This window comes from Salmo trutta, chromosome 13 (assembly GCF_901001165.1).
Source record: "Salmo trutta chromosome 13, fSalTru1.1, whole genome shotgun sequence".
Classification (NCBI taxonomy): Eukaryota; Metazoa; Chordata; class Actinopteri; order Salmoniformes; family Salmonidae; genus Salmo; species Salmo trutta.
The window spans coordinates 7,063,944-7,136,032 of NC_042969.1; the positions used below are offsets into that span (position 1 = coordinate 7,063,944).

A 72,089-nucleotide genomic window follows, 5' to 3' on the forward strand; every position below is an offset into this window, starting at 1 on the left:
ACAGAAAAAGTCTCTGTCAATACCAAAATGTTGACAAAAAATGCACATAGAGCCTTATAGTCCCAAGCTCTCGTTATATCAATACATTTCCAGTCAATGCGAAAAGATGTGTCAACAATTGTCACTTATGTCAATACATTCTAGTCAATGGGAAAATATTAAAAGATGTGACTCACAGACAGACATCTCTCTCTCTCTTCTCTAATCCCCACCCGTCTCTCTTCTCTCTCTACTTCTGTATGCCTCCCTGTGCCGCTTTCCACTCTTTACCCCCTCCTCTTTTCTCTCCCTTCTTTCACCCCTCAACCTTCTCTCTCTTCATCTTTATCCCTCCCATGCTCTTTTTCGTCTCTCTCTCACTTTCAACATTTTTCTACATTTACATTTTAGTGATTTAGCAGACGCCCTTATCCAGTGCATACATTTTGATATTTGTTTGTACTGGGAATCAAACCCACAACCCTGGCGCTGCAAGTGCCATGCTTTACCAACTGAGACTCCCTCCTATCTCTCTCTCTCTCTCCCTCCTTTCTCCCACCTCTCTGTCTGTTGACTCTCTCTCCCCTCCATCCTATCTCTCCCTCCTCCCTCCTTTATCCTTTCTCTCTCCCCCTGCCTCACTTTCCCCCTCATCTCTCTCCCTCCTTCCCCCTCCACTCGATCTTCCTCCTTCTTTCCTTCCTCTCACCCACCTCTATAAACAGAATATTGACACATAAATATGCACCAAGGGCAGTGACGCGTAAGTCAATACATACCATTTAAGGCAAAAAGTTGGTGACAGCTGCAATGGGTAAATTGGTGGAAGACAGACAGACAGACAGACAGACAGACAGACAGACAGACAGACAGACAGACAGACAGACAGACAGACAGACAGACAGACAGACAGACAGACAGACAGACAGACAGACAGACAGACAGACAGACAGGACAGGCAAGCAGGCAAGATGAAAATATGAGACTCACAGACAAACAGACATGTCTCTCTCACTTCTCTAACCCTCTCTTTCTCTACTTCTCTATGCCTCTTTCTCTCTATCTCCTCTTTATTCCCCCTCTTTCACCCCCCCTCTCTCCCTCCCCTCTTTGTCTCTCTCCCTCCCATGCTCTCTTTCTTCTATCTTTCTCTCCCCTCCCTCCTCTCTCCCCACTCCCTCCTTCACCCTCTCTCTCCCCTCCCTCCCCCTACTCTCCTCTCTCCACTCTCCTCTCTCCCTCCTTTCTCCCACCTCTGTCTGTCTGTTGACTCTCTCCCCTCCCTCCTCTCTCTCCCCCTCCCTCCTTTCCCCTTTCTCTCTCCCCCTCCCTCACTCTCACCTTTCTCTCTCTCTCCCTCCCCCCCACTCTCTCTCCCTCCTTCTTTACCTCCTCTCACCCACCTCTATAGTGTCCCCGGTCACAAATATGTCACATTTGGGAAGATTCAACCTTTTTAACCTTTCAAAAACGCCCCTAAGACCCCCAATTGTCATGGGGACACTCCTTAACAATTCCCCGAGTTTCAAGTCTTTACATTAAGAATTGACCGTTCAACAGAGGATAGAATACAGAGTTTTTGTGTAACTGCAGGAAGATAGTGAAGTACCATGTTGAGGATGAATTAACCCAGTAAGTTGAACCTCAACATCGGTTATCCCTATAAGGTTAAGTTAATTGAAAGGAAAAAACTAGAGTCTACAGATTACAATGAATAGCTACAGTATAGTGAACAAAAATCTAAATGCAACATGCAATAATTTCAATGATTTGACTGAGTTACAGTTCATATAAGGCCCTAAACTATTGATTTCACATGACTGCGGAGGGGCGAAGCCATGGGTGGGCCTGGGAGAGGCCCACCCAATTGGGAGCCAGGACCAGCCAATCAAAATGTGTTTTTCTCCACAAAAGAGCTTTATTACAGAAAGAAATACTCCTCTGTTTCATCAGCTGTCCGGGTGACTGGTCTCAGACGATCCCGCAGGTGAGAAGCCGGATGTGAAAGTCCTGGGCTGGCGTGGTTACACGTGGTCTGCGGCATTGTGTTGTTTGACAAAACTACACATTTTAGAGTGGTCTTTTATTGTCCCCAGCAAAAGGTGTACCTGTGTAATGATCATGCTGCTTAATCAGCTACTTGATATGACACACCTGTGGATGGATTATCTTGGCAAATGAGAAATGCTCACTAACAGGGATGTAAAGAAAGTTGTGAACAACATTTGAGAGAAATAAGCTTTTTGTCCATATGGAACATTTCTGGGATCTTTTATTTCAGCTCGTGAAACAACACTTTACATGTTGCGTTTATATTTTTGTTTAGTATAAATGACTTCTAGACACAAAGGGTCAGCGGACCTCCTCCACATCCTCACCACTCTATTGCGGGGAAGAAAATAAAGTCTGTGGGCGTGGTTTAGCATTTGGCTGGAGCAAGGAGTCTGGGTAGCCAGGCAAGTCTGTGTGCCCATATGCACATAATGAAAAAGCACAGGATATTTTTATCTCGATAAAACAGCTCTGCTTGACTTGGTAAGTTACAGTGCATTGAGCAAATAAGCCATTTCTACCCTCGTTGCATCAAATATGTTTGCTGCTGAGACAAGTTCATTTGAAACATTTTCATGGCGACACTGTGAGGGTAAAGCACTTCGAACAAAAGTGGCCAAAAACATCCATGTTGGATGAAAAGCGGAACAGTCTAGTAATGTGCTTGCTGAGACTACACTTTTGTTCATCTTCATACTTTGTGATTATTCTGTTTCTTCATGATTTGTTGTCACATATGTAGCCTACTCAGTGTGTCGTGTTGTTTAAAAGGTCACTATTAACCTCTATGGGATTGGTGTCCCCTCCCATGGGACGGTTGAGCTAACGTGCGCTAATGTGATTAGCATGAGGTTGTACGTAACAAGAACATTTCCCAGGACATAGACATATCTGGTATTGGCAGAAAGCTTAAATCCGTGTTAATCTAACCGCACTGTCCAATTTACAGTAGCTATTACAGTGAAAGAATACAATGCTATTGTTTGAGGAGAGTGCACAGTTATGAACTTGGAAATGGATTAATAAACCAATTAGGCACATTTGGGCAGACTTGATACAACATGTGTTATATTCTCCTACATTAATTTCACATTTCCACAAACTTCAAAGTGTTTCCTTTCAAATGGTATCAAGAATATACATATTCTTGCTTCATGTCCTGAGCCACGGGCAGTTAGTAGCCTAGTCCTGTAACTGCAGGCTACATATTTGTTCAAATGTAAAAGCCTTTTATTTCCTCATCTTAAAAAGGCAAGATTCTCAAGGTAGGCAACAGTAGAATGATTTTTGTGGTTTTAAGCACCAAAACTCCAGTTTGCATTTTCATGTTGGCAGTTCTTGTTCAATTCCCTACCAGATAACACTGCCATATTGAGAAAGAAACTTGTTAAAAGATAAATCAAAATTCACATTTGTAATTGTACTAAATGACTGTGGTATGTTTTGTGAACATAAGAAAATGAAAACTTAATGTGCAATTTAACAACGCTCTTTCTTAACCTACCAAGTACAACTTTATAATTCTTATTGGGTAAAACAATATTATTCCTCCCATTTTCATCATTGTTATATGCATTGTTCTGGCCACATACTTAACAGTTTGGCCTGTCAATCAATCAATGTGAGTGGGATTGTCAGGGGAGGAGTAGGATATTTGTGAGAGTTACAGAGTTGGTAGGGTTTCAGACCTGTCAATCGATGTGGAGTTTTTAGTGAAGGGAGTAGATTAGTAATCTAGTCATTAAAACACTTTTTCGATGTAATTTATTGTGGCAAAACCTATGAAAATGTGTTGTTCTGTTCATAAATATGAATTCCCCTGTTAAGAAACAGCGTAGAAATTCAGGATTTTTTTTTTTTTTTTTAAATCAAACATTTCATGGGGGAGGTAAGCATGACATAAGCATCAACCCTGTGACACTCATCTTTTCCCATTGAATGCAATGTATTGACATTAACTTCATTTGGTTGACACATCTTTACCCATTAGTCTGCGATATATTGACATAAGCACCAATCTTGTCTCACTGTTCTTTTCCCATTGAATGTAATGCATTTATATAAGTGTCAAACCTGTGACAGTCATCTTTTCCCATTGAATGCAATGTATTGACATAAGCATTAGTTGGTTGACTGTGATCTTTTCCCATTGAATGCAATGTATTGACATAACCGTCAACCCCGTGACACTCCTATTTTCCCATTGAAAAGATAAGCGTCAATTGGTGTAAGCTCATCTTTTCCCATTGGGAGCATGGTCAGTTGACATAAACATCAATTGTTTGACGCCCCAAAAAATCAAAAAAGTGACAGAATGATGTTTTAAGGCAGATATTGTGCTGTTTATTGGTTACAACTACAATCTGTGTGGACTTGCAAAATAAACACATTCTAGCACTGAATCTTTAAAAAACATCTTCTTCTTTGAATAATTATTTGACTGCCGTGGCTGAATCACAAATCACTTCCTTTCCCTTCCCCTTCCCCTTCCCCCCGGACCTCCATTTGCGCATTCATGAGTGCCTCCGCCATATGCAAAAGTGTCCCAAAGCTGAGGGTGTGAAAATGATTGAGGGTGTAGGCGCTAATTAGACCCTCCATAGCCACTTCGGCCAAGCCAGGAAGGACGCAGGCTTCAGAGCGAAGTGCTATCCGACACGCACAGTGAAATGTTTGGAGTATGTTTGGAGTATTATACGTCACGTGTTTTTCTTTTTGTCTGAGATCGAGACTTGATACACGTAACAGATTAAATACCTCCCAAATGAAATGTTTCACTGTTACTGACGTTTACATCTTGTAAAACGACATGGGGGATTTGTTCTTATTTTTTTTTTAAGTGGAACATGAATTGCATCATTCAAGTCACGAATGTGTGCCGAAGTTGATGGATTTATTTATCCCCTAGCCACTCTCTGGATGTCACAATTTGAGTTTCGTCAGCAACACTTGACAACGAAGGGCCCTTCAAGTGAGCTGGTAGGGGCGAGGGGGTGGTTTGGGATTCCCTGAGCATCTTTCTCTCTGCTCTTGATCATTCTGTAATTTTGAGTTAAAAGAATCCCTTGATTACACAGGCATACTTCATTGTTGTCTGTTGACGAAAAACTAAACAGTAACCTCACTCTAAGTACAGTAGACAAACAGTGTTGATTTTTACCCATAAGCCTGCAGATATCCCTAATTATACATTACCATTGACAGAACCCTTTGAACCCTTTAGCCTCAACTCCAGGTTACTACACGCTTCCCTATGATGTCACAGGAAAACCCCTTTTCTGGGTTTACTTTGCATCACCAAGGTTCACAAAAATGTTAAAGGACCCCACTTACGCATCGCCTTAGTCCTCTAGATTTCTGCCGTACAGGTAGTTTCTCCTGGCCACTATACTTCTGTATCTGCTTGCATTTTTGGGCCGAGACCGAGCACTGTAAAGCACTTTGTTACAGCTCCTGATGTAAAACGGGATATATTAAATGTATACATTGATTGATTTAGATCAGTATCACAGTTTGTAATCTGCCCCACCAGCAAACATATTCCCAGGTAAGAAGAACCGTGGCCCGTAATCACAAGTCTCAGAGTAGGAGTGCTGATCTAGGATCACCTTCGCCTTTTAGATGATAATGAATGAGATAATATAATAGACAGTGGGGACCTGATCCTAGATCAGCACTCCTGCTCTGAGATGCTTTGTGAATACGGGTCCAGGGAGGGAAGGGAAATCCTGGACCCCACATCCCCATCTCCAGCTGAGGGAGCACAGTGAGGTATCCTCACACCACTGTGAGATCCGACAGTTTTATTGAGAGCATCTTAGACTGACAATGAAGTCATATGGTCAATGAATGGGCCTGCATAGATGGAAGAGATCACAGATTTATTATGCTTTACTTGCACCCACGCCTTGATGTCATAAAATTTTACGATATGTTTTCCAGGGTGAATATTTTTTAAGCACATCTTTACCAGACCACAGAGATATAACTCACTTCTGGTCGTAACTTATTGAGGCAGCATGTCAAAGCATTAATCTGAACCTGCACCTTGTGAAATATAACAGCACTTCCATCGTGGCCTGTCTTGACTATTTGGTTCTGGTTTGAGAGTTTTCAGGTGCTTGCAAACATTCAGTTAGGCCTAGAGTATGAGTGAGTCAGATGTATTCTTCCTCCACAGTATACAATTTCATCTATAGGTTCATAACAACAATAGTTACTAAACATCAGCTATTGCAGTCTACCGTTAAGTATCTGTTCACGACACTTGGCGCTCAAACAACAGGGGGAAATTAGTTTGTTCTTTAGTGTGTCCACCTCGACTAGCTCCCTATCTCACCACGTTATGATGGACGTACACAAAAATACCGTCAGAGAGAAAGCATTTGGAGCAGGGGTCTTAAGTTTCTTGTCCTAATCATGACAAATGGTATAGTCTCTACTGTGGCAAAATGTAATGGTCTCACATTTAATGTTGTAGTAATTTACATTTTTTATCTTGGTTTTTCTGTGTTATTAAAACAAATGGTGAAGGTTCGGATAATACTTAAAGGCTTGACCATTGCCTAAGATTAATGCTTATGGAGTCTACTGATAAGAGAGAGAGAGCAAACTGTCTGGTGTAGGTCTCTAGTTTTACAGCCTCACTTCTGAATTAGGAGGGGACTCTGAGTGGAAGTAAACCTTTTAACATTATGCTATTACTGCTACTGAGTTGGTATACATATGCTGCATCACAGTGCCATAAAGTATATAGAACTATTACAAAACAGTCCCAAGTTCTCATTTTTGGTATACAATTTAATCTCTGAATATTTATATATTCCATGATGTTTATGCAGGCCTTATATGCCTGTACTGAACCTCATACTCATGGTGCCTCTAGGGCAATTCAGACTACTGAACGAGGACCTTATTACTGATGAATGTGTTTGTTTCTGACTTCCGTGTTTTGTTCCTGTTGCATTTCATACTTGATGTGTATCTGTAAAAGAGACCTTGGTCTCAGTAAGACTCCCTGATAAATTAAAGAAAAAAAAGAAAAATAGAATGAGCCTAATGCTTGGTGGTAATGTCTCTTACTGAACCAATCATGAAATTCAATTAAACCTGCCCTAGCACAAACACTTTTTAACTGCTACAAAAATGCAGTACTGCAGTAGGCTACATATTCAACCTTATTAGTCAGTCACAGCCATTTATACAACACCAGTGTAATGGCCGGTGCGATTTGGTGCATCAGTGCTCCCTCCAGTGGTGTTAAATTAGCATTGAGCCAGATGCTGAGACTCAACTCACTCCAACCTGCATTTAATTAATTGCAGTATTTAGTAGTTATTTTTCCCCTCGCTAATGGTCAAATAAAATCACAGTAAAACTTCTACAGTATTACTTCTAATTGTACTATTACTACTACCATCAGTCTGTTAATCAGTCTTGCCAGCCTTGGCATTGGACATTTTTATAAATATTTATGAATTTAACTTATATTATACACCAGCCAGCCTGACATTATGAGTAAAAGCTGCCATTTCTATCTGTCATAAAGTTTAAATAAAACAATTCAGTAGACACCTTGTTTGGAGTACCCCCCCCCCCCTTCAAAGACTACGCAACATAAAAACCTGTAATTAAGCAACATTTTCAGTTCTATCCCTCTTTTTCAAATACCTCAATTAGCGGTGGGAGCTTTGATCCCTCAGCCCTTGGTTCTGCAGACAGTAAACCTCCTTTGTTAATGAGCCGAGAGATTACTATATGGCAGCCTCTTTGCATGGCAGAATGGCAGGGTGAGACAAGTACAAAAGCTGCAGGATCTCTTAATGGAATAGATGGATCTAGGCCTTTACCGCAGGCCAAGCCCAGAGTTGGCCACCTTGCCACCCACAGACTCCCCACAACCGTAGTCCCACCCCACCTCCCCCACAACAAATGAGTGAATTGCGGCATCCTGGATTTTGAAAGTGCTTCATGGGGGTTGTTTGGAGGAGCAGGTAACCTTTTCAGATGGCGGTGACTGTAGGTGTTCCCTCCTTGGCCGGATGGTGTGTAACCTGTTAGGGCAGGAGAGGAGAGCTCTGAGGTGGGAATGGCTGGGATGGATGCCCCAGGGGTAGGTGGATTAAGATAGGCTCTTTGACAGGATGGGCCTGTATGTCTATCTGTCTGTGGGCTGGGTTGATTTCAAGGGATACAGGAGAGGAGCAGGGCAGGTTAGAAAGAGGAGTGACGGTGCTGTGTTGGTGGCCGAATTAAGGGATTTGACTTAAAAGCATCAGCAATCAGCATGGGTGTTCTTGCTGCATTGCTTTTTGTCTTTCTCTCTTAGTTGTTTGTTTGTTTCCGTGGGGTAGGGTTAGTTTTGTTTGTGTCTGTGTGTGTCTGTGTGATCTTTCAATAAAATGATTGATCTACACTGTAAATATAAAAAATTTAATAATAATAACAACAAAAAATGTATAATTGTTTTGAGGTTCCGTTGGTGGCATTGTTGTTATTAGCTCTTTATTTTGTTATTATTAAATATATTACTGGTATTTGGGTTCTTCCTGCAAAAATAAACACAACCTGCTCTTTTTACTTTTTCTGACTTAATAAGTCCTAATCACTTAAAAGAGGGGAGTCCTGTTTGTTTTTTATGACACTAACCTTGGGACCACACAAAATGAAAGCCCTTTCACGTCCCGGCTTAGGCTATCAATAGGGTATGCCACTAGAGATCTGCCAGATTGCCTTGGGCCGTCTCTTTGGATAATGTTAGTTGTGGTGTCTGGACTTGTGTCTGTCACTCACAGAACAGTCTTTATAAACGCAAGAAATTTGTCAACATGGGAAATAGTGGTAGGCTAATGCAATGCAAAAGTAAACTATAGGCTTCTAGATATAGTATTGCCCTCTAGTGGGTGCTACAGTCCCTACAGGTATAGCCTGCTTCAATCCAGACGACTTCTACAGAAATATGACAAAAAGGTCCAAATCGGATGGAAGTAATGTAATGTAAAAGCTATAAAAGTGCTTTCCTCATGTTACAATGGACCTATGTTAGATATTTCAATAAAATATGGAGTAAAATATTCAAACCCTCCCAATTATCAATGACAGAGGCTGACATTCATATGAAGGCCAGATTTTATCGGTGTTTGCTCGAGGAACATCCTCTCAACCAAATGTGTTTGCACTTAACTCCCCAGACATGTGGGCTGGGGACTGAAATATCAAACAGAACAACTCTTTAACAGGTTGTGCATGACGCACGCACACACACTCAAAAACTCCTGTGCATACGCAGACACACACACACACACACACACACACACACACACACACACACACACACACACACACACACACACACACACACACACACACACACACACATCCATGTAGCAGCCACACACACATATTCACCCAATACAGTTCCTAGATAGTGGTGCACCGTATCTCCAATATAAATAGATTATTAAAATCATTCAAGAGACACTGCTTTGGGTAAAAAAAGATCTGTCCTACTGTACCACGGGACAGAGGCAGAATTACCCCATGTGCCAGGGGGATCTAATGCAATTAGTGTTGACTTACACCGTGTGTGTCCTCGTCTGTGCAATGGCAAAGGCTGCATCCACCGGCATTCTACCATTCAAGGCAGTGTTTGTTTTCTGAATTTGCCCTCCTCCCAAACCACCCTTACCCCCCCTCCCCCTCGTTAATATCACTAATTAAAGTAAACCAATAGGATCGAGAAACGGGGGGGGGGGGGGGGGTTGAAAAAGAGATTGTGTTTGTAGACCAGATTTAACTCTACCGCAAATCAAAAATCAAAAGACATCGGGGGCTGGCAAAACATACATTATTTATGACGTGAGAGAGGGCCACATAGTGAGTTTGTTTAAAAGATTAGTGATTGGCCTCCATATTAGCTTTAGCGTCCATCTGAGGAGTTTCCTTCCATTTCAGGGGGCTCATTGGCTATGCTTTCCACATAGCAGTGCTAATAACCTCAAATATGATGAAATGAACAATGGTCACTCCTTTTTATTTTATGGGGTGGATCAGTTTTAATATTGAAAATGGATTGTGGCTTATGTCAACGTAATTGTCAGCATCAATTCCAATCCCCAATATATATATATATATATATTTTTTTTTGTAAATATACATTTGTTTTATACATTTTTTTTTTCTTTATTATTTTCCACTAACCCTACCACCTCTCCTGTAATTGGAGTAAACTAATAAACAACAACACTTAGACTCCTACTTCCAGTTTATACACACTATAAACATTTTACAGACACAATCTATTTTACAATAGTTATCTTTTGTTTGTTTTTAGTCCCATCCTTCAGCTACCCTCCCATCAATCTCTGAAGACCTAGAAGGCCAGCATCCCGGAGTCGCCTCTTCACTGTTGACGTTGAGACTGGTGTTTTGCGGGTACTATACTGCTCAAAAAAATAAAGGGAACACTAAAATAACACATCCTAGATCTGAATGAATGAAATAATCTTATTAAATACTTTTTTCTTTACATAGTTGAATGTATTGACAACAAAATCACACAAAAATAATCAATGGAAATCCAATTTATCAACCCATGGAGGTCTGGATTTGGAGTCACACTCAAAATGTAAGTGGAAAACACACTACAGGCTGATCCAACTTTGATGTACTGTCCTTAAAACAAGCCAGAATGAGGCACAGTAGTGTGTGTGGCCTACACGTGCCTGTATGACCTCCCTACAACGCCTGGGCATGCTCCTGATGAGGTGGCGGATGGTCTCCTGAGGGATCTCCTCCCAGACCTGGACTAAAGCATCCACCAACTCCTGGACAGTCTGTGGTGCAACGTGGCGTTGGTGAATGGAGCGAGACATGATGTCCCAGATATGCTCAATTGGATTCAGGTCTGGGGAACGGGCGGGCCAGTCCATAGCATCAATGCCTTCCTCTTGCAGGAACTGCTGACACACTCCAGCCACATGAGGTCTAGCATTGTCTTGCATTAGGAGGAACCCAGGGCCAACCGCACCAGCATATGGTCTCACAAGGGGTCTGAGGATCTCATCTCGGTAACTAATGGCAGTCAGGCTACCTCTGGCGAGCACATGGAGGGCTGTGCGGCCCCCCAAAGAAATGCCACCCCACACCATGACTGACCCACCGCCAAACCGGTCATGCTGGAGGATGTTGCAGGCAGCAGAACGTTCTCCACGGCGTCTCCAGACTCTGTCACGTGCTCAGTGTGAACCTGCTTTCATCTGTGAAGAGCACAGGGCGCCAGTGGCGAATTTGCCAATCTTGGTGTTCTCTGGCAAATGCCAAACGTCCTGCACGGTGTTGGGCTGTAAGCACAACCCCCACCTGTGGACGTCGGGCCCTCATACCACCCTCATGGAGTCTGTTTGTTTCTGACTGTTTGAGCAGACACATGCACATTTGTGGCCTGCTGGAGGTCATTTTGCAGGGCTCTGGCAGTGCTCCTCCTGCTCCTCCTTGCACAAAGGCGGAGGTAGCGGTCCTGCTGCTGGGTTGTTGCCCTCCTACGGCCTCCTCCACGTCTCCTGATGTACTGGCCTGTCTCCTGGTAGCACCTCCATGCTCTGGACACTACGCTGACAGACACAGCAAACCTTCTTGCCACAGCTCGCATTGATGTGCCATCCTGGATGAGCTGCACTACCTGAGACACTTGTGTGGGTTGTAGACTCCGTCTCATGCTACCACTAGAGTGAAAGCACCGCCAGCATTCAAAAGTGACCAAAACATCAGCCAGGAACCATAGGAACTGAGAAGTGGTCTGTGGTCCCCACCTGCAGAACCACTCCTTTATTGGGGGTGTCTTGCTAATTGCCTATAATTTCCACCTGTTGTCTATTCCATTTGAACAATAGCATGTGAAATTTATTGTCAATCAGTGTTGCTTCCTAAGTGAACAGTTTGATTTTACAGAAGTGTGATTGACTTGGAGTTACATTGTGTTGTTTAAGTGTTCCCTTTATTTTTTTGAGCAGTGTATTTAATGAAGCTACCAGTTGAGGACTTGTGAGGCGTCTGTTTCTCAAATTAGACACTCTAATGTACTTGTCCTCTTGCTCAGTTGTGCACTGGGGCCTCCCACTCCTCTTTCTATTCTGGTTAGAGCCAGTTTGCGCTGTTCTGTGAAGAGAGTAGTACACAGCGTTGTACGAGATCTTCAGTTTCTTGGCAATTTCTCGCATGAAATAGCCTTCATTTCTCAGAACAAGAATAAACTGATGAGTTTCTAGCCTTTTTGAGCCTGTAATCGAACCCACAAATGCTGATGCTCCAGATACTCAACTAGTCTAAAAGAAGGCCAGTTTAATTGCTTCTTTAATCAGGACAACAGTTTTCAGCTGTTGCAAAAGGGTTTTCCCAATTGCAAAAGGGTTTTCTAATTTTCAATTAGCCTTTTAAAATGATAAACTTTGATTAGCTAACACATCGTGCCATTGGAACGCAGGAGTGATGGTTGCTGATAATGGGCCTCTGTATGCCTATGTAGATATTCCATAATTTTCAACCGTTTCCAACAACAATAGTCATTTACAACATTAACAATGTCTACACTGTATTTCTGATGAATTTGATGTTATTTTAATAGACACATTTTTTTGATTTTCTTTAAAAACAGGGACATTTCTAAGTGACACCAAACTTTTGAACGGTAGTGTATATATCAGCAATTTACACGCAATACCCCATAATTGTAAGAACCGACGCTGGAGTAGAGAAGCAGGTACGGAAAGTGAACATTTCCTTTTGCACAGACATGAAACAGGATAGGAACAGCGTCAGAACCGGGTAACACAACAACATATTACAATTAATGCAGAAGCCGGGAACAGAGCTGGGGAACAGACAGATATACCGTGGCTTGCGAAATTATTCACCCCCTTAGCAATTGTCCTATTTTGTTGCCTTACAACCTGGAATTAAAACAGATTTTTGGGGGGTTTGTATCAGTTTGATTTACACAACATGCCTACCACTTTAAAGTTGCAAAATATTTTATAGTGTGAAACAAACAAGAAATGAGACAAAAAAACTGAAAACTTGAGCGTGCATAAATTCACCCCGCAAAGTCAATACTTTGCAGAGCCACCTTTTGCAGCAACTACAGCTGCAAGTCTGTTGTGGTATGTCTCTATAAGCTTTGCACATCCAGCCACTGGGATTTTTGCCCATTCTTCAATGCAAAACTGCTCCAGCTCCTTCAAGTTGGATGAGTTCTGCTGGTGTACAGCAATCTTTAAGTCATACCACAGATTCTCAATTAGATTGCGGTCTGGGCTTTAACTAGGCCATTCCAAGACATTTAAATGTTTCGCCTTAATTAAACCCCTCAAGTGTTGCTTTAGCAGTATGCTTAGGGTCATTGTCCTGCTGGAAGGTGAACCTCCGTCCCAGTCTCAAATCTCTGGAAGACTGAAACAGGTTTCCCTCAAGAATTTCCCTGTATTTAGCGCCATCCATCATTCCTTCAATTCTGACCAGTTTCCCAGTCCCTGACGATGAAAAACATCCCCACATCATGATGCTGCCACCACCATACTTCACTGTGGGGATGGTATTTTCGGGTTGATGAGAGGTGTTGGGTTTGCGCCAGACATAGCGTTCTCCTTGATGGCCAAAAAGCTACATTTTAGTCTCATCTGACCAGAGTACCTTCTTCCATATGTTTGGGGAGTCTCCCACATGCCTTTTGTCGAACATCAAACGCGAGGAAACCTCTCGAGCCAGCTAGGACGTGGAAGCCAGACAAGCCAGCTAAGGCACCCCCAATTCCATCGGCAGCGGCCCCTGGACCCGACGTCACCACCAAACAAAAAGCCAGCACTCCCCGATGCTTAATTTGGTGGCTTCTGTATTCTGTAAGAACCGACGCTGGAGTAGAAAAGCAGGTACGGAAAGTGAACATTTCCTTTTGCACAGACATGGAACAGGACAGTAACAGCCTCAGAACCGGGAAATACAACGACATACAACAATTAATGCAGAAGCCGGGAACAGAGCTGAGGAATAGACAGATATATGGGGAGGAAATAACACAGGTGATGAGTCCAGGTGAGTCCAATGAATCGCTGATGTGTGTGACGAGGGAAGCAGGTGTGCGAAATGATGGTGGCAGGAGTGCGTAATGTTGGGCAGCCTGGTCCCCTCGAACGCCAGGGAGGGAGAGCAGGAGCAGGCGTGACAATGACAAAGTGAAATTCGTTTTTTTGAAGTTTTGCAAATGTATTAAAAATAAGAAACAGAAATACCTTATTTACTTAAGTATTCAGACCCTTTGCTATGAAACTCGAAATTGAGCACAGGTGCATCCTCTTTCCAATGATCATTCTTGAGATATTTCTACAACTTGATTGGAGTCAACCTGTGGTAAATTCAATTCCAGGCTGTATCACAACCAGCCGTGATTGGGAGTCCCATAGGGCGGCACACAATTGGCCCAGCATCGTCCGGGTTATGGTTTGGCCGGGGTAGGCCTCACTGTCAAAAATAATTTGTTCTTAACTAACTTACCTAGTTAAATAAAAGGTCAAATAAAAATACATCAAATCAATCAATCAAATTGATTTGACTTGATTTGGAAAGACATACACCTGTCTATATAAGGTCCTACAGTTGACAGCGCATGTCAGAGCAAAAGCCAAGCCATAAAGTCGAAGGAATTGTCCGTAGAGTGCCGAGACAGGTTGTGTCGAGGCACAGATCTGGGGAAGGGTACCAAAACATTTCTGCAGCATTGAAGGTCCCCAAGAACACAGTGGCCTCCAATATTGTTAAATTGAAGAAATTTGGAACCACTGAGCAATCAGGGGAGAAGGGCCTTGGTCAAGGAAGTAACCAAGAACCTGATGGTCACTCTGACACAGCTCCTCTGTGGAGATAGGAGAACCTTCCAGAAGGACAACCATCTCTGCAGCACTCCACCAATCAGGTCTTTATGGTAGAGTGGCTAGACGGAAGCCACTCTTCAGTAAAAGGCACATGACCGCCCGCTTGAAGTTTGCCAAAAGGCACCTAAAAACTCTCAGACCATGAGAAACAAGATTCTCTGGTCTGATGAAATCAAGATTTAACACAAAGATGAACGGAGCAAAGTGCAGAGAGATCCTTGATGAAAACCTGCTCCAGAGCACTCAAGACCTCAGACTGGGGCGAAGGTTGGAAGGTGACCTCTCACTAAAGGCGTAAGTCATACAAAAGTTATACTTAAATCCGAACTGGTTCTCTAGCAAATTAGTAAGAATGTCTCACCCCATTTTCAATAATGGCCCTTCCCCTTTATTCAGATTACAACCGCTCACTTTCGGTTATTTGAAAATGAAAAATATTCTCCAAAATATCGTTAAGCCATAGAAAGTTGGTTGCAATTTCAGTTTAATCCACCAGAAAAGACAGAACAAATAATACAACAAATATTGTGGTTAAACTCAAATATATTGACTGATAAAAAAGGTATACAAAAAAGGTTTAAAAAAGGTATAATCTTTGTAAATGATTTCATAAATAGGACTGGTGGATTTGTCACACAGGCAGCTAACACAAATATATGGAAATGTCTGTTCCACCCAAAATTACAAGCACTAACTGCAGCATTACTGCAAAAATTTAAGGGGGAAAAAGAAAGGAACTTGTATGTCGGCCTTGCATTAAAGACCAAAATTGGTTAAAGAAAATTGTGATATAGAAAAAAAAATTGACAGCTGTACCATGTACTGTAGATTGCAAAATAGCTGGGAAGAGATTTTTGATGTTCCAATTCCATAGCACATGGTTTATGAATTGACAAGCAAAACGCAGGAATCAAAATCATTTTTATATCTAAATTATTATACAAAATTCTTGCAACCAATAGAATGTTATATATGTGGGGATACAACCTTCCTAGCTCTGCAGATTTTGCTGCAAGGAGGCAGAGTCATTAGGCAATTTGCTTTCGTACTGTCCATATGTAGTTCGTTTTTGGTCACAGGTCCAGGAATGGCTGAAGAATTGCAAGATTTACCTTGAGTTAACTCTGCAGATAGCAATACTGGGTGATTTGAAAAGTCAAAGTCAAAACGATCAATAATTTTTAAGAATACTTTTAGCAAAAAAAATTTATCTTTAAAACCTCTTAACAATCTGCCCCTTCTTTTCAATTTTCGCCTAAAATGCCATACCCAAATCTAACTGCCTGTAGCTCAGGACCTGAAGCAAGGATATGCATATTCTTGATACCATTTGAAGTTTGTGAAAATGTGAAATTAATGTAGGAGAACATAACACATTAGATCTGGTAAAATATAATACAAAGAAAAAAAGTGTTTTTGTACCATAATCTTTGAAATGCAAGAGAAAGGCCATAATGTATTATGCCAGCCCAGGCGCAATTTAGATTGTGGACACTAGATGGCAGCAGTGCATGTGCAAAGTTTATACTGATTCAATGAACCATTGCATTTCTGTTCAACATTTTTGTGTCAAGACTGCCCAAATGTACCTAATTGGGTTTATTAATACATTTTCAAGTTCATAACTGTGCACTCTCATACAAAAGCATGGTATTCTTTCACTGTAATAGCTACTGTAAATTGGACAGTGCAGTTAGATTAACCTCTCTAGGGCAGGCGGGACGAAATCGTCCCACCTACGTAACAGCCAGTTGAATCCTGTGGCGCGATTTTCAAATACCTTAGAAATGCTATTACTTCAATTTCTCAAACATATGACTATTTTACAGCTATTTAAAGACAAGACTCTCGTTAATCTAACCACACTGTCCGATTTCAAAAAGGCTTTACAACAAAAGCAAAACATTAGATTATGTCAGCAGAGTACCCAGACAGAAATAATCAGACACCCATTTTTCAAGCTAGCATATAATGTCACAAAAACCCAGAAGACAGCTAAATGCAGCACTAACCTTTGATGATCTTCGTCAGATGACACACCTAGGACATTATGTTATACAATACATGCATGTTTTGTTCAATCAAGTTCATATTTATATCAAAAACCAGCTTTTTACATTAGCATGTGACGTTCAGAACTAGCATACCCCCCGCAAACTTCCGATGAATTTACTAACAATTTACTAAATTACTCACGATAAATGTTCACAAAAAGCATAACAATTATTTTAAGAATTATAGATACAGAACTCCTCTATGCACTCGATATGTCCGATTTTAAAATAGCTTTTCGGATGAAGCACATTTTGCAATATTCTAAGTAGATAGCCCGGCATCACAGGGCTAGCTATTTAGACACCCACCAAGTTTAGCACTCACCAAAGTCAGATTTACTATTAGAAAAGTTTGATTACCTTTCCTGTTCTTCGTCAGAATGCACTCCCAGGACTTCTACTTCAATAACAAATGTAGGTTTGGTCCAAAATAATCCATAGTTATGTTCCATCAGCGACGTTTTGTTCGTGCGTTCAAGACACTATCCCAATGGTAAATAAGGGTCACGCGCACGGCGCATTTCGTGACAAAAGATTTCTAAATATTTCATTACCGTACTTCGAAGCATGTCAACCGCTGTTTAAAATCAATTTTTATGCCATTTTTCTCGTAAAAAAGCGATAATATTCCAACCGGGAATCTGCAATTAGGTAAACAGCCGAAAGAAAATACAGCACGGAGTCGACTCGGGCACGCGCCTAATTCCTTTGTCCTCTTATCGGCCACTTGGAAAAGGCGATAATGTGTTTCAGCCTGGGGCTGCCTCGTCATCGTTCAGCTTTTTCCCGGGCTCTGAGACCCTATGGAAGCCGTAGGAAGTGTCACGTTACAGCTAAGATCCCCACTCTTCAATAAACAGAGACAAGAAGAACGACTCCTTGTCAGACAGGCCACTTCCTGCATGAAATCTTCTCAGGTTTCTGCCTGCCATATGAGTTCTGTTATACTCACAGACACCATTCAAACAGTTTTAGAAACTTTAGGGTGTTTTCTATCCAAAGCCAATAATTATATGCATATTCTAGTTACTGGGCAGGAGTAGAACCAGATTAAATCGGGTACGTTTTTTATCCGGCCGTGTAAATACTGCCCCCTACCCCCAACAGGTTAACAAGAATTTAAGCCTTCTGCCAAAACCAGATATGTCGATGTCCAGGGAAATGTTCTTGTTACTTACAACCTCATGTTAATAACATTAGCTCAACCGTCCCGCGGGGGACACACCGATCCTGTAGAGGTTCATTTACAATCTGTAGAAACTATGACAATAGAAATGTTCAAAACGTTTGTGTAGCATCACAGCACAGTTGAAAAATAAATGGCAAATTGAAATCCAATAAGGTGTTAAAAGATAGATGGGAGGGGTTGAATGGAGCTGAAGGATGGGACTAACAACAAGATAACAAATGTAAAATATACTGTCAGTAAAATGTATATAGGTTCAGCACTTTTGTGAAATAACTAAGTAAAACATATATGGCAATTAGAAATCAAACTGGATGGACATCAGAAATAGATGGAGGTTAGAGGAATGCCAGGACTAAAAACAAACAAAATGTTACTATTGTAAAATAGATTGTGTCTGTAAAATGTAAATAGTATGTATACGCTGGAAGTAGAAGCCTAAGTGTTGTTGTTTATTAGTTTACTCTAATTAGGGGAGTGGCGGTAGGGTTTGCGGGAAATAATAAAGGAAAATATATTTTAAAAATGTATATATACAGTGCCAGTGAAAAGATTGGACACAGCTAATCATACAACAGTTTTTGTATTTTTTATTTTACTATTTTCAGACATTGTAGAATAATAGTGAAGACATTAAAACTCTGAAATAATACATATGGAATTATGTAGTAACCAAAAAAAGGGATAAACAAATCAAAATATATTTTATATTTGAGATTCTTAAAAGTAGCCACCCTTTGCCTTGACAGCTCTACACACTCTTGGCATTCTCTCAACCAGCTTCATGAGGAATGCTTTTCCAATAGTCTTGAAGGAGTTCCCACATATGCTGAGCACTTGTTGGCTGCTTTTCCTTCACTCTGCAGTCCAACTCATCCCAAACCATCTTAATTGGTTTGAGGTCAGGTGATTGTGGAGGCCAGGTCATCTGATGCAGCACTCCATCACTCTCCTTCTTGGTCAAATAGCCCGTAAACAGCCTGGAGGTGTGTGGGTCATTGTCCTGTCGAAAAACAAATGATTGTCCCACTAAACGCAAACCAGATAGCATGGCGTATCGCTGCAGAATGCTGTGGTAGCTATGCTGGTTAAGTGTGCCTTGAATTATAAATAAATCACAGTGTGTCACCAGCGAAGCACCCCCACACCATCACACCTCCTCCTCTATGCTTCACGGTGGGAAACACAGATGCGGAGATCATCCGTTCACCTACTCTGCGTCTCACAAAGACACGCGGTTGGTGGGAGGGAGGAGACTATAACACAGTGATAAGTACCTCAATGGACTTTAAAGGTAATCACTCTACAAACTATCATCACCGTGCCCTTAAGGAAATCACAAACATTATGGACACATTAGAAATAGTGGATATTTGGAGACTAAAAAACCCCGACCTAGTGAGATATACATGGAGGAGACTTAATCAGACTAGTCGTCTTCACAACTTTGTTGTCTCTTTCTCTCTTCCATCAAAGGTTATAAAAAGTTTTAATAGGAGACAGAATGCGATCGGATCATCATCTAATTGGCATTCACATAACTCATAAAATTTCCACATGGATGGGGATATTGGAAATGTAATCAAAGTTTACTGGAAGAAAACTTATTTTTAACTAAGAAAATAATTTATAACTGAATTTTTCCAGTATAATGTACAGTTGAAGTTGGAGGTTTACATACCCCTTAGCTAAATACATTTAAACTCAGTTTTTCACAATTTCTGACGTTTAATCCTAGTAAAAATTCCTTGTTTTAATTCAGTTAGGATCACCACTTTATTTTAAGAATGTGAAATGTCAGAATAATAGTAGAGATAATTATTTATTTCATCTTTTATTTCTTTCATCACATTCCCAGTGGGTCAGAATTTTACATACACTCAATTAGTGTTTGGTAGCATTGCCTTTAAATTGTTTAACTTGGGTCAAATATTTTAGGTAGCCTTCCACAAGCTTCCCACAATAAGTTGGGTGAATTTTGGCCCATTCCTCCTGTCAGAGCTGATGTAACTGAGTCAGGTTTGTCGGCTTCCTTGCTCGCACACGCTTTTTCAGTTCTGCCCACAAATTTTCTATTTGATTGATGTCAGGGCTTTGTGATGGCCACTCCAATACCTTGACTTTGTTGTTCGTAAGCCATTTTGCCACAACTTTGGAAGTATGCTTGGGGTCATTGTTCATTTGGACGACCCATTTGCGACCAAGCTTTAACTTCCTGACTGATGTCTTGAGATGTTGCTTCAATATATCCAAATAATTTTGCATCCTCATGATGCCATCTATTTTGTGAAGTGCACCAGCCCCTCCTGCAGAAAAGCACCCCTACAAAATGATGCTGCCACCCCGTGCTTCACGGTTGGGATGGTGTTCTTCGGCTTGCAAGCCTCCCCCTTTTTCCTCCAAACAAAACGATGGTCATTATGGCCAATGAGTACTATTTTTGTTTCATCAGACCAGAGGACATTTCTGTGGATATAGATACTTTCGTACCAGTTTCCTCGAGCATCTTCACAAGGTCCTTTCCTGTTGTTCTGGGATTGATTTGCACTTTTCGCACCAAAGTCCGTTCATCTCTAGGACACAGAACGCGTCTCCTTCATGAGCGGTATGACGGCTGCGTGGTCCCATAATGTTTATACTTGCGTACTATTGTTTGTACAGATGAATGTGGTACCTTCAGGCATTTGGACATTTCTCCCAGGGATGAACCAGACTTGTGGAGGTCTACCATTTCTTTTCTGAGGTCTTGGCTGATTTCTTTTGATTTTCCCATGATGTCAAGCAAAGAGGCTCGCTCTGAGTTTGACGGTAGGCCTTGAAATACATCCACAGGTACACCTCCAATTGACTCAAATTATGTTAATTAGCCTATCAGAAGCTTCTAAAGCCATGACTTAATTTCTGAAATTTTCCAAGGTGTTTAAAGGCACAGTCAACTTAGTGTATGTAAACTTCTGAAACACTGGAATTGTGATACAGTGAGTTTATAAGTGAAATAATCTGTCTGTGAACAATTGTTGGAAAAATGACGTGTGTCATGCACAAAGTAGATGTCCTAACCGATTTGCCAAAACTATAGTTTGTTAACAAGCAATTTGTGGAGTGGTTGAGAAATGAGTTTTAAATGACTCCAACCTAAGTGTATGTAAACTTCCGACTTCAACTGTACATTCCATTACAGCTGCGCCATCATAGACAACGAGTTTCTCTATTTACTTAAACTCAAGACATCTCAAAATTCATAAAGTCAAACACAGACTGCGCATCTCACCCACTTGACAGATCAAAGTAGCCCAAGAAACGTTCCTGAATAAAACCCTGATCATCCACATACCTGACAACTGCAATGGGGCAATTTTTACCCCCTGGGGCCTGCAGTTTTTCCTTATATGTTAACCTAACTAGGAAAACTCTGGACCCTATAAGGTATGACAGTGATTAATCAGTGGTAAAAAGGTTTTATGAGCTATGATGGGACCAGTTTTTCCTAATCAGGTCACATGATTTTTTTAAACTCCTGAAAAAAAGTCCTGGCCCTGGGGGGGATGAAAACCTGTCAAACTGCAGCTACCTTATATTTGTTCATATAAATGATATTTAGACTAGATTAGGGGGGGATTTCTACTATCCAGACACATAGACAACAACTGATAGACAATAGAACTCACAGGGCTGAACTTTCTTTATGCATGTTTGCATCATGCAGCTGTAGGCCTTACAAAACATTTACTCACATCCGTCATCACTATTATGTTGATTCATTAATTCCAGTTAATTATTATGGATTAAAAACGTATAGTCAGCCTAGCCAGACCAATTTTGAATATAAACTAAATTTGATCACATTCACATTTTCTCCTGACACACAAATGGACTATAAATACATAACGTTACTAATTAGTTTACCCTGACCAGATGGACAGGGCGCATAGACTGAATGCAGCTGCTCTTATTAGTAGCCTACAGTTGATCAGACTGAAACGTTTTCTCGTTTTCGTCCTATACAGCATGTCAGATTTCTAATGTTTAGGTGTGGCCTAGGCTGCTGCAACATTTATATCATGAGTTTTTCCTTGTCTCTGTACAGGGTGATTATGTGTTAACATCTTTGCTAAATAAATACCAGAGGAAAGTGGAAAGCCTACTTGTGCGCACGCGGGAAAAAATGCACTGCCTCAAACTCGCTCTTTAATCTTTTAATGGATGATTCGATGGAAGCTATCAAATCATTCGGGAATTGTCTTCGACATACAAGAAAAGAGAGTCGAAAGTTCGATATGTTCAGCAAGTAAAGCATCGTAAAGTGCAATTACCTCTGCAAGCTCCTTGTAGTTGCCCTGGTCGGCGGAACTTTCCATCTCGTCGTGACCTCTAAAAGCAAATTCTTGCATGCCCCAAAAAACGCAGGCAAGGCCAACAATACAGGCGGTTTGATGAAAGGTTCGCTGTTAACCAGCTATACCTTTGATACCCGGTGGTATTGCACGGCCTCAACATTTCATCCTTCTTCATGAAACTGATCTCATGCAGAGGTCGACCCTCGCTTTTAATTCGCACATTTTCCATGTACCCCAGAGAATGAAAGGGTTTTTTCAACAAAAAGTCCACAACATTGTCGGCAGTGTTGGCCATTCCACCATTCTGGCGCAGAAAACTGCACACTGACGCTGTTAGCTAGCTACTGAAGTTAGCCAGGCAAATTTAAATAAATTGCACTAACTGAACACAAAAATAAAGTTCTAAAACCAAGAAAACAATTTATATTATACTTCCTCAGTCTCCTGTAATTTGAAAAAACGAATTTGAATTGAATAATAACTATTACTTTTCACTCTTAATCTCTATCCAACAATGTCACCAAGCTTCTCAACAGATAGAACCCCCATAATGATCTGAGGCACAATCCCAATACAACTCAATAGGTTCTTCTCTGATCCTAATTCTATGATTGGATGGACAACATGTCAGTTCATACTGCACAAGCTTTGATTGGTTGGAGGACGTGCTCCGGAAGTGGTCACAATTACCATGTATGTCTATGGAAGGGGGTGTGGCCTACGAGCCTCCTAGGTTTTGATGGACAGAAGCTAGTTGTCCTCCGGCTGCACCATGGTGCTACCCCAGACAGTGCTGTTGAAGTTACTGTTTACTCATTGCAAAAAGTGTTATTTAATCAATTGTTTGGTGACATATGAATATATTTAATATAGTTTCATTTTTCACTTTTGATTTTTATGAAATTTCACTGAGGAGGATGATCCTCCCCTTCCTCCTCTGAGGAGCCTCCACTGTCCTATACTGTCCCGAACATCATTACCCCTTAGCAACAGATGTGGGATACATATACACACACTCTCCACCCTTCCCCCACAAACAACCACAAACTCAGAAGTTCAACAGTTGTTCCATCCAGAGACCAACTCAACAGAAGATATATACAGTTGTAGCTGTTTGAGAAGGCATGCAAAATTGAGCAAGAATAGGGAGATTTGCTCAACCCATGTCAAGTCCTAGCTGATGGAGCTCAGGTACACCCCTTTCCCCTGAAAACACACATGCTGGTCCCCCACTGGGACTATTTTCCCAAGCATCTATGAGCAGTCAGACCTTTTGATTATTTTGTGCCGCCATGGCTACAATAATTTGCCCCCTCTCTGATTGTCCAAGTGTGACCCCCTCCCCATGGGTTACTGCAGCTAGTGTTGTCAGCACTGCCATTACCTGGGTGGGGGTCTCCACCGAAATTCGAACCGGCTAGGTGCAAGGTCATTAAGGTTCTCATTAGCACTTTGAGAAATTCCTTATATATTATGCTCACTCACCCGGGGCCTTTGGCTTTGTTGGACCCACCCTGCCAGGCAGGCTCAGACTCTTGAGGGGGCAGTGCTGCTTTAGTGGGTCTCTGACCGAGTTCATCTTTCTGGCTTAGTTACGTATAGGCTACATGCAGTAGGCCTATAAAACAGACTTCTCCTTATTGAGTGGGTCGCTCAGGTGGCTGTCTAGTGTATAGGGTTGGGGACTGCTCCATCATGATAGGACAATAAATAAATAGACAATATTTGTAATGTATTTTTAAATGTATATCCCATGTCTGCACACAATTGAAAACTCTTTCTGTCACAACTCCTGCTTGCAGAAATAAATGGGCTCTGGCATTTGCAACCATTTTCCTTTTTCACTCACTGAACTCACCACACTTTTCCAAACACAAAAACACTCATCTTCCATGATAACCACACTCCCCCCACACATACCCACATATTGTGCCCTATATGTCCTCTGTTTGCTGTGTTTTTATCTTTACCATGTTGATTCCTATCTAATTACGAGCTTTTGAGTACTTTTGTGTTCCAGTGCCTTATATTTGAAGATGTATTGTTTCAATAATTGTCCTTTCTTCTACTGCTGTCTTTTATCTAATTATAAATACTATAAATAGGAATTGAATACTAATTATTTTACAATGTTCGCGATTTTGAATGGTATAGTGTATTTGTAGTTTATTTATTTATTAATTGTTGTGTTTTCTTGTTTTCCTGTTTTTATAACAATCCCTACCGTGGTTAGTATTGGGTGTTCCATTATTCGACTCCTCTATGGGAACTTTGTAATATTTATAATAGTCATGGAGTCTCGGTGTCTCGGAACAGTCGGTTATCAATGTACAGTTTATCGACTACGAAAGCTACACGTTTCCCTTTTAATCTATTCACTTTGAAGAGTGGGTTCAGAACTTTGCGCCGTTCTGCAATTTCCTTTATGAACTGATCATTCATCCCTATTTTCGTGCCAGCGAGTCTTTTGCCCCAGAAATCTTTCCCCACACTTTGGATCTTCACCCTCATTGTCTTTAATACCGGTAAAAAGTACCAGATTTTCTTGTGCAGGTGGTGTTACATGTGGTCTGCCACTGCGTGGATGATCAGCTGTCCATCCTGTCTCCCTGTAGTGCTGTCTTAGGCGTCTCACAGTACGGACATTACAATTTATTGCCCTGGTCACATCTGCAGTCCTCATACCTCTTTGCAGCATGCCTAAGGCACGTTCACGTAGATGAGTAGGGACCCTGGGCATCTTTCTTTTGGTGTTTTTCAGAGTCAGTCGAAAGGCCTCTTTAGTGTCCTAAGTTTTCATAACTGTGACCTTAATTGCCTACCGTCTGTAAGATGTTTGTGTCTTAACGACCGTTCCAAAGGTGCATGTTCATTAATTGTTAATGGTTCATTGAACAAGAATGGGAAAAAGTGTTTAAACCCTTTACAATGAAGATCTGTGAAGTTATTTGGATTTTTACGAATTATCTTTGAAAGACAGGGTCCTGAAAAAGTGACGTTTCTTTTTTTGCTGAGTCTACATATAGGTAAGGATAAAGTGACTAAGCAACAGGGTAGATAATAACTGTATCAGCACCGTATGCGGTGAGTCAAAATAGCTAGTGTAAAAATGGTAAATGCAGCTATTAGTTAACTATTTAGCAGTCTTATGCATTAGGGGTAGAAGCTGTTCAGGGTCATGGGAAACAGTGTTTAAACCCTTTACAATGAAGATCTTTGAAGTTATTTGGATTTTTATGAATTAACTTTGAAAGACTAAGAGAAATGCTGAGTTTATTTAGTAAGATTTTTTAAAACGTTTTTATCTTGAATCATTCTGCTCCGCTGTCTTCAGTCCACCGTTGCTCCTTCCTACAATCTGTCTTCGCCCTTTCCTCTTGTACATGGACGTTTATTTAATATGAGAGGCTTTCACTCTAACTAATCCAGCCAGGAAAGACGGAGTTGTGTTGGTGAAGGGAAAGGGGGATGCGGGGAGGAAGGGTCGGTTGCATGTGTGTTTGTTTTCACACATATTCTGTAACTTCTAGCCCATATGGTTCTTCCAACATACTGCATGTTTGACTTTTTCATTATGAACCTGTACACCGAGACTGTGTATCTTGTGACCAGGATGACATTAAGCAATTTGGCAAATGCTTATTTTTGCTCCTAGGGATTCTAAAAGTATACGCAAACATGAAAAGATGAGGTTCCAGCTCACTCAATCAGTGGATACACTTTTGCTGAAACAATGTAGATCAGGTGGAGGCCGGGCGGGTTGTTGGTTTTCACTGTGTGTGGTAGGAATACTCTCCACGTTCTAAAGTCCCCTGCCCACATTCTAAATCCTTGTTTTAAGGTTAAATGTGTTTGTGTTTTAAAATAACCCAAGGTGACCGTCTCTTTCAGGCTTTGCCTGAAACAAACCATCTTCCAAAAGTCAGTCATTCAATCTTACTGCTGTATTCAACAACAAAAAAATCGAATAATAATCTAAGTAGGCATGGCTATAATGTAGGACTAATTCCTGAAAAGAAATGCCATGCAAATGATAACAGAAGAACAACAACAGAGACATACAACCGGTGTATAGGCCTACCTTGAGCCTGAGGACAAGTTCAATTGAACAGCGTATTGATGGTGTAAATTGTGTAATTGTTCGGTTTAGTCCTGTTTGGGCTGTGTATAACTGAAAACTGTGGGAGGCAGACAGTGAGTGAGTAATGGCCACAGGCCCCTGTAGCTTATCATTTGGGTTTTGTTTTCTTTTTACCATGACTAAGAGCCAAAGAAAGTAACATTTTAACTGTATTTAGTTGCAACCGTATTTTGGGATGGGCACAAATCCATTTTGTGGACTGGCAAAATTCCAAGGAATAGTTTTTTGGGAACCTCATCTTTGGACAAACACACACACGAAACAGTTAAATACACTCAAATTCCCACGAATGTTCCTAACAAACCATCCCAGGAATTAACCAAATGTCATGCTCTCCATTAAATAGGGGGCATGCCCGGTTTGGGGATATAAAGAATTAGGGGGTAAACACAGAAAACTGAGAAAGCTATCTTATCCCACTCCATCTCCCAAACACATGAAATGATGCTGTTGAGTGAACAGTTGAGAAGAGGAGTTTACTGAGTAAGCCTATAGGCCATCATCAGAGACTCCCTATCTCACCTTCTAGCCTTTCAGGTGAATATTACACAAATGAGAAGATAGCGATTTTGGCTCCCAGAATGTTTAGGATGGGGTTTGGGGATAATGCTCTTCCAAAGTGTCTTTCTCAGGTTTTCAGAGTGTTTTTAGAACACCAGGCATGATCTTAGAAACTTTCAAACAGCTCTAAGGAACTTCAACTCCATACAGGTTTCTATCTCTTAGTTCTCTCTAAGGTCAAAAGAGAGTAGGGAGTTGAACTATATTTTAAATGTTTTATTAAATCAAAGGTAAATGAAAAAGGTACATTTGTAGCTAGAGTGGCTAGCAACAATATTGGCTTACTGGCTTTAGGTTAGCGTAGCCATATAGATAAAGCTGTTTGGTGTAACCACCAAACCAGGTAAAAAATGTGTCAAATAATGTATTTACTTACCTCACTCAGCAAACTCAAACACTTTCTCAAACAGCTTTCTTCTTAGTTCCTCCATTGCACAACCTCTAGGCCAAAATCAACATTGCCCTTTCAACTTCGAGTGTCCACCTAGCATTGCTTGCTAGGGATATTAGCGGTTATGCAGAATTGCACTAATTGCAAATTATTTAGTGACATTTTGTGACCTTGGGACTATCAGGTTCTATTTGGCATTTAATTATTATTTTTTTAAATAGTTTTTCACATAGTTGCTCTTTATGTGGTCCTTTACATGTCAGATAAAAAAAGAAGTACATTTACGATGAAAGAAATGAAAAATTAGGAAGTTCTATCTGTGCAAACACCTTTTAGCTTGGTGCTATAAGGTTCTATCAGAAATCCAATCACACAACGCTGGGTTGTCAATCAAAATAATTTTATTGAGGGGTGAAATACTTATTGAGTCATGAAAGAGGAAGACATCACAAAACAGTTCTGAGATCTGGGAATTGAAAAATACTCATAATCTCAAAACTATACATTTTGCAGATAGAACCTTATAGTCCCAAGTCCTTGATTATTTTTATCATAGGTTCTGGTCCTCATTTTTAATGACTTAGATTCATTTTCACCACATTTTCAGAAGAATGGCCATAAGCTCTTTATGGTAAAATCAAATAAATACATGTGCCTTAGAGGATATTTAATGGACCTTTGGAGAGGCATTGTTGTTTTCCTCTTGTTCTATACCAATACGAAAATCTTCATGGAAGGGGTATTTCACAAAAAGTACAAACTTACCACATTGTATTGATAACTAGCAAGTAGTTTACTGACTTTGGGTGTCAGAAACCAGAAAGAATATATCCGCTTTAACAAATGTGTGATGAACATGAATGAATATATTTGATGATGTGATTAGAAAGAAAGAAGGGTATTATCTTTATTTAGTCATTAAATGTCTGTGCTTTTCTAATTAAATAATTTAAACATTCTGTGCCAGACTGAACCCAGATTGACATTTCAGTGCCATAAGATTATATCTGCAATTGCACCCCCCTAAAAAAAATGATTTACAAATGTTTAAGTATTTTGATACTCTGCACATTAGGTACCTTTAATTTTAGTTTAAGCAAAGATAATCTATTATATTGACAAGATAAAAGACTGACTGCTCTAGCATTGGAAATATATGTTCTCGAAGGTGAAAGGCAGGTGGGAGGAGGTGAGATCAGGTGGGACTACTCTAGCCAATCAGAGGGCAGATATGCATGTGAATAACAGGCACAACTTCAATATAACCATTACAAAACTTATATTAGATCAAATAGGCCTCACGTAGCAAATTAGCTATTACATTTTTTGTTGACCAAATTCGACACTCTCTCATTCCTCACTTCCTAATCTTATTTTCCTGGACAGATTTTGGGTGGAGTAAACCCTTTCGCGTCGCCTCTTCCTCTCTGGTTTGAGCAGACATACTTCCTGTGTGCCGTAAATTTAAGGAAAAGTCTAAGTGGGTTCCTTGGGATAAGCAACTCCAAAATCACCACATTGAAGTTGAAATGTAAAACAGTTTACGCTGGAATTTGTAGCGGTGAAACTGACATGTCTATTTGCAGTGGTGTAAAGTACTTAAGTAAAAATAGCTTAAAGCACTACTTAAGTAGTTTTTTGGGGTATCTGTACTTTACTATTTATATTTTTGACAACTTTTACTTCACTACATTCCTAAAGAAAAGTATGTACTTTTTTCTCTATACATTTTCCCTGACACCCAAAAGTACTCGTTACATTTTGAATGCTTAGCAGTACAGGGAAATTGCCTAATTCACACACTTATCAAGAGAACATCCCTGGTCATCCCTACTGCCCCTGATCTGGCAGACTCACTAAACACATGCTTAGTTTGTAAATTAAGTCTGAGTGTCGGAGCATGCCCCTGGCTATCTGTACATTTAAAAAACAAGAACACGATGCTATCTGTTTTTTTTTAAATTATTATACAATTATTATATTAAAACCAAATACTTTTAGACTTTTACTCAAGTAGTATTTTACTGGGTAACTTTCACTTTTACTTGAGTCATTTTCTATTCAGGTATCTATACTTTTACTCAAGTATGACAAATGAGAACTTTTTCTACCACTGTCCATTTGAACTATTAAAACAACAAAGACGCTACTTCAAACAATGAACACTTGGACATCATTGCACGAGGTATAGAAGAGCAGAGTGTGTACTGCACCATTTTTTGTGTAGAGTGTGTACTGCACATGTCTTTAGGTGTGTCATTATTTACTATGTCCCACACATGTGTCAGTTACAGCGAGGGATGGGGATGAAACCAGACAGAGGAGTGGCAGGGACATACAGTAGTAATCTCACAATTACTACCTTACTTTTGTTGACAGACAAAACAACAGCTTAGCCTGTCATGCAGAAAGTGTGTGTGTGCGTGTGTGTGTGTGTGTGTGTGTGTGTGTGTGTGTGTGTGTGTGTGTGTGTGTGTGTGTGTGTGTGTGTGTGTGTGTGTGTGTGTGTGTGTGTGTGTGTGTGTGTGTGTGTGGAGAGATATGCATTGTGAACAAAGTGTGGGTTGCTATAATCCTGTTTAAGGCCTTTGCTGTCTATCTTTTGCTGACTCATAATGAAAACTGACAGTCTGAAATACTGTAGGTTTCAAGATGTGGGATCCGTGCACAATAGGCTAAAGCTATATTCAGATTTTAAAAAAATAGAACATATAGGCTATGACAAGAAATCACAGGAGGTTGGTGGCACCTTAATTGGATAGGACAATGTGGTAATGACTGAAGCAAAATGTGTGGAATGGTATCAAATACATCAGACAGTTTGATGCCATTCCAGTAGTTCCTTTCCAGCCTTTATTATGAGCTGTCCTCCCCCCACAGCAAGAAATATACTTGTCCAATGTCCACATCTTCAAAACAATCCAACTGCTTGGCCTCTCATTACAGAGAGAGGCTTGGGTCCATATACTGTAATTATAAATATATTCTAGAATCCAAGATTATATTCTATAATTATATTCCTATCCTCGGGCCTGGGGTTTCCTCCACTGATTCAGAGTGTGCCAGTGACACAGAAGCTAAAGCCTTTTAGTGGTGTCAGAGCAAGGCTGGGGATGTCACAGGCTATGCCTGGCATTAGCAGTATAATGGCAAGGATTTGCTGATAAAACAGGGGCCTCCACTGCTAGTCTTTAGTGACTTAAGCGGCGCGTCCTTCCATAGCAGTCGGAGCTTTGTATCCATCCCAATATCTCTCTCTCACTTTCCTCTCTCTTTCTTTAAGAGACTCACAAACACACATACTGTATTTCCTCCTTTATGACGATTAAGTGGGAGCTCAGTAAGTATGCTCTTCGCCGTGTTCATTAAACATGGCACATTTGTTGGTTTATTTTGTGGGTTTAAGCAAATTCAACCCACGTAAAGCTTAGCAAACGGGCATAGCAAACGGGCCATGATCTCAACACAAAATGGGTCCTTTTGTTACCACTGTGGATTTCTAATCAAATCCAATTTGAGGATTGAAAACTAAATTTTCTTTTGTACCCATGTCTGAATTTGCATGGCAACTTTGTTTATAACATACGGTCACAACCATGTGAATGACTGACTTTACCTCCAACTTATATAATAGTAGAAAATAGACAAATACATTCATCACCAGAGATGTCATGAAGATGTGTCAACTTGTGAACCACAACTAGCTGCCTACAATAATTCCTCTCGGTTAAGCTATGCAACGGATGCTCTTGAATTCATTTCCATGCTTCAGTGCCAGCTTTACAATTGCCACTGTCTGATCAGTCATAATTTACCCATTAAAAAGACGCAGTTTCTATAGAATGTGGCATCAAATTGCCCATGTCTCGTCTTTAAAAGAGCAGGAGTTATGAAGGTAGAATAGCATAGTAAAAGGGTCCTATGGAGTTTCAGACACACAATCATTGAGATCTTCTGGTATCACCAAAGTCTCATGCACTGACTAACCCACAATGAGAAGGCGCTAAATGCACAGTGCTCAAGCCTCAATTCACATTTCTACTCAAAATCATTAAGTGCTTTTTTTTTACCTCATGTTTTAGTTTTAGAACATGTTTTGTTTGTGCTACCATCTGTCTGTGTCATATATACAATAATTTAATAATTATGGAGGAAATCTCTTGATCCCAATCTAAATATTGTGGAAGACAAGACAGCCCTTTGACATTTTTTCCTACAAGGCTCTGTTTGTTCACCAGTATTTACCCACGCTGGCATTTCTGTTGTTTGTCAATTTTCTTTATGAGACTCTCATGTCTGTCGGAATGCAAACACTGACAACACCTTGGCCGCTGGGTAAAAGCTTGATATTTGCTGGGAAAACAGAAAAGATCATTACAAAAAAAAGCTGACTTGAGTCCAAATGGTACCTTTCTTAATAGTATCACCTCTCATGTGGAAATTAATGTAGGGGCAATAGCCCCCACAACATACAGGCATTGATTTAAGCTCAATGTTAAATTCAAATCTTCCTACCATCATATCTAAGCCAATATGTCACCAATCTGAAAATGTACAAATCAACTTCATTGGAGGTACACAAGACAAGATACTCACGACCACTCGTCATGAGCCACCCGTTCGTTACCAAGAATCACATACCAGATTTTTAACAGGGTTGTTAGCATTACCGTCGTCATAATGTTTCTTGCCCAGAACAAGCTCAATATCTAGGCGTCGGATAAGAACGAGACAGCGTCCATACAGTGACCATTAGACTCGCCCCCTTTCGGACTGAATAAATTTGTAGGGGCAGTTTTGATTAAATGTACAGTCGTGGCCAAAAGTTTTGAGAATGACACAAATATTAATTTCCACAAAGTTTGCTGCTTCAGTGTCTTTAGATGTTTTTGTCAGATGTTACTATGGAATACTGAAGTATAATTACAAGCATTTCATAAGTGTAAAAGGCTTTTATTGACAATTACATGAAGTTGATGCAAAGAGTCAATATTTGCAGTGTTGACCCTTCTTTTTCAAGGCCTCTGCAATCCACCCTGGCATGCTGTCAATTAACTTCTGGGCCACATCCTGACTGATAGCAGCCCATTCTTGCATAATCAATGCTTGGAGTTTGTCAGAATTTGAGGGTTTTTGTTTGTCCACCCGCCTCTTGAGAATTGACCACAAGTTCTCAATGGGATTAAGGTCTGGGGAGTTTCCTGGCCATGGACCCAAAATATTGATGTTTTGTACCCTGAGCCACTTAGTTATCACTTTTGCCTTATGGCAAGGTGCTCCATCATGCTGGAAAAGGCATTGTTCATCACCAAACTGTTCCTGGATGGTTGGGAGAAGTTGCTCTCGGAGGATGTGTTGGTACCATTCTTTATTCATGGCTGTGTTCTTAGGCAAAATTGAGAGTGAGCCCACTCCCTTGGCTGAGAAGCAACCTCACACATGAGTGGTCTCAGGATGCTTTACTGTTGGCATGACACAGGACTGATGGTAGCGCTCACCTTGTCTTCTCTGGACAATCTTTTTCCGGATGCCCCAAACAATCGGAAAGGGGATTCATCAGAGAAAATGACGTTACCCCAGTCCTCAGCAGTCCAATCCCTGTACCTTTTGCAGAATATCAGTCTGTCCCTGATGTTTTTTCTGGAGAGGAGTGGCTTCTTTGCTGCCCTTCTTGACACCAGGCCATCCTCCAAAAGTGTTCACCTCACTGTGCGTGCAGATGCACTCACACTTGCATGCTGCCATTCCTGAGCAAGCTCTGTACTGGTGCTGAATCAACTTTGGGAGACAGTCCTGGCGTTTGCTGGACTTTCTTGGGTGCCTTGAAGCCTTCTTCACAATAATTGAACCGCTCTCCTTGAAGTTCTTGATGATCCGATAAATGGTTGATTTAGTTGCAATCTTACTGGCAGCAATATCCTTGCCTGTGAAGCCCTTTTTGTACAAAGCAATGATGACGGCACGTGTTTCCTTGCAGGTAACCATGATTGACAGTAGAAGAACAATGATTCCAAGCACCACCCTCCTTTTGAAGCTTCCTGTCTGTTATTCGAACTCAATCAGCATGACCGAGTGATCTCCAGCCTTGTCCTAGTCAACACACACCTATGTTGACGAGAGAATCACTGACATGGTGTGAGCTGGTAATTTTGTGGCAGGGCTGAAATGCAGTGGAAATGTTTTTGGGGATTCAGTTCATTTGAATGGCAAAGAGGGACTTTGCAATTAATTGAAATTCATCTGATCACTCTTCATAACATTCTGGAGTATATGAAAATTGCCATCATACAAACTGAGGCAGCAGACTGTGAAAATTAAAATTTGTGTCATTCTCAAAACTTTTGGCCACAACTGTATAATTTATCGCTCTCACATGCTCATTTCTGTCCATTAAGAACCAACGATGTGCTACCTTTTTGTAGCATTTCTGACAATGCTAACATCTTCTAACACCGGGTCTTTTGCTCGACAACAGCACAGCTGCTTGCACCAGGCTGCCAGTAATAAGAAATGTATGCGAACAAACCTAGGCTACTGGTGTTATAAATATCTGGTGGTATTCAAGCTGAGGTTAATCAATAAATGCAAACAGATATTTTGATTAGCTAGGTAGCTATCTAACATTAGCAAATGTTAGGTTGCTTGTCCAAAGTCCAGCAGCTAGCCTCTGTAGCTCGCTAACAACATTCAGCTGAAAGCTAGCTTGCTAAGAAACAGGCAAAGAAAGGTAGCTAGCCAATGAATGTGGCTTTGTTTTTATTAGCTAGGTAGCTAGCTAAATAGGTTCAAAGCAGGATCAAAGCCAACGCCAAACTTTGGAAAACTGTCACACTGTTAGCTAGATACCTTACAATGCTTGCAATGGGCATTCCAAAACAAGCTAGGTAAGCTACTCCATAGACCAAGCTACGGTAAGACAAGGTAGCCAGATTTCTGACAGGACAAACACTGCAGTTAGCTACACTACATTTCCTCGACTAAGAACAACCAAGACCACAACACAGACCATAGCTGAGAAATTGCTTTGTTAAGAAACAGTAAGTTAGTTATAAACCGCATATAGTCCATGGTTGAACCCCAAACTGCAAATTTGCAAATGCATGCTAGCATCAGACAATTTACCAGAGTCGACTGACAGCATCACTCTTTCAAATAATCCAGCTCTGGCATACTTTCCTCTCCTGCCTTCTTGTCATTATTATAATCCAAATTTGAGCTGACTGATGAACAGTTTTCGGTGTGTTCCCAGAAAATCCATCCACAAGTAAATAGTAGTCAGGGGTGCAGGTACTGCAAACGGTGCACCCAGATAAAACAACATCAAAATCATTAAGAGGGTTCGATTAATCTCGCCCGGGCGCCTGTGTTGGTGCGTTTTGCACCGGCTGAGAGTTGATCGCATTCGATTTGGAACTGGGTTGACTTCGGGTGTGAGCCAGGTGCCCTGCTCTGTCTGATGGCAATGTCGACTAAAAACAAGTGACATAATTAAGCACATGTAGGATTTGTGTTTTCACATGCAAAAGTGATTGCTTTTGATAAAAACGCTTTATCTGCTTTCACTCCCTGATGATTTGACAGGACATAGCCCGGTGTACCCCGGGCCAGATTAAATTGTCTGTCGAGATCAATGTTTTAAGAACAGGGTTCGTAGTGTAATGTTTAGAGTCACAGCCTGTTGATCTGAAAATTGTGGGTTTGCTTCCTGGAGGATACATTTTGTCACACGCTTATTTTTACTTATTAGGTGGCTCTTAAAAGAGCCTTTCGGTTTGTGGAGTGTCTTGCTAGAATGGAGGTGAGACCAGCTCTCGGACTCTCAAGGAAGAGATCGTTGCCCTCATCTGTGAGACGCACGCCATCCCTACGGTACTGCCCAGAACTTTATGGCAGAGTGGCGGATTGTGGGCATGTGCCTGTCACAGAGAAATGCAAGCTGCCCCATGTGGAGCTGACAAACGACTTACAGTGTATGCCAATTCAAAGCCTACACATGGTACTTTGCACACTACCAATAAAACATTTATGTTCTGTTCTAAATCTGTGAGTACTCCCATCTGTTTTCATATTTATACAGCCATTTATAAATGTGGGAATATACGCTCTTTTACTGGAGTTGGACAGCTGTGTGCAGAATTACTAAGAACATTTGTAGCTAAAGGATTTAGAGCACATATCCAATGTCAGATTTGTAAATGTGTATATAATTTTTCTTAACAGTGTTTTGTACTTGTCTAATGTTATATTTTACAGGTGTTTCTCAGCAGTGTTTGTTTCAGGAGTTACCAAAATTGCTCTTGACGAGCCACAGGGTTATGCATGTTTTTATTTATTCAAGCCCAGTGCTACCACACCTGGTTCTACTACTCAGCGGCTCACCATGAATAGTAGAATCAGGTGTGGTAGAAAAGCCTGCATAAACCTGTAGGTTGTCAAGAGCAATTATGGCCATCCCTGAATTGTATTTACTAAGTTTACTATATCTGATGAATTTGGTTATGCACTTTATATTTAGTGATAACTCACTTTTGTTTACAGACAATGTCGCACTAGGCCTTTTTTCAGTAAACTTTAAGGTACATGTTCATGCTAATGGATACATGTTGATCATTTGTGTATTTTCCAGGAGCTTGCTCGATTGATTGTCTTAAGAGAGATCAGGGGGATTTTTTTTTTACAGTTAACTCCATATTGGTTTGAATGGGTTTTGGGTTTTTGGCTCCCCTCTGGAAAATCAGTTGTTAATATTAAATACTAACAACTACATTATTTCTGTTGCCATTTCTCATTATTGTTTACTTTTACTTAACTTTTATTGCTGTGTTATGATGTATTATAATGTTGTACAATTATTTTGCATAATCACCTTCCGGTGTAAAAAACATGGAAAATAAAACTAAGAACTCCGTTTTAAGTGAGAAGTAGGCATTGGTCTGAAGCTAAAAAAGAAAGGAAATTCACGTGAACCACAATGCCAATTCCTCCCATGCTCTACCAAGGCTTTCCAACACACAGCTTTGACCTACTACAGTAGCTATGTTGATATTGTATCTTTCAAACTATGTGCAGGCAGGTTGCTTAGGATTCAAATGGACTTTACAGTATCCTGCTATTAAAATGATGTATACCGGTGTATATATGTGTGTATATATATACACATATCATACACATACATATACAGTACCAGTCAAAAGTTTGGACACACCTAGTCATTCAACAGTTTTTCTTTATTTTTTACTATTTTCCACATTGTAGAATAATTGCGAATACATCAAATCTATGAAATAAAACATATGGAATAACGTAGTAACCAAAAAAAAGTGTTAACCTCTCTGGGCCAGTGGGACGCTTGCGTCCCACCTACTCAACAGCCAGTGTAATCCCGTGGCGCGATATTCAAATACCTTAGAAATGCTATTACTTCAATTTCTCAAACATATGACTATTTTACACCATTTTAAAGACAAGACTCTCGTTAATCTAACCACACTGTCCGATTTCAAAAAGGCTTTACAATGAAAGCAAAACATTAGATTATGTCAGCAGAGTACCCAGCCAGAAATAATCAGACACCCATTTTTCAAGCTAGCATATAATGTCACATAAACCCAAACCACAGCTAAATGCAGCACTAACCTTTGATGATCTTCATCAGATGACAATCCTTGGACATTATGTTATACAATACATGCATGTTTTGTTCAATCAAGTTCATATTTATATCAAAAACCAGCTTTTTAAATTAGCATGTGACTAGCATTCCCACCGAACACTTCCGGTGAATTTACTAAATTACTCACGATAAACGTTCAGAAAAAACATAACAATTATTTTAAGAATTATAGATACAGAACTCCTTTATGCACTCGCTAGGTCCGATTTTAAAATAGCTTTTCGGTGAAAGCACATTTTGCAATATTCTGAGTAGATAGCCCGGCCATCACAGGCTAGCTATTTTGACACCCACCAAGTGTGGTACTCACCAAACTCCGATTTACTATTAGAAAAGTTTGATTACCTTTGCTGTTCTTCGTCAGAATGCACTCCCAGGACTTCTACTTCAATAACAAATGTTGGTTTGGTTCCAAATAATCCATAGTTATATCCAAATAGCGGCGTTTTGTTCGTGCGTTCAAGACACTATCCGAAGGGTAATTTCAAAATATTCCATTACCGTACTTCGAAGCATGTCAAACGCTGTTTAACCTGTTATGGATAGGGGGCAGTATTTTCATGGCCGGATAAAAAACGTACCCGATTTAATCTGATTATTACTCCTGCCCAGAAACTAGAATATGCATATAATTATTAGCTTTGGATAGAAAACACTCCAAAGTTTCTAAAACTGTTTGAATGGTGTCTGTGAGTATAACAGAACTCATTTGGCATGCCAAAACCGGAGAAGATTCCAAACAGGAAGCGCTCTCTCTGACCATTTCATGGCCTTCTTGATCATCTCTAACCAAAACAGGTGATCTCTGGCATAACGTGACATTTTCTAACGCTCCCATAGGCTCTCAGAAGGCGCCAGAACGATGAATGGTGGCTTTGCAGGCCATGGCTGAAAAACAATAGCGCATTTGGATAGTGGTCGATCTGAGGACAAAGAGACTGGAGGCGCGTGCACGAGCCGACACCATGTTTACTTTCTCTCTCTTTGAACGAAAACAACGACTCCCGGTCGGAATATTATCGCTTTTTTACGAGAAAAATCACATAAAAATTGATTTTAATTTTACATCTAGACGTTCCGCTAGCGGAACACCTGCTCCAATATCCAATGATAGGCGTGGCGCGAATTACAAATTCCTCAAAAATACAAAAACTTCAATTTTTCAAACATATGACTATTTTACACCATTTTAAAGACAAGACTCTCCTTTATCTAACCACACTGTCCGATTTCAAACCACTACTAAAGGACACCAATAAGAAGAAGAGACTTGCTTGGGCCAAGAAACACAAGCAATTTACATTAGACCGGTGGAAATCTGTCTTTTGATCTGATTAGTACAATTCGAGATTTTTGGTTCCAATGATGATCTCTGCATGTGTGGTTCCCACCATGAAGCATTGAGGAGGAGGTGTGATGGTGTGGGGGTGCTTTGCTGGTGACACTGTCTGTGATTTATTTATAATTCAAGGCACACTTAACCAGCATGGCTACCACAGCATTCTGCAGCGATACACCATCCCAGCTGGTTTGCGCTTAGTGGGACAATCATTTGTTTTTCAAAAGGACAATGACCCAACACACCTCCAGGCTGTGTAAGGGCTATTTGACCAAGAAGGAGAGTGATGGAGTGCTGCATCAGATGACCTGGCCTCCACAATCACCTGACCTCAACCCATTTGAGATGGTTTGGGATGAGTTGGACTGCCGAATGAAGTAAAAGCAGCCAACAAGTGCTCAGCCTATGTGGGAACTCCTTAAAGACTGTTGGAAAAGCTTTCCTCATGAAGCTGGTTGAGAGAATGCCAAGAGCGTGTAAAGCTGTCATCAGCACAAAGGGTGGCTACATTTAAGAATCTCTAATATAAAATGTATTTTGATTTGTTTAACACTGTTTTGGTTACTACATGATTCCATGTGTTGTTTCATAGTGTTGATGTCTTCTCTATTATTCTACAATGTAGAAAATAGTAAAAATAAAAACCCTGGAATGAGTAGGTGTCCAAACTTTGGACTGGTGCAGTATATATACATATTTACAATTTGGTGCTCATGAACTTCCTTTCTTTTTCGGCTTCAGACCTATGACTACTTCTCACTTAAAAAATAGTTTGTTGTTTTTAATATTATTGAAGTTTGAAATATATTTTAAACTTTTAATAAATGTTCTACTATACTAATGACATGGATTTACATCAGAGACAGGCAGACATTGTAGATTGGTTCACTAATAATTTTATTACAACTGAATGTTTTGATCAAGTAGTGGAAAAAGTTGACATTTGGCATGATTTGTATTGCAATAAAATGCCTATGCATTCTCATAGTGAAACAAAACAGAGAGATCTCACGATTCACCATAACATAAAAACATGGACGGATTGAAGAAGATCAGTGGTTGAGATGGTTGACGCAGCAAATTACATGGCGAGATACATGATGAAACAGGGAACAAGATATGGCCAAAGTCTCTCAAACATGTAGTGAGGTAGTGGTGTATGTAATTCAAACAGCAGTTCCTTGGTGTATTAGTGTCCTAGCACCGTGGCAACCTAAAAGGTTGGGAAATTCAAACACACCCTCAAAAAAAGAAAACAGACTGCAACATGGATATTTTCCCACAGATTAGACAGACACATAGACACTTGTCCCCAAAGCAAGCCTTATACATCTAGAAGGGTGGGCTTGGCCAACATTTATTGATGAGAGTGCCAAGTCACATAAGCACCTGTCAAAACTTGTCTCCTCCTTTGTTCTCTCGCCTTTTGATCTCTCTCTCGTACCCATACCCCCCTTCTCTCTCCCTTCTTCCCTTTTTTGCTAACTTTCTTTGACGGGGAGATGAAAAAATGTAAGCTTTGGATCTCTGATTGATTACACACAGAACCCGGAGCCGAACGCAGAGAGGGGAGGCACCGGTTCATTTTCCATTTTAAATAAAGATGGAAAATCAGGGAAACTGCCAAGGCTATTAATTTGATCTGAATGGAACTTCAATAAAGCAAATTCCGAGACAGCTATTTCAGTTCATCATTGGGAGGCATTCCCCAAGCAACCTTTTGTCTTGGGCCCTGACAGGCTGGAACTGCTATTTTAGCCCGCCAGAGCGCTCTATATTAAATCAATATATAATATTACCAAGGTCGAAACTATACCCCAGCTACATGAAGCGTATATTTCTCAACCGCTGATGACACGGTCTCATTTGTCTCTCTATCACAAAACATTCTTGCTGATTCTTCTGCCTTCTCCTCAGTGCAAATGTATGTAATACTTTAGTTTCTTTCACATTGAATACCCTCGGGGAAATGTGTCTTGTGTCTCCCATCAAACAAGCATAGCATTACATGCTAGCAAGCTCTATATTGAAAGTATTTGATTGTATTAAGTTAATAGCTTTTGTCTCAATTAATAGTTCATACTTTCCATGATTAATTAAAACATTGATTGTCACAATTAATGAAGTCCCTACCAGTGACAATACTGCACATCTCAACACTGAGGCTTAAGCAGTTGGGTCGAAATCCCTCAGTATTTGATTCATTCTGTGCATGATGATGGTGTCAGAGGCTTTCTGTGGGGTGTGTCTGCCATCTACTGGTAGATGTATTCAATGCAGGGCAACATAAAAATCTGCTGTGCATAGAAAATATCCTATTACAGTGAAATTATAGAAATAAAAAGAGGTTGGTATTGGGCATTTCCTAAACTTGAGTGCACTTTGCAGAGGTAATTAAAATCTTTGGACCGTAGTAACCTAGGAAAGAAGTAGAAGGTAGTTTATAAGGTATAACGCTGAACAAGTATATGGCTTATCTGAAGTCCATGGTCAGGAGGATAATAATCGACCTATAAACTTTATCTTCATCCAGCTGGTTCAGGCCAGTCAGCATCACATATTGGTGATTGTTCGAATGCTAGAGGGGGATGGGAGAAAGATCAAAAACCCATAGGTGAGCTAAAGAGCATTTATTTGAGACACTTACACTCTATCACATACTTTAGCTAACATTTAATGGACAACGACATGAAGACATCATATGAGCTTGAACTATTTGTATGTAATCCTACTCAACAACTCCAACTCTAAAGCTGTGATGTAATTATCCAATGTTAAGTAATGAATGTTATCAGATCTTCAACCAAAACCTAATATTAGGTCAAGGGAACCTGAGTGAACAAATAATAAAGATATTGACACTTCATTAATTTATTTAATAAACAAAGTTATGCAACACCCAGTGCTCCTGTGTGAAAAAGTAATTGCCCCCTTACACTCAGTAACTGGTTTTACCACCTTTAGCTACATTGACTGCAACCAAATGCTTCCTATAGTTGTTGATCAGTCTCTCACATCCCTGTGGAGGAATTTTGGCCCACTCTTCCATGCAGAACTGCTTTAACTCAGCGACATTTGTGAGTTTTCGAGCATGAACTGCTCATTTCAGGTCCTGCCAGAACATCTCATTGGGTTTAGGTCTGGATTTTGACTAGGCCATTCCAGAACTTTCAATGTGTTGCTTTTCAGCCATTCTAATGTAGACTTGCTTGTGTGTTTTCGATCATTGTTTTGCTGCATGTCCCAGCTGCGCTTCAGCTTCAAGTCATGGACGGATGGCCTGACATTCTCAATTAGAATTCTCTGATACAGAGAATACTTCATGGTTCCGTCAATGATGTTAAGTCGTCCAGGTCCTGAGGCAGTAAAGCATCCCCAAACCATCACAATACCACCACCATGCTTGACCGTTGGTATGAGGTTCTTACTGTTTGCCAGAAAAGCACCTGGAAGCACCTGGATGATCATAAAGACTCCTGGAAGAATGTTTTATGGACAGATGAGTCAAAATGTTTACCTTGGCCTAGTCAAAATCCAGACCTAAAGCCAATGAGATGTTGTGGCAGGACCTGAAATGAACAGTTCATGCTTGAAAACCCACAAATGTCGCTGAGTTAAAGCAGTTCTGCATGGACGAGTGGAACAACATTTCTCCACAGCAACTTGAGAGACTGATCAACAATTACAGGAAGTATTTGGTTGCAGTCATTCCATCTAAAGGTAGCACAACAAGTTATTGAGTGTGAGGGGGCAATTACTTTTTCACACAGGGGCATTGGGTGTAACATAACTTTGTTGATTAAATCAATTAAATAAGTATCAACATTTGTGTTATCTGCTCACTCAGGTTCCCTTGATCAAACATTAGGTTTTGGTTAAAGATCTGATCAGTGTCAAAAATATGCAAACTAGAGAAAATCAGGAAGGGGGCAAATACTTTTTCACGGCACCATATTAGACATGACTCAGCTGTCTAGTTTCCACACAAACACACACACTGAGAGCACTCAGCTCTTCCCACCGTTCAGGAGGTCCAAAGCCTCATTGATCTGATCCAGGGTCAGAGTGTGGGTCACACACTCATCCAGCTTAAGTTTCTTGTTCATGTAGTCCCCAACAAGTTTGGGGACACTCTCCACACTCTTCCACCCTGTTGGAAAATGACACCATATGCATGTGTATTTGTTCATTGTTTGGCCATATATTTCATATAGACATATGAAGTGCATTGGTAACACTACACCTGAACCCTTCATCATAGGGGGTACAAAACGGCATTATAACATGACATGCACAGTCAAGATCGTTATTGTTAGCTTATGACAATTCACTTGTCACTGTTATGGTACAAACAATGTTTAGATCAGCTGCACTTAGTCTGGCTTTAATATGTCTCACATCGTCAACTCACCTCCAAAGTATTTCCCCTTCAAGACCACCAAGAGGTCTTCAGGGACTAGAGATATCTACGCTACCTCTGTCCATCCTACGACACAGACACTCCAGGCATCCTTACACCTCTCCAGGCAGCTCTCTGGAAGAAAAAGGAAAACATACCAGAACTGAGACGATTTGTCCATTAGCTATGTTATTCTGGCCATTTTTGTATACTGATACCACCAGACTATAGCTTGCCAATACCCACAACGAAGGTGAGTGACCACACAAACCGTCTTACCTGTAGCCCAATTGCTTTGAATTTTACCATTTGAAAGGATTTTTTTTTAAAGAAGTCGAAGTCCACCCCTCCGCCGGTCATCTCCACCAGCACCTCCTGGATGGGCTTGCTGTGGTCCTTGGAGTTCACAAACTCAGTGGCCCCAAACGCCTCAGCCTTGTCAAACTTGCCTGGATTGATATCCACTTGTGATGATTCTGGCAGCCCCGGCAACTTTGCAGCCATGACTGTAGCTAGGCCCACAGCCCCCAACCCGCACACTACACATGTGGAGCCAGGCTCAACCCGAAGGGGGTTATGGAATCCTTTATAATTGTCTTGACATCCATCACATTTCAGCCTGTTGAGACACAAGACTGCACTTAGCACAAAACAGAACTGAAAGTACATACAGTACCAGTCAAAAGTTTGGACACACCTACTCATTCAAGGGTTTTTCTTTATTTTTACATTGTAGAATAATAGTGAAGACATCAAAACTATGAAATAACACATGGAATCATGTAGTAACCAAAAAAGTGTTAAACAAATAAAAAATATTTTATATTCTTCAAAGTAGCCACCTTTTGCCTTGGGCTCCCAAGTGGCACAGCGGTCTAAGGCACTGCATCTCAGTGCTAGAGGCGTCACTACAGTCCCTGGTTCAAATCCAGGCTGTATCACAACCGGCCATGATTGGGAGTCCCATAGGGCAGCGCACAATTGGCCCAGCGTCGTCTGGGTTTGGCTGGTGTAGGCTGTCATTGTAAATAAGAATTTGCTCTTAACTGACTTGCCTAGTTAAATAAAGGTTTAAAAAATATATATATATATTTATATGATTAAATAACAATAAACATACAAAATAAATATATATTTTTCATTTTTTAAGAAATGACAGCTTTGCACACTCTTGGCATTCTCTCAAGGTAGTCACCTGGAATGCATTTCAATTAACAGGTGTGCGTTGTTAAAAGTTAATTTGTGGAATTTCTTCCCTTCTCAATGCGTTTGAGCCCATCAGTTGTGTTGTGACAAGGTTGGGGTGGTATACAGAAGATAGCGCTATTTGGTAAAAGACAAAGTCCACATTATGGCAAGAACAGCTCAAATAATCAAGAGAAACGACAGTCCATCATTACTTTAAGACATGAAGGTCAGTCAATGTGGAAAATTTCAAGAACTTTCAAAGTTTCTTCAAGTGTAGTCAGTCACAAAACTCATCAAGCGCTATGATGAAACTGGCTCTCACGAGGACCGCCACAGGAAAGGATGCAAGGACTGACCATCCATAATATCAAATGTATAGTTTTAACCATGTTATACAGTACAAGCTTATATTTTGGGTTCTGATGGGGTACAACAATTGAACTAAGCTCATGAGAAACGTATAAATTATATTCTTTAAGAATCAATGTGTATGTAATTCATTAAGTAATTCATGTAATTCAAGTCGAAACATGGATGTAGCAACTAAGCTTATAACATGGATGTAGCAACTAAGCTCTAGCTTTAAGATCTCAAAATAGCCTACAACAGATCCATGGTAGAGGGATAACAACACAGTATGTTTATGGAAATACTGTATATCTACATTTTTATTCACAAAAACATGATTCTTACTGGTTTACCTGGTGAGAATTTGAAGACTCCAGGGCCGACACCTTCCACCACACCTGACCCCTTGTGACCAAGAAACAATGGGAAAAGCCTCAGATGCATGCGTACACCAGTCTCATAGAGGTACCCCCAGTCAGTGTGGCACATTCCACTAGATGCAATCTCTCCATCAACAGAAACAGTACAGTTTATTTTTAGGTTAATATCCCTGTGAGTACTAGGCTTTACATAAGCATTGGTCTGGGAAATGCTTATCTTAGGGGAAAGTTGTGGTTATCTTTATACGCACTTCGTGAGCCTTAGGTGGGGCAACCTCCACCTTCTCAATAGACAGGAGTTTGCCATGCTCCCACGCTACTGCTGCCTTGCACTTGATCACCTGGGGTAATAGTAATAGATTCAATATATGCCTTATAAAGACATTTCCTCAGATTTCAAAAAATAAATAAATGGGTGCCTTATTACACAGAAGGCTACTGCATAGGCTCACAACAAGACAGACAAGTCATTGCTTACCTGGCTCTCAGTATTAATTATAACCTCTTCCAGATGTGAGTCTAGGGGAAATAAAGCACATCAACAAGTAGGTTGATAAATGTAAATATTTATAGGTATGACAGTTGCAGTTCTGTCAAACATTTACACATTACAGAGGTTTCAGTTATGATAGCTCTAGTCCAGGTTGTTACGTGTGGCTCGAAGCTCAAGTTGCACTCAATGATGTGTGTAAACCCTGGATTTCTGATGCTATGTAATGGCCAATGAGAGGCTTTGAAGCCACCAGTGCAATATTGCCACTCCCCAGGAGGAGCAGTCCTCCATAGGAATTAATGGAATTCCACAGTATTTCAAAAAAAATGATGAAATATAAAATTACACGGATTTAAGTAATTCTTTGTTGCAACATTAGTACTCTCCAAAAAGGCTATGGAATGTGTTTTTTTTGGTTACATTTTAAAATGTTCAGTTCACTTTAAAAGTATGCATTAATTAAAGATGGAATCCGCAGTAGGGGAAACAGTGTCACTGACCGCCCCACGGCTGTTGTTATTGTTTTGTTGACAAAGCGGAGGTGAGGAGCGTTGCACAACATGGCAGAAAAAAAATTGCAGTACATGTTCTATCAAGCTGCAATGATGTCCGCAGGGGGGGAAAAAAACAGTGATAGTTGTTTGCAGTGTACTTCTTTGTTGTTGTAATATTGCAAACGGATGTGGCAGTTTCACCATGAAGGACTCCAGCTTTAAGGTGTCTGTAATACAATATACTTGTCAAAAATGTATGTAGACATTAATAAATGCATTTCTATAGCTTCAAAATATTATTATTTTTTACGACGGAGGAATACCAAAATGGCTGCACGGTGGCCTCAAAACAGCGCCACTGTCTGTTTCCTAGGGTTAATACATATCATTGTTCTCAGGTAACGCCCTGGATCAGAGCTACGTAGTGCAAAGGGGGTATACGATTGCAGTTTTAAACAAATTAGTATTTAAAAAAAACATTATTCTTATACAGCCTTAATTAAATTAGCCTTCTCTAAAGAATATGTAAAGAAACCATGTGTCTGCTCTCAAAAGTCATACTGTTGACTTGGTAGCAAATCCAGTTCCAGACCTTCCAGCGTTGTCAAAGTGGGTGTGTGGTGTTCTCAGGCAGGGGTTATTCTCAATTGTATCACCCTCGCGCCCTCTCTTTCTTCTCTGCTCGCCTCCTTCTCAAACTCCATTGGATGAGAAAATCAGAGGTCCCGCCCCACTAACCTTCTCCTCCAATGAATTTTGAGAAAGACACGAGGAGAGGATGCGCGGGTATGCCATTGAGATCTTCCCCTAGTGTTCTTCAAAGGATGTCGTGAATGAACGGCAGTCTGAGTTTTACGACAATCCGGACTTCTCTTCAGTTCTCACCATAGAGATAGATAGACGACTCATCTTTTTATCTGTGCCATTATAGCGTCTGTGACAGCACTGGGAAAGGGATAGGGGGATACCTAGTCAGTTGTACAACTGAATGCCTTCAACTGAAACGTGACTTCCGGATTTAACCCAGCCCCTCTGAATCAGAGAGGTGCGGGGGCTGCCTTAATCGACAGCCACATCTTCGGCGCCCGGGGAACAGTGGGTTAACTGCCTTTTCTCAGGGGCAAAACGACCGATTTTTACCTTGTCAGCTCGTGAATTCAATCCAGCAACCTTCCGGTTACTGGCCCAATGCTCTAACCACTAGGGGCAGCAACATTGAGACTATCTCAATTTTAAAGTAGTCAATTTTCTTCTTCATTGGCTGATTGGTCTCAACTCATAGGAATCCCCACCCAGTTGACTAATTTAACATTGTGGAAGCCCTCAATGGCAATGCCCATGCTAAAATGTTTTTTTGTTTTTTTTTAAACTGGGTAGTTGGAGATCTGGGTGCTGATTGGTTGAAAGCTGTGGTCTATTAGACTATTAGAGTAGTACGCAACATTACTTGTTTACTGCTCTAATTATGTTGGTAACCAGTTTATAATAGCAATAAGACACCTCGGGGTGGTTGTGGTATATGGCCAATATACCACGGATACGGGGCTGTATCCAGCCACTCCACGTTGGGTCGTGCGAATAACAGCCCTTAGCCATGGTATTTTGGCCATATACCACACCTCCTCGGGCATTATTTTTTAAATATCCCTGAAGAGACTTCTATCAATCTCTATAGTTCTCACTTTACGGCACCACCTGAAAGCACATGTGTTTTCGTCGCGTCGAACTTGTGTCTGGCACAGTTCACTCCATCAACTGAGCTTATTTGTGGTACAAAGGTATGTCAATCAAATGTATATGTGTATTTCATAAGTTGCACGACGCGACCATAATGTGCTCAGCAAAGCATTATCGTGATACTGTAGTCTTTTGATATTTTGAAAATAAGTAATCGAGTTGGCTAGCTAGCTAACTGTTAGCTAGTTTGTTGAATTGATCTCTTGCAAGTTGCTGTACTGATAGTTCATAAACGTGAAATCATGCATTGATCAAGTCATTAGTTAATCATTTCACTGTTCCTTGGCTTGCTAGCTAACTAGTTTTATCGTGGTATTTAGCCAGCAAAGCATCTGGAGACATCCACTAACGTTACTGACAATGTTTTGAAGAACACGTCTGGTATTTGAAATGTGATTGTATCTATGCAACTTAATCTTATCTCCCGTCCTCCAACTCTCTCAGGTACACTAGAAAATGTCCTTCCGAGGAGGAGGTGGAAGAGGGGGCCGTGGTGGTGGCGGATTCAACCGTGGTGGTGGAGGAGGATACGGTGGTGGTGGTGGAGGAGGATATGGGGGTCGAGGTGGCGGCGGCGGTTTCCGAGGTGGTGGACGAGGAGGTCGAGGAGGCTTCCAAGACTATGGCCCTCCAGAATATGTTGTTGGTAAGACGAATGAGACAGCCATGTGATGCACACATATCGCGTTCCAGTGATGGAAAGGGCATTGTTAATGCTTTTGCATCTTGAATTTACACTACACCAGTTGCACATCTGGAATGTCCATATAGTCTGCCTGGCATCGTAACATCAGTTGTCCTATTTGTACTTTCACATACTGTTCCTGTAATGACCAGATGTCCTTGCTCTTGTCTCTGCAGCATTAGGAGAATTCATGCACCCCTGTGAGGATGAAATTGTGTGCAAGTGTGTAACTGAGGAGAACAAAGTTCCTTACTTCAATGCACCCGTGTACTTGGAAAACAAGGAGCAGATCGGGAAAGTGGACGAAATCTTCGGCCAACTACGTGACTTTGTATCCTTTCAATCTTTCCTTGTCTAACCAGAGTCATCTGTGAAGTGGTTGGGAACATGTTTAATTTTCTTGATCTCATTAATAACACTGTAAAACTTGTATGCTTGAATTCCATTTCTACTGGTTAACAATGAGTTTCATGTCATTTGTGACACTGGTTTGCCCCTTAACCTGAAGAAACAGTATTTCTCTGTTAAACTCTCGGATAATATGAAGGCATCCTCGTTCAAGAAACTACAGAAGGTAAGCAATATCAGTGTATTTCATGTAACAGAGCTGATGGTAGTTAAAAGTGCTTTTATGGTCAACTTGACCCAAACTTGCGTCCATGGTGTTAACAGAGAATGCAAGATATCAAAACCATGCCGCTCGCCTGTCAACCAATCATCTATAAGTCGTACGCAAAGGCCTTTTTATGGAGGTTCACTGAGCGCTGCGTGGCACCTCCACACAGCCAGTGTATTGACCATAAATTTGGTCAGTTAGTTGATTGTTTAGCAACAACCGATGTAAGCTATATTTTGTCCGACGTTTATTGAAAACAAATACATTTGCACAATTAACCCATGTTTCAAATGCGTAGTTGTTTCTGAGCTAGTTAGTAAATTTTAAGCCATATTAGCATTTGCATGAAATATGGTTACAACAACTTGAAACAAGACACGGTGTCAAGAACAAGCTGAAACAAAACACTTAAGATTCCCCACATGGCAGTTTCTTGTCATTCTTCCTAGCATCCAGAATCTCATAACGCTGACTACTGTCCCATGGAAGCGCGTACATCGTTTCCGTGACTGTCAGCTAATCCATCTATTGCATAAACATTGCTATGGCATGTATTCTGTAACTCATCATATTCTTGTCCACAGTTCTATGTAGACCCAATGAAACTCCTACCACTCCAGAGGTTCCTTCCCAGGCCCCCGGGTGAGAAGGGTCCCCCAAGGGGAGGCAGAGGAGGTCGAGGTGGAAGAGGAGGTCCCCGTGGAGGTAAGAGCAAAATGTCAACAGCTCAGGCCCCATGGCTGTTTTTCTTGTGAATAAAATGTGGGGGAATGTTAGTCAATTATTTGTAATTTTTTTTTATACCCCCCCCCAAAAAAATATTTTTGCCCTCCCAGGTGGATTCCGTGGTGGCAGGGGGGGTGGTGACCGTGGTGGATTTGGCAGAGGAGGTTTTGGTGGAGGTCGAGGAGGAGGCTTTAGAGGTAGAGGAGGTGGCGGTGGACGAGGATTCAGGGGTAAGTCCAAATCCTAGAAAAGGAATCTAAATGAACGTGAATAGACAAGTTGTAAAGCCGCTTTGCATTTCATGTTCCTGTGGTGTTGATATACCTTTTTCTATCATCCAGGTGGGAGATGATGACAAACTGTTTGCGTCGGATCCTGACCAAGTGTCAATGCCAGCAGGAAGCAAATCGGTGCGATGCCTTGAGCTTGGCTCTTTTGAACTTGACTTATGGAGAACAGGCATTGCATCATTTTATACTGCTCAGCTGTCAATTTGTGTACACCAATCATTGATGAATAATGTGTGAATGGTTGGCTTTTATTTAATGACCTATGAATGCACTCTGCTCTCACAGGGAATGCTATCATTAATAGCCCAGTTGCTTTTGCAACTCTTCAACATTGTTCACACTGGATGGTTTTTGGGTACATTTTGGATATGTCACATTGTTTTTCTTATATTGTTGGCTGTGATTCAGAGCTTTGTTACACCAAAATATGGGCCCCTTGGGGGCCACTGGACTGTTTTATCGATGTCATGGTGGAGTGCAACAGTCATTTCAATGTTGATAAAGCCAGAAATTGATGAAACCCTGATGTTTATAAGACTGTTTGTTTGTGGATGATATGATGGACATGAGTTAATTTGTTTTCATTACAGTAAGTGGAAAATATTGTATTACCCACAGATAATCAAATATGATTAGAGTATTGCTGTCTTTCTGTAAAGAAAAGCCTTTGATTAAACAGTGCTCTGTAGGTAGCTCCAGTTTATATGGACATCTGACTTGGTGTCTTATTACCACTAGTGCGATATTAGCCTCGTGTTCCTGAAGCACATCCTTCAAATTCAAGATGATTGTGTGTCTGTTTTCAACACCCTTTTGTCCAAACTGTTCAGGTACTGAAATAAAACTTGCTAGTACTACTGTCAAAGCAAATAATCCAGCAGCTCTCTCTGCAAAGGCATGCCCCATCGTTCTGATGAAGGCAGCATACAAATATTGCCGTTTGTTAGCTGCTTATATGGATGAAATGTGAGCATTTGAATTGTCACACCATACACTTTTGTCAGGGTCTCATTTCGGTCCAGCTTATTGATGTCCTATATCCAGCCATAATGTCTCCTGAATGGCTACAGTGACTAATCTTTCTTGGGTAATACTTCTTGCTTTAACAGCTATGTGGTCAACATGAGTGCTACTCCACACACTTAAAGGAAATTGCATTGCAGTGTCATATGTTAATGCCTCACTTCAGTGGCTGGTTTCCCTGTTGAGTTTGTATGCAGTATGCTTCTAAGAGCCCCCCCCCCATATGTGAATAGGGTCGTCCAAGAAGCCGCAACTTATTTTTTGGAACAGATGGGTAACTAGTCCACTTGCCTCAAACCACAGGGTTGCCGCTTCAAGCATACACCCCCCCCCCCAATTGCGATATTAGCCTCCTTTAAGATGTTTGCTGTAATTGTATTTAACCTACATCTCATGTCCATTCACTGCACATGTAGTTTGAGGATTTCATAGGTTTTTGTAAATCATGGAACTCAGAGTGCCAACAGCGTTCCTGATTGGTCTCCGGACTAGTTCTTGATCTGCCCGCAAGTTCGGCTCTTTACCGACTCAGATCTTTTCAACTCGTTCAGTCAAAAGAGAGAATCGTTCAACTAATTGTGTTCATTTGAGTCAATAATGCCCAGAGCATGCAGGACCCTCTACCGGCAAACGATGAATGGAAAACTCAAAATCGTAATGATTCTACAAGCCTCTCGTTCACCATAAGGGGGTATTGGAGCTGTCATTTGTGACAGACTTGTATATGTGTGCTTTAAACAATGCACATTTGTTGCTTGCTAGACATACACATTTCTTGGTACATTTGAAACAATGTCTATTTGTGGCTGCAATTGGACTAGATTGTGAACTACTCTGCGGAATGTAAAGCACCCCTGACTGCAGTCCGGGGCCGGGCTCAATGTGGGCGGACGTTTGACTGCCCACCGTTGTGTTTAGGTTAGACATTCACACACTGAATAGAAAACACATGTTTGTACAAGGCACACGTTGAATACAAAGGTATTTCATTTTTGAAGATCGTAAGAAATATTATATAAAGTGGTACCAGCACGTGTTAACACTTTTTGCTTCATGCTATATTTGAGACAAGCTACTGATATTGTTGCAGTGAACAACAGACTTGTTATGCATGTCATGTACTGTTAAAATTGTGTTGATAAATGTCATAACTTTGTAATTATATTATTTCATTGAGCATATATATACAGTTACTATCTATCCTGATTTATAATGCTATTTACTTTTCTCATGAGAATGGAGACAGACTATACCATATAGATTTGTGGAGTGGTTGAAAAACAAGTTTTAATGACTCCAACCTAACTGTATGTAAACTTCTGACTTCAACTGTATATATACACATTTCTTGTTAACAAACTATAGTTTTGGCAAGTCAGTTAGGACATCTACTTTGTGCATGACACAAGTAATTTTTCCATCAATTGTTTGCAGACAGATTATTTCACTTATAATTCACTGTATCACAATTCCAGTGGGTCAGAAGTTTACATACACTAAGTTGACTGTGCCTTTAAAAGCTTGGAAAATTCCAGAAAATGATGTTATGGCTTTAGAAGCTTCTGATAGGCTAATTAACATCATTTGAGTCAATTGGAGGTGTACCTGTTCATGTATTTCAAGGCCTACCTTCAAACTCAGTGCCTCTTTGCTTGACATCATGGGGAAATCAGCCAAGACCTCAGAAAAAAATTGTAGACCTCCACAAATCTGGTTTATCCTTGGGAGAAATTTCCAAATGCCTGAAGGTACCACGTTCATCTGTACAAACAATAGTACGCAAGTATAAACACCATGGGACCACGCAGCCGTCATACCGCTCAGGAAGGAGACGAGTTCTGTCTCCTAGAGATGAACGTACTTTGGTGCGAAAAGTGCAAATCAATCCCAGAACAACAGCAAAGGACCTTGTGAAGATGCTGGAGGAAACTGGTACAAAAGTATCTATATCCACAGTATCATGTTGTGGGGGTGCTTTGCTGCAGGAGGGACTGGTGCACTTCACAAAATAGATGGCATCATGAGGTAGGAAAATGATGTAGGTATATTGAAGCAACATCTCAAGACATCAGTCAGGAAGTTAAAGCTTGGTCGCAAATGGGTCTTCCAAATGGACAATGACCCCAAGCATACTTCCAATGTTGTGGCAAAATGGCTTAAGGACAACAAAGTCAAGGTATTGGAGTGGTCATCACAAAGCCCTGACCTCAATCCTAGAGAAAATTTGTGGGCAGAACTGAAAAAGAGTGTGCGAGCAAAGAGGCCTACAAACCTGACTCAGTTACACCAGCTCTGTCAGAGGAATGGGCCAAAATTCACCCAACTTATTGTGGGAAGCTTGTGGAGGGCTACCAAAAACGTTTGACCCAAGTTAAACAATTTAAAGGCAATGCACCAAAATATTAATTGAGTGTATGTAAACTTCTGACCCACTAGGAATGTGACGAAATAAATAAAAGCTGAAATAAATCATTCTCTCTACTATTCTGATATTTCACATTCTTTAAACACAGTGGTGATTCTAACACCTAAAACAGGGAATTTTTACTTGGATTAAATATCAGGAATTGTGAAAAACTGAGTTTATATGTGTTTGGCTAAGGTGTATGTAAACTTCCGACTTCAACTGTATATTTTTTAAATCACCCCGCATTATTTCATTTTGGGGATCTTTATTTTCCACCCACACGGTAGTTGGTGGAATGCACACTTAATTGTTGTGAAAGCCATTATACCAAAGAAGAAAAGGACAGTTGTCGGAGCATGTTACGGCATGAGCGTGTATTAATCCTGCTGTAGAATTCGTTGCTGCCAGCAGGTCAAACGAACGACTAAAATGTATAGGGGGTGTTAAGAGACTTAATTAAGCCTATGCAACCGTACCACCGTTTGGCTGCCTTACTAACGCCTGCGTGTAACGTTAACTAACATGTCGTCTTACTAACGTCTGTGTGACGCCTGCGTGTTAATGAAAGTCAAAAGGTGTTAATTAAATCTCAACCATAAATGTTAGAAATGTCATTTTTTTCGTGCAAGCCGACATTCTGAAGTAGCCTCTGAGTGTAGCCTATGGCTTGTGCATTTCCTGTTTTCGCTAATGGCCTAGAAAAGATTATGTCCAATCTATATGTAATCTGTCTTGTAATCTGTCTTTCCCTCAACACCTCATGGCATGGTATGTTATTTTACATCGCTGATCTAAATGTTGTTAGCCAATCACAGACTGTGTTGTGACCAGTTCCCCAGTAGCCTAAATCAGACAACCAATAAGAGTTGTGTCTGTGGCTTTCAGTCGAATAAAGGAGTTCCCATGCTTTCCCAGAGGGTCCGTGGTATTCGGGATCCTTGGAATGTCCCTACCTCTGTCAAGTATCAATGTTAAATGGTTAAGTTTTGTGTTAGTTTAGGGTTTAGGGTTCAGGATAAGGACGTCCCAAGGAATCCAGATAGCAGTGACCGTTCATAGAGTGAGAGACTGGCACGGTATTTGAGAGCTCGGCGGCGACACAAACATTCATTTGTTAGTTTTTTTTACAAGCGGCAGAGACAATTTTCGAGTGTCTGCCCCAGATAGTTTCCTTAGAGACGATGAAAAGAATTACCAAGATGTCCTTGATCCAATTGAGGAGTAAGTAGGCTATATTTAAGTTGTGATATCGTTAGGAAATATTTAGGCCTATTGTGTTGTTAAGGCAAATTTGGTTTATTTGAAAATAATACATTTTTGTTGATAAAAAGTTGAAAGCACGTAGGCAATATTATTTACTGTGTAGAGTAGGCTAGTTGACAATAATAATGCAATTTGATGTTATTATTATTTATTAATTCAATTGTAAATTAAAATATACACATGGTGCTATAGGATATACATATTTTACATTGTAATACACTACCCCTACATGCCATTGTACTATAGGATATATACATATTTTACATTGTAATACACTACCCCTACATGCCATTGTGTGCTGGAGCTATGGGTTTGTTTTTCCACTGTCAATAGGCCTACACGTTCACACTCAAACTGAATTGAATGGGGGATGCATAAGTACTTTTCACTGAAGAAGGGAAATGAGGTACAACATACAACTTTGATCGAAGACCTAAAATCATGCCTGACAAGACCAATGAAATCATAATGGTATCCTAATATAGTCTGGATACAGGGGTAGCCTGTTCTACAATAATGCAACTGTATGTGCTTGTATTATTTATATAATTGATCAATTAAATTGTAAATGTGGATGGGTATGCTACATCATTCAATTGTACAAGGTAGATACAGGAGTAGCCTATAGTCTACAATAATAATGTCATTGAATGTGCTATAGTATAACTTAATTCATTGATCAATACAATTGTAAATGGGGATGGGTAGGCTACTTCATTCAGTGAATACTGAATATCTTGCTAATCTTTGGGAGTATGTTAATGAAGGCTTTTCAGCTGTTGAACTATGGCAATGTCTAACTCATTTCTAAATCTATCTTTCTTTCAGTTAAGAAGTGATGAGCCAGAGAAACCAATCAGCGTCACTGCAGCTGTACTACAAACCACCCACACTGCTCTCCCTCCACTATCAACCACATCCTCTTCTCCTGTTCTAACTCATTTGCTGCCACACTGAAAAGGATTGTACATACATACCACTGTGCCCATCTCATTGCAACATGATCCATCCAAGCCCTCAGCTGGATACCTAAAATGTGAGAAATGTGAACAAGATGCTACAGTAGTGTGTGTGTGTGTGTGTGTGTGTGTGTGTGTGTGTGTGTGTGTGTGTGTGTGTGTGTGTGTGTGTGTGTGTGTGTGTGTGTGTGGATGGAGTTCCAACTAAAGACATGAGAAGATGGCAAAGGAGATAGTGGTGACAGTAAGAGCATACAGCATGAAAATAAAGACCCCTTGGGATCTAAAATGAGTGTGGGGGGTCCTCTTGTGTCTCCTTTTTGTCCAATTGAGGATACTACAGTCACCCCTACTGGAGGTTCTTGGAACATTGCTATTTAAGTCTGAGCAGAGGGTGATGAAAACCTTCAAAGGTGGTGGTGCTATGTTCCAACAAGGCTCTTTTGCTGTCACCAAAGGAGAACCCTTTTTGGTTCCAGGTAAACTCAGCAAAGAAAGAAATGTCCTCTCAATGTCAATTGCGTTTATTTTCAGTAAACCTAACGTGTAAATATTTGTATGAACATAAGATTCAACAACTGAGACATAAAGTGAACAAGTTCCACAGACATGTGACTAACAGAAATTGAATAATGTGTCCCTGAACAAAGTGGAGGTCAAAATCAAAAGTAACAATCAGTATCTGGTGTGGTCACCAGCTGCATTAAGTACTGCAGTGTATCTCCTCCTCATGTACTGCACCAGATTTGCCATTTATTGCTGTGAGATGTTATCCCACTCTTCAACCAAGGCACCTGGAAGTTCTTGGAAATTTCTGTGGAGAATGGCCTGACCCCTCACTCTCCGATCCAACAGGTCCCAGACGTGCTCAATGGGATTGAGATCCGGGCTCTTCGCTGGCAATGGCAGAACACTGACATTCCTATCTTGCAGGAAATCACGCACAGAACGAGCAGTATGGCTAGTGGCATTGTCATGCTGGAGGGTCATGTCAGGATGAGTCTGCAGGAAGGGTACCACATGAGGGAGGAGGATGTCTTCCCTGTAACGCAGAGCGTTGAGATTGCCTGCAATGACAACAAGCTCAGTCCGATGATGCTGTGTCACACCGCCCCAGACCATGACGGACCCTCCACCTCCAAATCGATCCCGCTCCAGAGTACAGGCCTCGGTGTAACAATCATTCCTTCGATGATAAACGCGAATCCGACCATCACCCTTGGTGAGGCAAAATCGCGACTCATCAGTGAAGAGCACTTTTTGCCAGTCCTGTCTGGTCCAGCGACGGTGGGTTTGTGCCCATAGGCGACGTTGTTGCCTGTGATGTCTGGTGAGGACCTGCCTTACAACAGGCCTACAAGCCCTCAGTCCAGCCTCTCTCAGCCTATTGCGGACAGCCTGAGCACTGATGGAGGGATTGTGCGTTCCTGGTGTAACTCAGGCAGTTGTTGTTGCCATGCTGTACCTGTCCCGCAGGTGTGATGTTCGGATGTACCGATCCTGTGCAGGTGTTGTTACATGTGGTCTGCCACTGCGAGGACAATAAGCTGTCCGTCCTGTCTCCCTGTAGCTTTGTCTTAGGCGTCTCACAGTACGGACATTGCAATTTATTGCCCTGGCCACATCCGCAGTCCTCATGCCTCCTTGCAGCATGCCTAAGGCACGTTCATGCAGATGAGCAGGGACTGTGGGCATCTTTCTTTTGGTGCTTTTCAGAGTAGGTAGAAAGGCCTCTTTAGTGTCCTAAGTTTTCATACTTATGACCTTAATTGCCTACCATCTGTAAGCTGTTAGTGTCTTAACGACCGTTCCACAGGTGCATGTTCATTAATTGTTTATGGTTCATTGAACAAATATTTGGAAACAGTGTTAAACCCTTTACAATGAAGATCTGTGAAGTTATTTGGATTTTTACTTATTATCTTTGAAGACAGAGTCCTGAAAAAGGCCATTTCTTTTTTTGCTGAGTTTAGAAGTATTTTTGGTTCCATGTAGAACCCTCTGTGGAATGAAGCCCAAAAGGGTTCTACCTAGGCACAGAAATGTTTCTACCTGGGTCTTCCCTGTGGCTCAGTTGGTAGAGCATGGTGTTTGCAATGCCAGCATGGTGTGTGCAACGCCAGGGTTGTGGGTTTGATTCCCATGGGGGGCCAGTACAAAAAAAATGCATGAAATGTATGCATACACTACTGTAAGTCACTCTGGATAAGAGCATCTGCTAAATGACTAAAATGTAATGTAAAATTCCTGGAACCAGAAAATGTTCTTCTATGGGGACAGTGGAAGAATTATTTTAGGTTGTAGATAGCACCTTTTTTTCTGAGTGTAGGCCTATATTGCAGTGGGGGTTCCATGGTTTTCTGTTAAAATAAGTGCAACAGGCCCTGTGCGTCACTGGAGGATCTAGCAAGACAGCAAATCATTGGATGACCAACTCAGTATGACTATAGTGAACATGTCTAACATGCACCATTATGCAATTATTAACAGACTACAAATTGCTAATCCTGGCGACCATTGTTCTAGCATTAATTAACCAGAGATGTCAAGGTGGTACCCAAGAATATGCTACAGTATGTGTATAGTGTAAATAACAACTACCAATAGACTTACTGAATTATAAGCATTTAGTCGATCAAAGAATTGCTCTGTAAAACGAGGAATGCAGTTGTTCTATTTAACTAATGGATGAAAGACTTGACACTCAAACAATTACAGTGTACTTGAAATACATTATACATTACAGAATAACACAGAGTATATGACTGTCACCAATAGGCTAAAACAACGTGTTGACACGTGTCTTCAGTTCAGAATAATCTCTAAGAGAAACTTCACTGTCCTTTTAACCAAATTCATGCAGAAACTCACGCCCAACCTGAATGAACATTTCAAAAGACAGGAAAACACAGCCTGATTCAAATCTAATCAACTCAATGTAAATGACAGGAGCGCATTCTTTTGTCGCTCCCTCTTTGAACTTTCCTCTGCCTGATGGAAAAAATAACACTCCCTGTAACAATAAATCCATAGCACTTACCGGTACAATAGAATATATAATTCGTAGCTCTTTGTGAACTCCTGAAAAATTCAAACATGACAATTTAATTCACACAGTAACATTAATTTAGTTGATTCACGTTTTCATCCGTCGTCACACCTCTCCTGGCATCAGTGACCAAAGGACTTCCATGAGAATGTCTCTTCTTAGAGATTGCAACAGATAAGGTATGTTTGAACCTTGCGATAGCCCACAGATGGTCTGCCATCCAGTCGACAATGTAATAAATTGTGATTGAGTCATCATGCTGGGCCTCGCACTCCAGCCAGTCACCAGTCGCGAGTATATCACCTTCTCTCATTCTTCCACTACAGTCGTCATTCATGGAAAACAAATGAAAAATCACCACTTTTTTGTTGTTGTTGTTGTTTTTACCGATGCTTGTTTATTCACAAAAAGCAGAACAAAGTAAATATCATTAATCACAATGGTTAACCTATGCAAATTAATAGGAAAACATTTCAAGCTTATTAATAGGATTACATTTAGCCGAATTGGGTACACATATGGAGTGGGGAAAAGTCAAAGAAAGGATAACAACCAGATTCTAATCTAATCAACTATATTTCAATGATATGAGCGCACGCTTGTGTCTCTCCCTCTGAACTATCCACAGTTTCCCTGTAACTATAAATCCATAGCACCTGCAGTACAATACAAAATAATTACAATTCATAGTTCTTTACTAAATCTTGAACAAACATGACAATTTAATTCACACACTAACATTCATTTAGTTGATTCACGTTTTAATTGGTCTTCACATCTCTCTTGGTGTCAGTGACCCCAGGACTTCAATGGGAACGCCAGCCAGTCTGGAGTATTATCACTGTCTCATCTTTCCACTACAGTAGTCATTTATGGAAAACAAATTAAAAATCAAAGGGCCTGTCATGCCAAATAGTGTCCCCTGCCAAAAAGGTTTTTGTGTTTCCGGGACTTCATTCCCGAAACATTGCAAAGAATACTGTCCGAAGATGTTTTTCCTTCTCAGGCCCCAAAGCCTGTAGAGATGGACAATGGCAGTTGAATCTGAATAAAGGACTATGTTGGCTTTTGTTTTTGTTAATTATTTGGGCTGATATCTAGCCAGCTAGCTAGCCAGACAGTTGTTTAGCTAATGTTAGCTAGCTAGCTAACTGTTTTTGTAGCTTGTTGTATGTATGTAGCTTGCACTTCAATGGCATCCCTCGTGGAGATGTTATTTTATCTTTCCCACCAGGTGAAGTACTATGAAGGCACCGCTGATCTCGACAACAGGTTCAACATTCGTAGGGGGCAGAAATTCACCATTCAATGTTAAGCGGTTAACTTCTATTACATAACTGGAAGGATTTAGCTATGAACATACATTTTTCAACAACCATTTTCCATCTAGGTAGTTGGTCATCTAGAAGTTGCTAGTTATGCATTGAGTTATGTGTCTGTCATATTGACGTATCTAGCTATAAGTTAACCCTGATCAATAAAATTGATAGGTCTAAGCAATTATGGTCATTCCAACTGCCCTTAACTAGCTGTCTTTGCTATGCAGACACACAGACAGAGAGAGAGAGAGAGAGAGAGAGAGAGAGGGGAGAGGGAGAAAGAGGATGAAAGTTAGAGTGAAAGAGAGGTGGGAAGAGTGAAATACAGAGAGAGATTGGGGGGAGAGAGAAACAGAGAAAGACACTCGTGTAAAATGACTTAGACTTGAGTATTTCAACAACTCTCGTCTTCAAACTTGTTAGGCAATCATATGTACCGACGGGGGAAGGATGGCCAGCCACACAGGAGGGTGATTTTCACTGAGGAGAAGGAGGCCATGCTGACCGAGATGCATGTCCGCCATTTCGGAGTTAAGCGCATGATTGCCAAAATCAACATACACTTCTTTTGGCATGGGATTGTCAAGGATGTGGACAGCTGGGCAAGTGAAATAACCTTTTGTTTATCGATCACATTCTATTATATCTGAAATTATTATGTTTTCAATTAATGTCATTTCAGAGAGAACACAATGTTTCAATTTGTTACCTTGTGCTTAAAGGTCCGTACCGGTCTAGCCTGACAGAAGTTTGAGAGGTTTTAGACTGTGGCGCAGGTGTTGAAGACCATCCGTTGTTTCACCATGGCACATGATCGGTAAGTGTCACTGTTAAAAATTTTCCCTAATAAGTTGTTTTCTAACGGTTGCTTTATTTGACCACAGCGTAGTTCAATATTATAGATTGTGTGTCATTATCCTTACAAATATAAAATCTGCATAGTGAATGACACAGATAGAGAGAAGATTACTTCATTCTTCCCCATAACACTTTTTATGTTAGGGGTGGACCTCATTGGACCCTTCACGAAATCCAGGAATGGCAACAGCTGGTGTCTGAAGGTGACTGATTATTGGGTGGAGGCAATACCCATTAAAGTCTGTAAAGGAAGAGAACGTGCTTAACTCTAAATTCCCTTCTGTAACCCAATTAAAAAGGGTGCTTGGAATCAAAAATGTATTTTCTTTTGTATGACACCCATCAAGGACAAGACTGGCAAGGCCACCTCCAAGGCGATAATGGACATCTTCAATACCCATGGTTCTCCTGAGGTCATCTTGAGTGACCGAGGTTGTGAACTCTGGAACAAGGTACAAATGTTATAGGTTATAGTCTGTCAACAATGGTTTTTACAATTAGTTTTTTTTTTTTTGCATGGCACATAAGACATTTCAATATCTTCCATTGTCAACAGATATCCCTTTCCTACTCCCTCCTCCAGGTTTGGATGAACGGACCAACTACACCCTCAAGACTGCCATGGGCAAGTCCCTTGACGGGTTCCAAGAATGGTGGGAGGACAACCTGAATGTCATTCTCTTTGCACACAACAGCAGCGTCCAGGCCTCCAGAGTACTCACCCTTTCACCTACTGTATGAACGGGAGCTGCAGCTGTTGACTGAGGTAAACACAATTGTATATACTGTAGTATTTCAAATTTGTGATTGACTTAGTGTTGTTTGTCTATTATTATTTTTGCGTAACATACTTTCAGATCACCGAAACTCCACCTGATGTGGTGAACGTTGTCGAACCGGATCAGAACGCCTTAGAGGACCACCTTCAGGCACAGGCTGAGAAGGATGTGGAGGTTTTTGACCAGGTAAAAATGATTGTCCACTGTTAATTTATTTCCTAGCCCTCCAAGAGATATGTAAGTGGTGTATTTGTAATAATATGAAATGTGAATTGCATTTATTTCTATTATCAAGCAGATTGAGATTTGAGATTGAACATGGACAAGGTGCAGGAGAAACAGAAGGAGAACTACCGGAGGATGATCAAGAAGGGGACCAAGAGGTTCGACATGCGGGTGAATGACTTGGTTTGGAAGAAGGACGAAAGTAAGGCGAGACCTGGGAAACCTTTCTGCTTTTTCGCTCCTAACTGGGGTCACCATACGTTAAGGTGAATTTAAAAATCTCAGATGATAACTATTTGCATTTGCTTCTTCGCGGTAGACGGCGTCGCCATGCTATCAGCAGTACCAACACTGGCCCGGGGGTTTCTCCAAATAGGCTATCTCAAGGCTAACCACTGTGTCCCGTTAAGTAATCTCCGCTGCCAGGTAGGTACTGTTAACCACTTGAGTCATACACCTTATGACACCACCCCAGAGTTTCTCTCACAACTCACCTCTCTCATCTTTTCCAGGAACCATCCCTTACCTCCCTCATCCACCCCTCTGACATAAAAAAAAATACAGACGGGCAGCCTTTCTTTTTTTGTCTGCCATTAACAATATTGCATGTCTAATCAAACATTTAAATTAAATCATTCAATAACTGTATTTTTACATACCTGATCAACCTGGAACCTGTGTATTTGCTTGTTTACGTCTCTGTCACCTACCCGGTTCCCTTAACTCTGCTCCTGTTCTCCACGACCTAGGGATTCTGCCTAACACGCAAAAATGGATCCACCTGATGTCCTCCATTACCAACCACCCTACAACTTTTCATTACATCATCTACAGCTACTGTGATTGTCATGTTGTCATTATCTACTAAAAAATGTTCTTGCTCTATCATACTTGGCACATAATGTGATATACACCGATGAACTAAAACACTAGCATTGCAAACACTCAGAACAAACAGAGCAGCAGTGCCTGGACTTCGCTGTCTCCCTCTTTGAGTCCCCCTTCCGAGACTGAACAAGTGACAGGCAGAAACTCCCACCCACACAGCACCCACTTTGTCTCTATTCCACCCACCAGAATTCAGTATTTCAGGACATGATTGCCATGTGAGATAGCAAGATGATGCCGACAGAGATGGTCGCCTCGCTATGCAGTATATTGTTTTTTAATGTATTATTTCTTACATTGTTACCCCAGTAAATCGTAAGTATTATTACGTACAGCCGGGAAGAACTATTCGATATAAGAGCGATGTCAACTTACCAACATTACGACCAGGAATACGACTTTCCCAAAGCGGATCCTCTGTTCGGACCACCACCCAAGACAATGGATCTGATCCCAGTAGACGACCCAAAACAGCGGCGCCACAGAAGGGGCAGACGGAGCAGTCTTCTGGTAAGGCTCCGTAGACGGGCACATCGTTCACTGCTCCCGAGTATACTACTCGCCAGTGTCCAGTCTCTTGACAACAAGGTAGACGAAATTCAAGCAAGGATTGCCTTCCAGAGAGACATCAGAGATTGTAACATTCTGTGTTTCACGGAAACATAGCTCACTCGGGATATGTTATCAGAGTCGGTAAAGCCACCCGGTTTCTTCATGCATCGCGCCGACAGAAACAAACATCTCTCTGGTAAGAAGAAGTGCGGGGGTGTATGCCTTATGATTACACCACGAGTCGTTCATCATAACAACATACAGGAACTCAAGTCCTTTCGGTCGCCTGAACTAGAATTCCTTACAATCAAATGCCGACCACATTATCTACCAAGAGAATTCTCTTCAATTATAATCACAGCCATGTATATCCCCTCCAAGCAGATACCTCGACAGCCCTAAAAGAACTTCACTGGACTCTATGTAAACTGGAAACCATATATCCTGAGGCTGCATTTATTGTATCTGGGGATTTTAACAAAGCTAATCTGAAAACAAGGCTCCCTAAATTTGATCAGCATATTGAATGCGTGACTCGAGCTGGCAGCATTCTGGACCATTGCTACTCTAACTTCCGCAACGCAGACAAAGGCCTCCCCCGCCCTGCCTTCGACAAATCTGAACACGACTCCATTTTGTTGCTCCCAGCCTATAGACAGAAACTAAGACAGGAAACACCCACGCTCAGGTCTGTTCAACGCTGGTCCGACCAATCGGATTCCACGCTTCAAGATTGCTTCAATCACGTGGACTGGGATATGTTCCGGATAGCCTCAGACAACAACATTGATGTATACACTGACTCGGTGAGCGAGTTTATTAGCAAGTGCATCGGTGATGTTGTACCCACGGTGACTATTAAAACCTTCCCTTACCAGAAACCATGGATTGATGGCAGCATTCATGCAAAACTGAAAGCACGAACCATTGCTTTTAATGATGGGAAGGCGACCGGAAACATGACCGAATACAAACAGTGTAGCTATTCCCTCCGCAAGGCAATCAAACAAGCTAAGCGTCAGTATAGAGACAAAGTAGAGTCGCAATTCAACGGCTCAAACACGAGACATATGTGGCTAGGTCTACAGTCAATCACGGATTACAAAAAGAAAACCAGCCCCGTCGCTGACACCAAAGTCCTGCTCCCAGACAAATTAAACAACATCTTTGCTTGCTTTGAGGACAATACAATGCCACTGTCAAGGCCTGCTACCAAAACGTGTGGGCTCTCCTTCACCGTGGCCAACATGAGTAAAACATTTAAATGTGTTAACCCTCGCAAGGCTGCTGGCCCAGACGGCATCCCTAGCCGCGACCTCAAAGCATGTGCAGACCAGCTGGCTGGTGTGTTTACGGACATATTTAATCAATCCCTATCCCAGTCTGCTGTGCCCACATGCTTCAAGAGGGCCACCATTGTTCCTGTACCCAAGAAAGCTAAGGTAACTGAGCTAAATGACTATCGCCCTGTAGCACTCACTTCTGTCATCATGAAGTGCTTTAAGAGACTAGTCAAGGATCATACCACCTTTACCCTACCTGATACCCTAGATCCACTCCAATTTGCCTACCACCCCAATAGGTCCACAGACGACACAATCACAATCACACTGCACACTGCCCTAACCCATCTAGACAAGAGGAATGCCTATGTAAGAATGCTGTTCATTGACTACAGCTCAGCATTTAACACCATAGTACCCTCCAAACTCATCATTAAGCTCGAGACCCTGGATCTTGACCCCACCCTATGCAACTGGGTCCTGGACTTTCTGACAGGCCACTCCCAGATGGTGAGGGTAGGAAACAACATCGCCACCCCGCTGATATGCAACACTGGTGCCCCCCAAGGGTGTGTTCTTAGCCCTCTCCTGTACTCCCTGTTCACCCATGACTGCGTGGCCATGCACGCCTACAACTCAATCATTAAGTTTGCAGACGACACTACAGTGGTAGGCTTGATTACCAACAACGACGAGACGGCCTGCAGGGAGGAGGTGAGGGCCCTCGGACTGTGGTGTCAGGAAAATAACCTCTCACTCAATGTCAACAAAACAAAGGAGATGATCGTGGACTTCAGGAAACAGCAGAGGGAGCACCCCCCCTATCCACATCGACGGGACAATAGTGGAGAAGGTGGAAGGTTTTAAGTTCCACGGCGTACACATCACGGACAAACTGAAATGATCCACCCACACAGACAGAGCGGTGAAGAAGACGCAACAGCGCCTCTTCAACCTCAGGAGGCTGAAGAAATTTGGCTTGTCACCCAAAACCCTGACAAACTTTTACAGATGCACAATCGAGAGCATCCTGTCAGGCTGTATCACCGCCTGGTACGGCAACTGCTCCGCCCACAACCGTAAGGCACTCCAGAGGGTAGTGAGGTCTGCCCAACACATCACCGGTGGCAAACTACCTGCCCTCCAGGACACCTACATCACCCGATGTCACAGGAAGGCCAAAAAGATCAAGGACAACAACCACACGAGCCACTGCCTGTTCACCCCACTATCATCCAGAAGGCGAGGTCAGTACAGGTGCATCAAAGCTGGGACCCGAGAGACTGAAAAACAGCTTCTCTCTCAAGGCCATCAGACTGTTAAACAGCCATCACTGACATTGAGTGGCTGCTGCCAACATACTGACTCAAATCTCTAGCCACTTTAATAATTGGATGTAATAAATGTATCACTAGTCACTTTAAATAATGCCACTTTATATAATGATTACATACCCTACATTACTCATCTCATATGTATATACTGTACTCTATACCATCTACTGCATCTTGCCTATGCCGCACGACCGTTGCTCATCCATATATTTATATGTACATATTCGTATTCATCTTTTTACACTTGTGTGTATAAGGTAGTTGTTGTGAAATTGTTAGATTACTCGTTAGATATTACTGCACTGTCGGAACTAGAAGCATAAGTATTTCGCTACACTCGCATTAACATCTGCTAACCATGTGTATGTGAGCAATAACATTTGATTCGATTTGAGTGTACAGAAAATCTGTGAAAGTAAATTGACACACCTATACCAAAAAAAATATATCTAAGTTTATATATTTAAATCTTAAATATTGCCAGGTTGGTTTCACAGCTGTTTCACAAGGTGTTCATTATTGTAAATTGTAAGGTATCCCTTGACGGCATTTGTTAGTTCAACATTATTCATTGTTGTATCCTAGGACCTACAATAGATATATTCAACCACAAGGATGTACTAATGAGCTATACATTTTTTTTATCATAGCGGATTACTGAAATAATGTTATTTCAGTGTAGATAAGGGAAGGCCAGCTTAAAATGAAAACATGCTAGCCAGACAAGCCAGTGTATAGGCGGCAGGTAGCCTTGTGGTTTAGAGTGTTGGGCCAGTTGTAAAAAGAGAATTACAGTACTTCTAAACAGCTTCTACCCCCAAGCCATAAGACTTCTGAACATCTAGCCAAATGTCTACTCAGACTGCATTGCCCCCCCCCCCCTCCTCTCCACACCACTGCCACTCTGTTGTCATCTATGCAGTCACTTTAATAACTCTCTGTACCGGCACCCCCCTGTATATATTGTTATTTCTTACTGCTGCTCTTTAATTACTTGTTACTTTTATCTCTTATTCTTATCCATATTTTTTTTAAACTGCACTGTTGGTTAGGGGCTCGTAAGTAAGCATTTCACTGTAAGGTCTATTACTCCTGTTGTATTCGGCTCATGTGGCTAATAAAATTAGATTTGATTTGAAGGATCCTAGTCAATCTATTGTTTGTCAATATAGGCCTTCATGTGTATCAAATCTGTAGGTGATTGTGGGTTAAAACAATGACAAATATAGCTGGAATGTTCAGGCTTTTTCATGATCTGTCATCAAAACAGGCTGTGGTGTATTCGGTTCCGTTTAGACTAAAGTTAGGCAGAAGAACGAAACTGCACTGAAATTAATAGACGGATTCAATGTGATTATCCTGAATAATAAAGTGTTTATCTGATCATATTACTCCAGTGCCAGCCTCCCTACACTGGCTTCCTGTTAAGGCAAGGGCTGATTTCAAGGTTTTACTGCTAACCTACAAAGCATTACATGGGCTTGCTCCTACCTATCTTTTCGGATTTGGTCCTGCCGTACATACCTACACGTATGCTACGGTCACAAGACGCGGGCCTCCTAATTGTTCCTAGGATTTCTGAGCAAACAGCTGGAGGTAGGGCTTTCTCCTATAGAGCTCCATTTTTATGGAATAGTTTGCCTACCCATGTGAGAGACGCAGACTCAGTCTCAACCTTTAAGTCTTTACTGAAGACATATCTCTTCAGTAGGTCCTATGATTAAGTGTAGTCTGGCCCAGGGGTGTGAAGGTGAATGGAAAGGCTGGAGCAACGAACCGCCCTTGCTGTCTTTCCACTGGGATTCTCTGCCTCTACCCCTATTACGGGGGCTGAGTCACTGGCTTACTGGTGTTCTTCCATGCCGTCCCTGGGAGGGGTGCGTCACTTGAGTGTGTTGAGTTACTGACGTGGTCTTCCTGTCTGGGTTGTCGCACCCCCTTGGGCTGTGCCGTGGCGGAGATCTTTGTGGGCTATACTCGGCCTTGTCCCGGGATGGTATGTTGCTGGTGGGAGATATCCCTCCAGTGGTGTGGAGGCTGTGCTTTGGCAAAGTGGGTGGGGTTATATCCTACCTGTTTGGCCCTGTCCGGGGGTTTCATCGGATGGGGCCACAGTGTCTCCTGACCCCTCCTGTCTCAGCCTCCAGTATTTATGCTGCAGTAGTTTATGTGTCGGGGGGCTAGGGTCAGTCTGTCACATCTGGAGTATTTCTCTTGTCTTTTCTGGTGTCCTGTGTGAATTTAAATATGCTCTCTCTAATTCTCTCTTTCTCTTTCTTTCTTTCTTTCTTTCTTTCTTTCTCTCTCTCGGGGGACCTGAGCCCTAGGACCATGCCTCAGGACCACCTGGCTTGATGACTCCTTGCTGTCCCCAGTTCACCTAGCCGTGCTGCTGCTCCAGTTCCAACTGTTCTGCCTGCAGCTATGGAACCCTGACCTGTTCACCGGACGTGCTACCTGTCCCAGGCCTGTTGTCCCAGACCTGCTGGAACCCTGACCTATTCACCGGACGTGCTACCTGTCCCAGACCTGCTGTTTTCAACTCTCTAGAGACAGCAGGAGTGGTAGAGTTACTCTCAAAGATCGACTATGAAAAAGCCAACTGACACTTACTCTTGTGTTACTGACTTGTTGCACCCTCGACAACTACTATGATTATTATTATTTGACAATGCTGGTCATTTATGAACATTTGAACATCTAGGCCATGTGCTGTTATAATCTCCACCCGGCACAGCCAGAAGAGGACTGGCCACCCCTCATAGCCTGGTTCCTCTCTAGGTTTCTTCCTAGGATTTGGCCTTTCTAGGGAGTTTTTCCCAGCCACCGTGCTTCTACACCTGCATTGCTTGCTGTTTGGGGTTTTAGGCTGGGTTTCTGTACAGCACTTTGTGATATCAGCTGATGTAAGGGCTATATAAATAAATTTGATTTGATTTGATCTGTTAAACTTTTTGGTCTATGGATAGACCCATACCGATTCTATATTTTTGCTATTGGCATAGCCTTCCACTGATATTCTACACCTAATTAAACCATATTTTCCTGTAATAGTGACACTTGCTTTTCAATTAAAAGTGTATGTTTTCATAAGCCTATAGGTCTACCAAGAAACCATGTTGAGGCTGAGCAGGACCTTCGATAGGCTAGTAGATTGTGGAAATAATCGGGGAGTAAATCTTGTTACTGCCTAGATTATGTAAAACAATCTGGACCATTGTTTTTTCTTAGGCTAAGCAAACAAGGGGTAGCATATGCTTTTTGCCCGTCTCTATAACAAGGGTTAGGTCTATATCCTCACATAGCCCTTCAATTCGAACCCTGCTTTTAACAGAAACATATAGCCTATGGATTGCATGGTGACAGTGATTGTGTCTGTTAAACTGGGAACCCTGGGGGGAAAAAACGAGGTCCAAATCATGACATCAGTGATTTTCAGGTCAGAGAAAGACGCTTGAGTTTCTGAATTGTAATTCCGAGTTGGATGACCGTTCAAACTATTTTTCCCAGTCTTAACTCGTTTGTTTGAGTTCCCAGTTGTCTTGAACGCACTGAAGATGGAAGTCAGAGATTGCCGAGTTCTTTTGAATGCACCACTAGAGACCTAGGCTACCTCGTCTTTCTGAATATGGCTACCTCCAATATAGACACAAGGGCTTCTTTGTTGATGTAAACAATAGGCGTATCTACACAGTAATGGTGGATGGCTGTGATATCAACTAGCCTAATAATTTTTGTATTGAGGTGATATGTCTATTTTAGCTAAATCGACAAATGAAATTGATTTGTTTACTCTGGAAATGAAATTTTTTTTTACAAAATCATGTACATGTAGACGTTTGTAAGGCGTTCATGGTGAGATCTTTAATAATAAACTAAACAGACAAACTAACATGTGACGCGTAACACATGTAGACGTTTTTAAGGTGTTGATGGTAAGATCATTCATAATGAACTTACAAGCAAACTGACATGTCGTCTACATGACGTGTACGTGTCACGTGACAAAGCTGTGTTCGAATACTCATACTAACCGTACTATTTGTGATGTAAATTGGGTATATAGTATGCTTATTGGTTATAGTATGGATATAGTTAGTATGCCACAAGTTCTCGGATGTCGCTTTTAGGGCCCATAATGCAATTCTTATGAAAATGGATGTGGCTTCACAACATTTTCAAATTTGAAGAAAATGGCAGCAGAAGAGGATACAACTCCATTGCTTTAACTGATTATAACAAATGTTAAGAAAATGTTGAGCAATGTATTAAAGTAATGATTTTTCAAATAAGTTACCTTACACGGTATGATGGCTGATGATTTGTTAGCTACGCTATCCTTACGAACAGCATAGCCTATCATTACAGCAGCATGTTGTCACGTTCTGACCAGTAAAAGGGGTTATTTGTTATTGTAGTTTGGTCAGGACGTGGCAGGGGTGGGTTTGTTTTGTGTTGTCGAGGTTTTTTGGGTATTGTTCTATGTTTTGTATTTCTATGTTCATATTTCTAGTATTTGTATTTCTATGTTAGTTTTGCGATCGTCCTCCAATTAGAAGCAGCTGGTTGTCGTTGCTTCTAATTGGAGGCCATATTTATATGTGTTTATTTTCTCTTGTGTTTGTGGGTGATTGTTCCAGGTATAGTCAAGGTGACTTTACAGGACTGTCGTGCGCTTTTTTGTTTTGTTTCAGTGTTCACATATGATTAAAAATATAAGTATGGACACTTATCACACTCTCAGAGAGCTAAAAACTCTGAAGTTACAAACGCCCAGAGTGCACTCTGAGCGCACAATGGCACTGCAGAATGAATTTAATAACACACTTTAAGTTGTAAAACGTCTAGCTAGTAATTTCTTATGCTAACAAGAGGTTGCATAGCAACAGCATCAACTTCTGATAGACAGGCAATTGCTAGTATGCTCAATTGAAAGAATACTGTTTGTTTAAAGCATACTAAAATTAACTAATAGTATATACTCAAGTATGTAGTATACAGTATGTTAGTATGGGTATTCGAACATAGCTCGTCTCCATTGACAGTCCATGTTAATTCATGGCGGTGTAACGGTCGTCGTATGTAGTAGACCAAGGCGCAGCGGGTTGAGTGCTCATATATACTTTTATTGAGACACGAAACAAAAACAAGTAAACGAACGAACGACAAACAGTCTTGCAGTCTTGCAGACAAACAGTCTTGCGGAATCGCTGATTCCGGACTGTAGGGCGAATCTGGCTGCGCAGATTCCGGACTGTAGGGCGACTCTCGCTGTGCCGATTCCGGACTGTAGGGCGACTCTCGCCGCGCCGATTCCGGACTGAGGGCCGTCTCTCTCGGCTCCGGACTGTGGGCCGTCTCTCTCGGCTCCGGACTGTGGGCCATCTCTGCTGGCTCCGGACTGTGGGCCGTCTCTCTACGGGGCACTGTCGCCGGAAGCTCTGGATGGGGCACTGTCGCCGGACACTCTGGACGGGGCACTGTCGTCGGACACTCTGGACGGGGCACTGTCGTCGGACACTCTGGACGGGGCACTGTCGTCGGACACTCTGGACGGGGCACTGTCGTCGGACACTCTGGACGGGGCACTGTCGTCGGACACTCTGGACGGGGCACTGTCGTCGGACACTCTGGACGGGGCACTGTCGTCGGACACTCTGGACGGGGCACTGTCGTCGACGCTCTGGACGAGGCACTGTTGCCGGAAGCTCTGGACGAGGCACTGTCGTCGGAAGCTCTGGACGGGGACTGCGCACTGAAGGCCTGATGCGTGGGGCTGGCTTAAGACGCGCCAGACTAAGGACACGCACCACATGGCTAGTGCGAGGAGCAGGAGCAGGACGAGCTGGACTGACGCACTGGAGGCCTGGTGCATGGGGCTGGGAGTGGAGGTACCAGACTGGTGACGTGCACCCCAAGGCTAGTGTGAGGAGCGGGAACAGGATGTACTAGACTGGGCTGACGCACTGGAGGCCTGGTGCGTGGTGCTGGCTTTGGACACGCCAGACTGGAGACACACACCTCAGGGCTATTGCGAGAGCGGGAACTGGATACACCGGGCCATGGGTAAGCACTGGAGGTCTGGAGCGCACCTCCTGCACAACCCGTCCTGGCTGGATGGTAATAGCAGCCCTGCACGAGCGGAGTGCTGGCACAGGGCG

At 41.4% G+C, this 72,089-nt stretch overlaps 1 protein-coding gene and 1 pseudogene across 1 annotated transcript; one reads left to right on the top strand and one right to left on the bottom strand.

Annotated features, from left to right (window-relative positions):
* Positions 1-42,570: 42,570 nt before the first annotated feature.
* Positions 42,571-47,531, bottom strand: LOC115204998 (alcohol dehydrogenase class-3-like; annotated as a pseudogene).
* Positions 47,532-47,608: 77 nt separating this feature from the next.
* LOC115205121 (H/ACA ribonucleoprotein complex subunit 1-like) lies at positions 47,609-50,862 on the top strand. The gene is made up of 7 exons (XM_029770789.1): positions 47,609-47,713; positions 48,117-48,318; positions 48,534-48,688; positions 48,872-48,931; positions 49,558-49,678; positions 49,810-49,929; positions 50,041-50,862. The coding sequence occupies exons 2-7, from the start codon at positions 48,129-48,131 to the stop codon at positions 50,049-50,051; spliced, it is 657 nt and encodes a 218-aa protein (XP_029626649.1). The 5' UTR covers positions 47,609-47,713; positions 48,117-48,128; the 3' UTR covers positions 50,052-50,862.
* The last annotated feature ends 21,227 nt before the right edge of the window (positions 50,863-72,089 follow it).

Coding starts and splice junctions, on each gene's coding strand:
- LOC115205121 (XM_029770789.1), top strand. CDS start 48,129: ATGTCCTTCCGAGGAGGAGGTGGAAGAGGGGGCCGTGGTGGTGGCGGA. Junction 48,689..48,871: donor TCGGCCAACTACGTGACTTT/GTATCCTTTCAA, acceptor CTGAAGAAACAG/TATTTCTCTGTTAAACTCTC. Junction 49,679..49,809: donor AAGAGGAGGTCCCCGTGGAG/GTAAGAGCAAAA, acceptor TTGCCCTCCCAG/GTGGATTCCGTGGTGGCAGG.